This window comes from Gnatocerus cornutus, chromosome 8 (assembly GCF_029298725.1).
Source record: "Gnatocerus cornutus isolate USDA-ARS CGAHR chromosome 8, icGnaCorn1.1, whole genome shotgun sequence".
Taxonomy (NCBI): Eukaryota; Metazoa; Arthropoda; class Insecta; order Coleoptera; family Tenebrionidae; genus Gnatocerus; species Gnatocerus cornutus.
The window spans coordinates 644582-713926 of NC_142240.1; the positions used below are offsets into that span (position 1 = coordinate 644582).

A 69345-nucleotide genomic window follows, 5' to 3' on the forward strand; every position below is an offset into this window, starting at 1 on the left:
TCCGGACATGTTGTTGTTTGTTGTATTACGTTAAACAGCCAAAACACCACACCTACTGCGACTGACGACACGAAGCGCACGGACAAACGTACTGCTTCAAATAAATGCCGAAAGCGTCAAGTCAAAATACATTTTATTCAGTATAGTAATGGTATTTACATCGAGTACTTAAGATATTACAGTTTATTTGGCCGCTGGTGAGGCTTTTGGCCTTTTCGGCGGGCCTGGTATTTTATGAACAATTCTTGACTTATTCTATATAAAATTGGTTCTTAAATATGACTACAAAATGTATTTGAAAAATAACTAGGAATTAAAAATAAATGGAAATTTGAAAAAGGTAGAGAAGCAGAAGAAGAAAGTGAGCTCTTCGTGGGTTTCCTGGGATTTTTCATGGGGTTCCTGGAACTCTTCATGGGTGTCCTGGGAGTCTGTGGAAATCCTGGGACTCTTCGTGGGTATCCTTGAGCTTTTCATGGGAATCCTGGAACTCTTCGTGGGTAACCTGATGATCATCTGAGGACTTCGAGGCTGAAAGAGAAACCTGGAAGAGAAAGAGAAGGAGGGAAGTGGTCTCGTCCTGGGAAAGGACCTCTTCATCTCATCGAGATGGGTGTGTCTTCGACCAGCTCCTGGAGAGCTGCGGGTAGGTTAGGGAATGATGCTGAGAGAAGTGCTGTGGGAAGGTGTTTCTGCTTGACAGCAGGTTTTTTGGGAATAGCGTTGATCATGCGGTTTTTAGTAGGAAGCTTGTAAGATGTGTGCAAAGTTTGAATGGCAAGAGGGTTATTGTTACTAGCAAGCGTGCGTGTTATGTAGCGAGTGCGGAGTTTAGTGAATCGATCAGTAATGGGAGTAGTTTTAGTGTGTTCATGCAAGTCGTTAGATGGAAATTCGCGGTCAAGTCGGAAGATTTGTCTAAGTGTGTGGCGTTCGAAAGAAGAAACTTTAAAGAGCATGCGGTTAGAGAGCGAGGCGTAAAGCAGAGATCTGTATTCAAAGATAGGGCGTATGAAAAGTTTGTACGTGTGGTGTAGAGTTTCTGAGCTGCAACCCCGAATCCGGCCGCGAATGCGATACAAAAGGTTTGATCGATTGCGTGCTTTCTTCATCGTCCTTTTCAGGTCCTCGTTAAGGGTACAAGTAGAAGAGAAAGTGATACCTAAGTAAGTGAGAGAATTAGTTTGAGTAAGAGATTGATTGTTTATAGTTAGCCGTGTGTTGAGTTTAAAGTTGAGACGTTGTTTCTGGGCTTTGGGGTAGGTGAAGCAGATGGATTGGCATTTGGTAGGGTTGGTTTTCACTCTCCAGGTGTTTGTCCATTTTTCGACTCGATGAAGTTCTTTCTGGAGGATGTCTGAAGCCTTTTCGGCGCTCCGGTGGCTAGACCAGATTGCCGAATCGTCAGCAAACAACCTCGTTTTGGTCCGGAGGGAATCTGAAATTGGAAAATCACTGCAGTATATAATGTACAACAAAGGTGACAGGACGGAGCCTTGTGGGACTCCGGCCTTTAGTGTAAAGGTGTTAGAGAAGGCGTCGTTGAATTTGATCCTGCAGGATCGGTTGGTGAGAAAGGAGACGATGAGCTTTGTGAATTTAAGATTGATTCCGAGATTGATGAGTTTTTGCACCAGACCGTCGTGCCAGACCTTGTCAAATGCTCTTTCGATGTCTAAAAAGGCACCTACGGTGCACTCTCCAAGGTTGGCGTGTCTGATGATGTCGGTTTGCAAGTCTACTAAAGGATTTTGAGTGCTACGTTCTGATCTAAAGCCGAATTGTTGTTGCGGAAGCAAGTTATGAGTTTCGAGAATGATTTTAAGTCTGTTAGTTAAAACGCGTTCAAAGATTTTGCCTAGGATATTAAGTAGTGAAATAGGGCGATATGACTTAGGGTCTGAAATAGGTTTTCCCGGTTTTAAAATCATGATCGTATTCGCTAATTTCCACGCGGTTGGAAAATAAAGGTTAGTTAAACAATTGTTAAAAATAGCGGTTAATGCATGAAAGCCAGAGTCTGGTAAATTTTTCAAAATGATAGGTTTAATCTGATCGGGGCCCGGAGCTTTGGTTGTTTTTAAATTGAAAATGATTGATTTTACTTCGCGAACTGTTACTGGGTCGGTTAAGTGCTCATCGTTGTGGGGATATGGAAGGGGTTCGATTAGTGGAATATCGCGCATGGTTTGAATGTTGGCAGAGACTTTTTCGAAAAAGGGTTGATTGAAATGGGGGTCGTCGGGGACTTGATGGATTTGTTCGAGAAGATTGGCAAAGCACTCGGCTTTGTCCTGGGAAGAGTGGTAAACGTTGGGGCCTTCGATTAGATTTTGATTAGGTTTAGAAAGTTGACCAGAAATTGCTTTGAATTTTGACCAAAATGCTTTACCGTCACGGTAATCTAAAGATTCGCAGGTTTTGACCCAAGTTTCCTCTTTGAATTGATTGATGTCGCGGCGGATTTTGGCACTGAGTTTATTGATAAGGGTTTTAAGAAAGGGGTCGCGGGTTCTGACAAAGTCGCGGTAGATTTTACGTTTTTCTTTAATTAGTCTTAGAATACGCGCAGGTAGAGGGGTTTTGTCCTTCGGAATGGATTTAATCTTAATGGCTTTAAGTTTGGCTGAAGTGATGGCTGAAGTTAATGACTCTACTTGATGGTCGATTTCTACCTGAGAATTTACTGCGGTAATGAGTGGAAGGGTAGTATTAAGTTCTTCTCGGAAAAGTTCCCAATTCGCGTTTTTGTAATTGAAGATTTTGGTAATTTCCGGCGCCGGCTGAGGGCCATTAGTAAAGAAATTAGCAATTAGTGGAAAATGGTCTGAGGTTACGGTGGTGCCTATTGAGGTTTCGCTGTCGAATAAGTGAATTAGGTTTTCAGAAATAAGAATGTGGTCAATAATAGAGCAACCTTGATGAGAAATAAAAGTGGGGTCTTGGTTTTTAAGACGGTAAAAAGGGAATTCGCTAATTAATTGGGAAAGAAGTCTGCCGTTAAGATTGGTTGCGTGGTCTCCGAAGTCTGAGTGTCTGGCGTTAAAGTCGCCCATTATAATTGAAAATGGAAGATGAGAAGCATAGTTAAAAAGTTTAGAAGAGACGCGGTTGTTAGGCTGATTATAATACGAAAAAATAGTGATAATGTGATTATTTAACTTGACGTCGGCGGCAACGAGTTCTAAAGAAGATAGGTTGTCAGGAAGTTGATGTTTTACTGATTGAAAGACCGTAGAAACAAGAAGCGCGGAGCCGTGAAAACGGTTTGTTGGCGGTTTATGGTAACAAGAAAAATTTTTGACTTTAATCGCGTAATCGGAATGAGTTTCGGTGATGGACAAGATTTTGATTGAGTCTGATTCAATAAAGTGTTTGACGGCGTTGAGTTTTCTGTTGATTCCGGAGACGTTAACCGTGGCGATATTCACGCTGTTAGGAAGGGGGCCCCCGCCGGGAAAGACGGGGGAGGTCGCAATGGGAGGCATCGCAACGGGTGTTGGGACGAGACGTGGGGGCGAATCTACTCAAAGGAGAAGTAGATCCGCTGACCCACATGGTTTATGCGGGTTTTGGTGCGGAGGACGGTTTTTGACGCAGACTCGACGAGTTCTGCGACTTTGGATCGTTGATGCGGGAACAGGTCGTAGAGCATTTTGGTGACAAAAGTGATGGTTTGACGCACAGAGATGGGTTGGGGTTCGGGGTCTGCGAACTCAGGTGGGGGCAGCAAGATGATGGTTGGGGCGACGGGCGTGTCGCTGGTGACGACTGCGTCTTTGATCTTAGGGCATTTTTGTGACCAGGCGGGATGGTCTCCTTTGCAGAGGAGACAGGTAATTGTGTCAGAAGGACACTTGTTGGCGGGATGGCTTTCGGGGCATTTAGGACAGGCCAACTTGTTGTGGCAGGAGGAGGCGGCGTGCCCAAGCTGGAAGCACTTGGTACACTGAAGGGGAGCGGGTTTTTGGGGGGCTTTGGAAGGCTCGCACATGTAGCGCTTACCGAAAAGGATGATTCCTTCCTTGAGGAGGAAGTCAACTGTGGCGGTGGAGGTTGTTAGGACACGGAGAAGATTACAGAAGTTGCCCGTCTGTCTGGAACGGATGCGCCAGACATTAGAGCATTGGAGATGGAGGTCACGGATGGCGTCTAGGACTTCATCGTTGTCGATGTCGTCCTGGATGTCTTTAATGACGATTGACATTTGCGGAGTTTTGGGGGCATTTGGGGGGCTGGTTGTGCTGAGGGCTTACGGTGCACTTGCACGATTGAAATGGTCGGGCAGGCGGTGGCAGTGCAGAGATGAGATTGGAAGTTTGCCGGAAGGGCTTTGGTGGTAACTAGGAGCGCAGTGCGGTTCCAGTTAACCACAAGATTGGAAATGTCCTTGACAAGCAGGGACGTTGTTAGGAGTCCGTAGAAGGTTTTTTGTGTGGAGAAGGCCTGAGGGATGTTTCTGATTGTGTACCGAAAAGGGTACACATTTTGGGAGGATGTCATTTTGATGGAGTTATTAGAAGAGAAAGAGAATGCTCTCTCCCGAGGAGGAGAGCTGGGTGGAGTAGGGGTTCTGTTTCCGGTAAAATCAGACTTACCGGATGACGCTGTTTGCTGGTTTGATGAACTTGCACCACTGGCACTTGCACCGCTGGCACTTGCACCACTGGCACTTGAACTCGAGGTTGCACTTTTCACGGCGCGAGGACGAAGGTTGTGAGTACTCATCGACGGAGCGCGATGATGCGTACTCAGAGAACACTTCAAGAATGCCGAAAGCATCATCATTTGGTCGGTGGCTGCTTTTACGTGGTCTCACGAGTTTTCGTGTTCTTCCACAGTCGTGGTTCATTTTCTTCGGTGGTGTTCTTCATTCTTCTTGTTTTCTTCGGTGGCCTTTTGTTTCGGTGGTTTTTCTTCTTTCTTCTTCGGTGGTCTTGTGTTTCCAGTGTGGGACCTTTTCTTCTTCTTCTTCTTTCTTCTATTCTTCTTCCATTGCGAGTCTTGGTCTCTTGAATCTTCTCGTGGTGGTTTCTTCTGTTTGCTTCCGAATTGTTGGGTTTTCATGTTCTGCTGCCTTCTCGAAGTGCCTCCTGGCGATCTTCTGGATGACATCTTCAATGGGTGGAATCTTCAGGTCGTTGTGAATTTGTTCGTTGGTCATGAACCATGGGGCGTCGATGGCGTTCCTCAGGGTCCTGTTCTGCACGATTTGGAGTTTCTTCTTTCTTCTTTCGTCTGCTTGGTTCCAGGTTGGTGCTCCGTACGTCATGGTGGGCCTAATAACAGAAGTGTAAATACGTATTTTGTTTTCAATACTTACCTTACTCCTCCGGTTGAGGAGTGGGTAGAGTTCCTGGTTGATCTTCTTCGCCTTGGTTTCCGCTTCGTTGATGTGCTTCTGGAAGTCAAGTTTTTGGTCCATGGTGATTCCAAGGTACTTGACTTCCGTCTTCCATGGGATGTCTTCTTCTCTGAACTTGATGTTTCTTATTGGCTTGTGCTTCTTTGGTCTCTTCGTGAAGATGATTCCGTTGCTCTTCTTCCCGTTGACTTTGATCTTCCATTTTTCTGTCCATTTTTCGATTTCCTCCAGGTGGGTGTTGATCTTCTTGGCGAGTCCTGCGGTGTGTCTTCCTTGGGCCAGGATGGCCGTGTCGTCCGCGAACGTTGCGATGACGGTGTCCTCCGTCGTTGGAACGTCCGCGGTGTAGAGCAAATACAGGAGCGGCCCTAGGACAGAACCCTGAGGGACTCCTGCTTTGCTCCACTTCTTGGTGGATTCTTCTTCGTTGACTTTGACCTGAAAACAGCGATTAGTAAGGTACGAGTGGATTAACTTACCGTAGGCCAACGGGATCCGGAAATCGATAAGTTTCCGGACGAGTCCTTGGTGCCAGACTCTGTCGAAGGCCTTTTCGATGTCCAAAAAGACTCCTGTTGTCACTTTTGAGACGTTGAATCCTTGGATGATGAAGTCTGTGATCCTTGTTGTTTGGTGGATGGTTCCGTGTCTTCTTCTGAATCCGTGTTGTTCTTCCGGGATGATTTTTCTTTCTTCAATTACTTCGAGAATTCTTCTTTGGATGACCCGTTCGGCTACCTTGCTCAGACTGGAGAGCAGACTGATGGGTCGGTAGCTGGCGGGGTCCTTCTTCTTCTTTCCTGGTTTGTGGATCATGATGATTCTTGCTTCCTTCCATGCTTCCGGAAACTTCCGGAGACCTAAAATTGCATTTGTTATTTTCAGTAGTGCTTGTTTACCTACCTGTGGCAATTTTTGGATTGCCGTGTTGGTGATTCCGTCCTTTCCCGGAGCTTTCTTCGGGTTGAGGTCCTTGATGATTTTTTCGATTTCTTCTTCGGTTGCTTCATCCATCCTGTACCCTTCTGGTACCTGGAGGTGATGTTGGACGTTCTGGTCGGTTTCCATCTCGAAGTTCCTGTCCTGCGAGGGGTTGTTGGTGAATTGTTCTTCCATCTTCTCCGCGAAAACTTCTGCCTTCTCCCTGTCTTCGTACGCCGTTCCGGTTTCCGTTTCGAGGGGGGGGATTTCTTCTCTTTTCTTCCTCAGTGCTCTTGCCATTCTCCATGGTGGATGATCTTCTTCGTTGAGTTCTTCCATTTTTCTTTCCCACTTCCGGTTTTCTTCTTCCCTGAGAATCCGGCTGAGTTCGTGGTTCCATCTGTTGAGTTCGCTCTTGTCCTGTGGTGCGAGGGTTCTCTGAAACACTTTTTTAGCTTTTCTTTTTTTCTTGACGATCTCTTTGATCTCGTCGCGAACTTTCTCTGGTATTTCATATTGAATCTTACTCGTTTTGGATTTTTCCATCGCTGATTGAATGGCTCCTTCAAGTTTCTTCGTTGCTTCTTCTAGTTCTTCTCCGTTGTTGATGTCGATTTCTTCGATGGTGAAGTTTTCTTCGTACTTGTTCCAGTTGACCTTCTCGATGATCCTTGGTTCTCGCTTTCGGCTTCCGTCCAGCGTCAGCACGATCGGGTTGTGATCGGAACTGAGCTCGTCTTCCACTTCCAGCTTGAACCTTTTGTTGATGTCCTTGATGATTCCGATGTCCAGGATGTCCGGCTGTCCACAGTTTCCAGGCGGGTATCTTGTCGGCTCATCTGTGGAAATAACGGTGAGTGTTCGATTTTCTACGTACCTTAAAAGTTTTCTTCCTTGCGTGTTGGTGATTTTGCTGTTCCAGACGATGTGTTTGGCGTTGAAGTCGCCCATTGCGATCGTCGGTTCCCTCCTTTTGAAGATTTCGTCGAGTTCCTCTTCGTCGATTGGTGCTCCTGGCGGCGAGTAAACCGCGAACAACGCGAGTTTACCGCTCTTCGTGGAGACCACGATTCCGGTTTGTTCCACGTTTTCATTGGCGGCTGTGTTGTTGAGTGGGTGGTGCTGGATGTTCTTCCTGATGAGAATGGCCACACCCCCTCCTTGTCTGTTTTCTCTGTCTTTTCTAAAACAATAAAAATGTTGAAATTTTAAACTGTCCTTACCTGATAGATGGGTCTCATTTAAGAGGGCCACATCTATTTCCTTCTCCTTGAGGAAGAGCTCCAGCTCTTGCTTCTTATTCTTGATCCCATCTGCGTTCCAGGCGGCGATTTTCAAACCGTCCGCCAGTTGTTTCTTCATTTTTTCTTACTCCCACTCAAAGTGTTCTTCTTAATTCGCGGTCATCCTGACGATGCGACCGATGGTTTTGTGGAATTGGAGGATTTCCTCATCCGTTGGATTTTTAGCCTGAAATTGAATCAATAGCGATGACAGTTCTACCGCTAACTTACCTGTGTCCGTTTTTGGGGCGGACTTTGTTTCCGGTTTTTTGGAGGAGTGTGGTTTTTCCTCTTCTTTTTTCTTCCTTTCTTCCTGCTGAATTTCCTTGAGTGTTTGTTGCGGCTTCTTCGGGATTTCGGCCCACTTCTTCGGTTCCCTTGGCTTCTCCATTCCTGGCCGCTCGGGACACCTTCTCCAGGCGGAGATGTGCTCTCCCCCGCAGTTGGCGCACTTCGCGGCCGTTGTCCTTTGCTTCGTGCACTCGTGTGTGCTGTGATTGCCGGCGCACTTCATGCAGCGGTATTCTGCAAAGCAGTTCCGCTGCACGTGCCCGAACAATTGGCACCGGTGGCACTGCAGTGCCTCCGTGCGCGCCCTCAGCGCCTCGACGGTAACGCACAGACCTAAAATGTTCCTTTTATTATAGATCGATTTGTAATCCTTACCAATCTCCACGATGACACACTGTCGTGGTTTCCCTTCTCGATTTTTCATCCGACGGACCATTTCCGCCGGATATCCTTCTTGATGCAATTCTTCTTTGATTTCTTCCTCTGTGACTTCTTGCGGGACTCCTTTGATCACCACCTTCAGTCGCCTTTCTTCCCTGAGTTGGTGAGTGTGGAATTCCTGACCTTCTTCCTTCAGGAACCGGTACATTGCCCGGTAATCCTGTACCGTTTCCGGCTGGATTTTGATTCCTTCCCTCGTTGACGTTGCCTTCGTCCAGTTTATGTGCTTCCTTTTGAGAGCGGCGCAAACTCTCGTCCACTTCGTTCGGTCTCTTAAAATGATCGGTGTAGTATTTTGTCCAGAATTATCACCTACCTTATTCCGGCGCGGTTCGTCCTCTTTTGTTTCCTTTTCTTCGGTCTTCTCGTTTTCCGGTTCGTCTTGCTGGTCGTCATTTTGGAGTTTTTCGAAGATGTTCTTCGTCTCCACGGGTTTGGGGGTTTTCGGGGTCGATCTTTTCGACGTTCTTTTGGGGTTTTCGTACCCTTCTTCTTGTTCTTCCTTCGATTGTCTCTTCTTTCCTTTCTTCTTGGTTTCACCCTCTTCGCGGACTTCCACGTCCATTTCCGGGTCGGAGTCGATGGGGGCCGAATTGGGTTGGGGCTCAGACGTTGACGGGGCACCCATTGCGACGAGAAATTCCCGACGCATGGCGATCACTTCCAACAAGCGATCCAGGGTGTCCACCGTCATGGTGTTGAGGTCCCAAGTACCAGATGCGGCCATTTCGAAAGACGGTTTGGAGATTTGTGGCTTCGAGCGAATTCACAAGTGATGTTCTCAGCACGACAGGTCGTCAGAGAATGCCGAAAGCGTGGAAGGCTAGAAATTTATATGGTCGGTACAGCGCCATCTCGTTAAGGCAATGGTCGAACGACGAACTAAGGTGGAGCGTCTGTTTGACGCTCGCTCGTTATAAATAGAGGGATTTTAGGTGTGCGGCGTTATTCTCTGACGACCTGTCGTGCTGAGAACATCACTTGTGAATTCGCTCGAAGCTATTGATTCAATTTCAGGCTAAAAATCCAACGGATGAGGAAATCCTCCAATTCCACAAAACCATCGGTCGCATCGTCAGGATGACCGCGAATTAAGAAGAACACTTTGAGTGGGAGTAAGAAAAAATGAAGAAACAACTGGCGGACGGTTTGAAAATCGCCGCCTGGAACGCAGATGGGATCAAGAATAAGAAGCAAGAGCTGGAGCTCTTCCTCAAGGAGAAGGAAATAGATGTGGCCCTCTTAAATGAGACCCATCTATCAGGTAAGGACAGTTTAAAATTTCAACATTTTTATTGTTTTAGAAAAGACAGAGAAAACAGACAAGGAGGGGGTGTGGCCATTCTCATCAGGAAGAACATCCAGCACCACCCACTCAACAACACAGCCGCCAATGAAAACGTGGAACAAACCGGAATCGTGGTCTCCACGAAGAGCGGTAAACTCGCGTTGTTCGCGGTTTACTCGCCGCCAGGAGCACCAATCGACGAAGAGGAACTCGACGAAATCTTCAAAAGGAGGGAACCGACGATCGCAATGGGCGACTTCAACGCCAAACACATCGTCTGGAACAGCAAAATCACCAACACGCAAGGAAGAAAACTTTTAAGGTACGTAGAAAATCGAACACTCACCGTTATTTCCACAGATGAGCCGACAAGATACCCGCCTGGAAACTGTGGACAGCCGGACATCCTGGACATCGGAATCATCAAGGACATCAACAAAAGGTTCAAGCTGGAAGTGGAAGACGAGCTCAGTTCCGATCACAACCCGATCGTGCTGACGCTGGACGGAAGCCGAAAGCGAGAACCAAGGATCATCGAGAAGGTCAACTGGAACAAGTACGAAGAAAACTTCACCATCGAAGAAATCGACATCAACAACGGAGAAGAACTAGAAGAAGCAACGAAGAAACTTGAAGGAGCCATTCAATCAGCGATGGAAAAATCCAAAACGAGTAAGATTCAATATGAAATACCAGAGAAAGTTCGCGACGAGATCAAAGAGATCGTCAAGAAAAAAAGAAAAGCTAAAAAAGTGTTTCAGAGAACCCTCGCACCACAGGACAAGAGCGAACTCAACAGATGGAACCACGAACTCAGCCGGATTCTCAGGGAAGAAGAAAACCGGAAGTGGGAAAGAAAAATGGAAGAACTCAACGAAGAAGATCATCCACCATGGAGAATGGCAAGAGCACTGAGGAAGAAAAGAGAAGAAATCCCCCCCCTCGAAACGGAAACCGGAACGGCGTACGAAGACAGGGAGAAGGCAGAAGTTTTCGCGGAGAAGATGGAAGAACAATTCACCAACAACCCCTCGCAGGACAGGAACTTCGAGATGGAAACCGACCAGAACGTCCAACATCACCTCCAGGTACCAGAAGGGTACAGGATGGATGAAGCAACCGAAGAAGAAATCGAAAAAATCATCAAGGACCTCAACCCGAAGAAAGCTCCGGGAAAGGACGGAATCACCAACACGGCAATCCAAAAATTGCCACAGGTAGGTAAACAAGCACTACTGAAAATAACAAATGCAATTTTAGGTCTCCGGAAGTTTCCGGAAGCATGGAAGGAAGCAAGAATCATCATGATCCACAAACCAGGAAAGAAGAAGAAGGACCCCGCCAGCTACCGACCCATCAGTCTGCTCTCCAGTCTGAGCAAGGTAGCCGAACGGGTCATCCAAAGAAGAATTCTCGAAGTAATTGAAGAAAGAAAAATCATCCCGGAAGAACAACACGGATTCAGAAGAAGACACGGAACCATCCACCAAACAACAAGGATCACAGACTTCATCATCCAAGGATTCAACGTCTCAAAAGTGACAACAGGAGTCTTTTTGGACATCGAAAAGGCCTTCGACAGAGTCTGGCACCAAGGACTCGTCCGGAAACTTATCGATTTCCGGATCCCGTTGGCCTACGGTAAGTTAATCCACTCGTACCTAACTAATCGCTGTTTTCAGGTCAAAGTCAACGAAGAAGAATCCACCAAGAAGTGGAGCAAAGCAGGAGTCCCTCAGGGTTCTGTCCTAGGGCCGCTCCTGTATTTGCTCTACACCGCGGACGTTCCAACGACGGAGGACACCGTCATCGCAACGTTCGCGGACGACACGGCCATCCTGGCCCAAGGAAGACACACCGCAGGACTCGCCAAGAAGACCAACACCCACCTGGAGGAAATCGAAAAATGGACAGAAAAATGGAAGATCCAAGTCAACGGGAAGAAGAGCAACGGAATCATCTTCACGAAGAGACCAAAGAAGCACAAGCCAATAAGAAACATCAAGTTCAGAGAAGAAGACATCCCATGGAAGACGGAAGTCAAGTACCTTGGAATCACCATGGACCAAAAACTTGACTTCCAGAAGCACATCAACGAAGCGGAAACCAAGGCGAAGAAGATCAACCAGGAACTCTACCCACTCCTCAACCGGAGGAGTAAGGTAAGTATTGAAAACAAAATACGTATTTACACTTCTGTTATTAGGCCCACCATGACGTACGGAGCACCAACCTGGAACCAAGCAGACGAAAGAAGAAAGAAGAAACTCCAAATCGTGCAGAACAGGACCCTGAGGAACGCCATCGACGCCCCATGGTTCATGACCAACGAACAAATTCACAACGACCTGAAGATTCCACCCATTGAAGATGTCATCCAGAAGATCGCCAGGAGGCACTTCGAGAAGGCAGCAGAACATGAAAACCCAACAATTCGGAAGCAAACAGAAGAAACCACCACGAGAAGATTCAAGAGACCAAGACTCGCAATGGAAGAAGAATAGAAGAAAGAAGAAGAAGAAGAAAAGGTCCCACACTGGAAACACAAGACCACCGAAGAAGAAAGAAGAAAAACCACCGAAACAAAAGGCCACCGAAGAAAACAAGAAGAATGAAGAACACCACCGAAGAAAATGAACCACGACTGTGGAAGAACACGAAAACTCGTGAGACCACGTAAAAGCAGCCACCGACCAAATGATGATGTGCGGCGTTTTAGATCGAGTATACTCGTCGTAACGTGCACGTCGTGTCTGTCTCGTTTTCTCTGTTTTTTTAAACGTTTTTATAACTCTACGACCAGAAAAATAAAAGTATAATGCCACCCAAGACCAGCGGTAAGGCGGCCAAGAAGGCCGGAAAAGCTCAAAAGAACATCTCGAAGAGCGACAAGAAAAAGAAGCGCAGGAGGAAGGAGAGTTACGCCATCTACATTTACAAGGTGTTGAAGCAGGTCCATCCCGATACCGGTATCTCCAGCAAGGCTATGTCTATCATGAACAGTTTCGTGAACGACATCTTCGAACGTATAGCCGCCGAAGCGAGTCGTCTCGCTCATTACAACAAACGTTCGACCATAACCAGCAGGGAGATCCAGACGGCGGTGCGTCTTCTTTTGCCCGGTGAATTGGCGAAGCACGCCGTTTCTGAAGGAACCAAGGCCGTCACCAAATACACCAGTTCAAAGTAAAAATCCTCCTCGAGCAGCTTGGAAGTTGGTTGGAAAAACAACAAAAAAAAAATATCGGTTCTTTTCAGAACCACAAATTCAACTCGAACGAATTAAAAATTTTCGTCTTAATAAACTATAAGTTCCTCAGAGAGAATATAAACGACGATGGAAAAAAAAAAATATATATATATATTTAAAAAAAGTTTGACATCAGAAATGTTAATTAAAAAAGAAAAGAGGAGAGACAACGGCACGCGGTGTTCCCAAGCGGTCACCCATCCAAGTACTGACCGCGCCCGACGTTGCTTAACTTCGCTGATCAGACGAGAAGCGGTGCATTCAACGTGGTATGGCCGTTGCCTGGTAAAATTTTCCAATATGGTAGGTCGTCGTTGACGATTTTTTGTGATTGTTCTATCGTTTGAATGTGACAGTCTTCGATGGTACGCATTTCAGAAAATATACAAGATTTAAAAGAAGAAATTAAATTTTTTCTTTTTTGCGAGTGGCTTTTCTAGTATTTTTTTTTGCGACGAAATGACGAGAAAGAACTCGTCGTATCAGCCGTCAAATTGTTGTTCGTTTGACGATCTGTACGAATCACTTGCGATTAACGTAATTTATAATTTGATTTAAAATTGATTTTACTTACTTGCTTAGATGAAAACGGCACCCACTTGATGTAAACGCCGATACAGACCGTAGATAAATGAACCCCGAACGGGGTTAATTCATGAACTGACCGTAATAGTACGGTTGAAGGTTCGCCGCCGCCGCCGCTACCTGCTTTCTTTCTGCGAACTGATAACAGGGTCGGTTTCTTTGTCCGTTCATTCATCGAAATTCCCACCACTCTGGTCGGGCGAGGCGAGGTGTTGTTGTTTCATGATTTGTTTTCGATTCATTCTTTTTCTGACGTTCGATTCATAGTGATGTGTTGTCGAAAGTGTCGTCGTCGTCACGTTTAAACAAGAACGTTTAAGTGAGTACATATTTCATTTAAAAACGTTCGTCGTACGTCGTTTCTACTCGAAATGTCGACGATTGAGAGGGAATGTTTTGTGAATTTGTATGTTTTTCGTTTTTGTCAAGAACGAATGAAAATTTCGTTCGATTTCTGTCGACCGACGACCGACCGAAAATCCGCCGACATCGACGTAGTTTTGTTTGGAGTGTCGGTAAAATGCAAACAATGCAAGATTTTCGTATTTTTTTTGGTTTGTGGTGTTTGGGTATTTTTTCTTGGATAATAAAATGGTTTCTTCGAGAGAAATTGCTTCTTTCGAAATGAATTGCCGAGAAAAATTAAAAATCTCGTCCGTTCCCGTCGCTCGATGTTCGACGGTCGTCTGTCTGATTTTCTCTTTATTTTCGTTAAATTGACGAGAATTTCGCCGTCAAAACTGTTTTCGGTCAAGCTTCGATGATCGGATTTTGTCGTGTGAGGTCATTTTTGAGAAAAAAATGCCGATTTAGCGGAAAAAGTCGTTGAAAAAGTCCGTTCGTCGTATAAATTCGTTTCTCATGGTCGAGTCCGAAATTGACGTCGTTTTTTTTCCGACTTGTTCGTCAAGATCGTTTTCAAAAATCAACTCACACGAAAGGGGACGGTTTTATCTTCGTTCTTGAAAAAATTCGACCTCTTCGGACGTCATCTTCGACCTTTTGGGAATTTTTTTCCTACACTCTGCATGTTCGTCGGTCGTCGCTCCGATCCGTGCTGCGTCTCTTTGCGAGGCGATTTTCGATAACATCGCACGTACTTTTCGACCGTTTCGTTCGTGAAACTTGTAGAGGATGGTTCCAAGTTTGTCTGGTCGAAAGCGTAACTTTCCTGTTATTCGTGGAAAACGCGTAACGTCTACGTCGAACTTGGATGTCATCTCCTTGTTTCGGAAGGTCTTTGTTCGAGTCGACGTTCGATCGGTCCCCGTTCGCTTTTGGAGGTCGGCTGGTCGTCCGGGAAAACTTGAGGTAATCCAGGAGGCCATCGCCGACCGAATCGCTCACGTTCCCGCACCCGGAGGCGGTGATCTTCGCGTAAAGAGAACGATGCCATCACGCGAAAGCTGGATTCGAGGCCCACTGAATTTTCTAACTTGACGAGAAGGCTCTCGTTTAGTCCGCGGTCCGCGCGTTTTCGAACGCGCCAACACTTTGACTTTGGCGCCCAATTCGTTCTGTAAAGTTCATTCGTTCTTTCACGAAGAATAAGTACATACCTGCCCATAATAAAAAGAAAAAAAAACACGAAAATATGGCCGACGTAGAAAATCAAGCAGCTTCGACGGTCGCCGGTGCCACTTCCGGCTCCTCACCGGTGAAGAAAGAGAAAAAGCCCAAAAATCCGAGAAGCAAACCTTCTCATCCGCCCACTTCGGAGATGGTCACCAACGCCATCAAGGGTTTGAAGGAACGCGGCGGTTCTTCGTTGCAGGCGATCAAGAAATACGTCGCGGCCAACTACAAAGTCGACGCGGAAAAATTCGCGCCTTTCATCAAGAAGTACCTTAAGGGGGCCGTCGCTTCAGGTTCGTTGGTCCAAACCAAAGGAAAAGGAGCTTCCGGTTCGTTCAAGTTGGCTTCTGCCGTCACCGGTGCAGCTAAGGCTCCGTCCGCCACGAAAAAGAGGTCAACCGCTGCGACCGCGTCGTCATCGGCAAAATCCAAAAAGACGGGCGTTGCGAAACGTTCCGTCGCGTCAGCGCCGACGTCCGCCGAAAAAGGATCCGCCTCTAAGGCCGGTAAGAAGACCGCCCCCGCCGCTTCGGCGAAATCTAAGAAAACTGCCGCCGAAAAGAAGAGCGTCGCCGTATCGAAGGCGAGAAAGGCTGCGTCCGCTCCCGAAAAGAAAGCCAGCGCCGCCTCCAGATCGCCCGTCAAACAACCCAAGACCCCATCGAAAGCGAAGAAATCCAACAAGGCCGGTCCAACGAAGAAACCTAAAGCGCCAAAACCGAAAACGGCGAAAGCCGTCACCGCCAAAGCCAAAAAAACCGCTTCACCCAAGAGAAAGAAGTGAAAAGTCGACGACGACGATGATGATTTAATTTTTTCAACGGCGACGACGACGACGACGTCCTGGTGGTTTCGGGAACGTGCTCCGATCGTATATATCGACGTAGGGGCACCATCGATACAACAAATAAATGGCCCTTTTCAGGGCCACAATTATTTTCAAGAAACGAACGAAAGATTCGCTTAAAATAATGCATACATTCTTGAGATACTTATTTCATTCATAATTTTCCCGCCTCGTAACTCGATATTCCAAACAGTGTTTTACAAAGAATGATAAACTTAATATAATAATGTTGTTTCAAATAGTCTCAGTTAAAAGAAACTGGGTGATAATTTGGCAACATTTCTATTACATTTCATGAAATGAAAAAGAAAAAAAGAAAAACAAAAGTTTATCGTTTTATGTAAGTACGAGTTTTGTGAATAAATCACATAACCTAACTTTTTTTTTTTTTTTTTTTTAATATTTATCTCAAGAAGTTGCATGCGCGAACGATAAATTTTTAATTCGTTGGAAAATAATTGTGGTTCTGAAAAGAACCGATTTTTTTTTTTTTTTCTCCTTTTAACACCTTCGTAGATGAAGAATTTGTTAATTCCAGGTGGTCGAATCGTCATCGGATGAAATTTAAGCCCTCTCGCCACGAATGCGTCTCGCCAATTGGATGTCTTTCGGCATGATCGTGACACGTTTGGCGTGGATGGCGCACAAGTTGGTGTCTTCGAAGAGGCCGACGAGGTACGCCTCGCTGGCTTCTTGAAGTGCCATCACGGCCGAACTTTGGAAACGGAGATCGGTCTTGAAATCTTGGGCGATCTCTCGGACGAGACGTTGGAAAGGCAGCTTGCGGATCAAAAGTTCAGTGCTCTTTTGATAACGACGAATCTCACGAAGGGCGACCGTGCCGGGCCTGTAACGGTGAGGTTTCTTGACACCTCCTGTCGCGGGAGCGCTTTTTCTGGCCGCCTTCGTGGCCAACTGTTTCCTAGGTGCCTTGCCACCGGTGGATTTACGAGCCGTCTGTTTAGTTCTCGCCATCTTGGATGAATTGAAATTGAAACTTATCAATTAACGTAGTAGTAGTAGTAGCTTCGACAACTGACCTGACCGACCGACCGTACGTACGAACGTTCGAAAGTCAACTGAAAATTTGCGTCGCTTGAACGGCCGTTTTATAAACTCGATGAGTCATACGGCGACGCCATTGGTGGATTCGTTTTTAACGCGAGGTGGAGCTGCCGTAACTTATAAATAGTCTCCTAGAATGAAATTTTGACGGTAGTTCCATAACGAACTTGGTCGAAGCTACGTCGTTTTGTACGAAGAATTTCCTAATTTTATCAAGATGACCGGTCGTGGTAAAGGTGGCAAAGGATTGGGTAAAGGTGGCGCCAAACGTCATCGCAAAGTTCTCCGCGATAACATCCAAGGTATAACGAAACCGGCGATCAGAAGATTGGCTCGTCGTGGTGGTGTGAAACGTATTTCCGGTCTCATCTACGAAGAAACCAGAGGTGTGTTGAAGGTCTTCCTCGAGAACGTCATCCGTGACGCCGTAACTTACACCGAACACGCAAAACGTAAGACCGTCACCGCCATGGACGTCGTCTACGCCCTGAAACGTCAAGGTCGTACCCTTTACGGTTTCGGCGGTTAATTTTATCATTTTATGACGTGTATATCCGCACCCTCAGAGGAATAACAACAACCCCCCCCCCCCGCAGGCAAACAAAAAAAAAACGGTTCTTTTCAGAACCACAAAATAAATCAAGCGAATTAAATATGTTGCTCATATGTGTTTTGTCTTTAATTCGAAATAATAATAATAAAAAAAAAAAAAAAAACGTACGGAGTGATCATTTTAATTTGTGATCCAGGTGGCCTTGACAATTTTGACAGTTTTAGGTTAGAACCTGGAAAAAGCGAAAAACTTTGACAAGTAATAAATAAATCCTCTCATCAAATGACGATCGTTACATCCAGTCGGTCATTAAGACACTAAAATAGCTTGAGGTTTCAAAAAAGAATGTTTTTGCCATGATGAGTAAATTTGAGGTTATGTCAAATGTGGGGTAGAAGTTACTCTCAGACGTGACTTGAAACAAAATCTCATAGCCGCCTACGTCACAAAATAAAACGATTGATTGTATTAGGATGTTCGAGACGGAGAGCACGTATAGGCAACCATCGGTGTCTGTATGCATGCATGCGTTCTTAACAGTTTCATGTGGGAAATGTGCAAAAATTTACGACGAATCGGAATGTTTCTTGAATTAAATAATCAATAGATAGTTTTGTCGAGTTCGTGCTTTCGTCGGGCGTTGAAATTTTCTAAAAATTACGATAAAAAGTCGTAAAAATCATCTTTCTTGGTTGAACGCAATCGAAAATTTTCCGTTCAGTCTGCGCTCGTATAATGAATTAATTAATTAATCGATTTAACTTCTTAAAATGGATCATTTTCGATAAATCAGTATGAATAAATTATCAGGTTTTCTTTCGATCAAAAAAAAAAAAAAGTAACAGAAATTCCGATATTTATGCGTTTGTTTTATTAAATCTAACGACGTTTGGCTAAGTGAAATCGAAAAGACTTTTTTGGTCTCATGAATTGTAAACGTCAAATTAACATTCAATTGACAGCTTCGGAAACACTAGATTTACAAGCGCCCTGGACGTTTACACACGCCGTGCTGTAAAAAAATTGCCCAAATCGTCTGCTCTTCACATGCGTTTATAAATTAAAATCACTTTACCCATAATGAAGATTGATCACCAAAGTGGAATCTACCTAAATTATTATCTCAATTAAGACAATATTTCTATTTTTTAAGTAATATTAAAACGTTTTTTATACAGCGCCATCTTGTGTACTTTTTGTGCACCAACTACAAAATTGACAGAATTGACAGATGATGAAATTTACAAATGTCAGATGTGACAGTTCCCATAAATTTTGAAAAATCCAATTATTTAAATTAAAATTTTACGGCCAAAAAGTTTAATACAACTCTTGTGCGTTGACCATTTTACAGAGCTCAATGATTAAAGCACTCCGGGGCTACGCCGTCGTGCTTCAAACTGATTTCGCGCTGTAAAATGTAAGTTACCACACGCGACTGTAAATAACTATTAACATGATTCTCATAGGTAGGTTGTTGGTTTTTTTTTTTTTGGCGAAAAAATCAATTCGTTCGAGTTGAATTTTTGGCCCTGAGAAGGGCCGATGTGAAGATGGTCTTTTATACAAGTTTTTGTTTTTCGTTTGAGAAGACGACGACGAACGAATTAAATTTAAGGCTTCTTTTCGGTCTTCTTTGGCAACAAAACCGCCTGGATGTTAGGCAAGACACCGCCTTGGGCGATGGTCACGCCGGAAAGGAGCTTGTTTAACTCCTCGTCGTTCCTTATGGCCAATTGAAGATGTCTCGGAATGATACGTGTTTTCTTGTTATCTCTGGCGGCGTTTCCTGCCAATTCGAGTACTTCAGCGGCGAGATATTCCATAACGGCTGCCAAATAAACGGGAGCACCTGCACCCACTCTTTCGGCGTAGTTTCCTTTACGCAGAAGACGATGAATTCTGCCGACGGGGAACTGAAGTCCGGCACGACTGGAACGAGACTTCGCCTTTCCCTTCACTTTACCGCCTTTTCCTCTTCCGGACATGTTGTTGTTTGTTGTATTACGTTAAACAGCCAAAACACCACACCTACTGCGACTGACGACACGAAGCGCACGGATATATATATATATCGGGCGGAATGAGAATGTGCGGGTAGCTTTTGCTACCCTTATATTCTAGTCGGAAGGCCTGAGAGAGAACAGAGGGTTCTTTCTCAGTGATTCAAGACTTCACCTAGTGGAATTTGACTACTTCGCAGAAGAAGCCGATTCCCAGCAGGCGGGTTTTGTTTTTCGCGACGCGGACGCGGGGAAAAAACAAGGTCTGCGGGTTACCATGCAAAGCAGGGGAGAGACTTCTGTGGGAGGCGGTGCTCAGAGAAGCTGAGGACTGACTTTCACAGTGTCTTGGCGTGCGTTAGAAACTAACATGCAAGAAAATTTGCGCAAAGCGCAAGACGAAAAGGTACGCTCAAACCAAATTGGGGGGCTCGTCGGAAGGTGCGGTGGTGTGGATTTCTTCTCCCATCACCTTCTAAGCAGCGCCATCTTGGGCCGCTTGCATCTGGGGGGACCTTCTTCATCGTAATCGATGGCGAGTCGGACGAGTGGGTTGGGGTGATCTTCAGCTTTCCTGAAGGACCGGACCGCAATGTCGTAGAGAAACTCCCCCATGAGGGGGAGATCTGCTTCCCGGTGGAGTTGGGCGTTGCGGACGAACCATGGGGCGTTGAAGGCCTGTCGGAGGAATCGGTTTTGGAGGACCTCCAGCCGAAGCATGTTGGTGCGCGAGGGAGCGTGCGCCCAGGCGACCGATGCGTAGGTGATGGTCGGACGGATGATGGTTCGGAACAGCAGGAGTTTGTTGTTGGTTGACATCTTGCTGCGTCTGCAGATGAGCGAGTGGAGCATTCCTATGGCCATCTTCCCCTTGTCTACGGCGTAGTCAAGGTGATGGCGGAAGTCGAGCTTTTGGTCGATGATGACACCCAGGTACTTCACCCTGTCTCTCCAGGGGATGACTCTGTTGAACATCTCGATCTCACCCTCTGGCTGAACTCTACGTCGCGTCACTAAGAGCGCTGTGCTCTTTTCGGGGTTGACGTCGATCAGCCAGAGCTTGCACCAGTCTTCGAGGCGGCTGACGGCTTCCTGAAGGTATCGGGTTGCCAGCAGCGGTTGCTTCGAGCGGGCGAGAATCGCTGTGTCATCTGCGTAGACGGCCAACGATGTCCTCTGGGTCCTGGGGATGTCCGCGGTGTACACCGCGTACAGGAGAGGGGAGAGGGCGGAGCCTTGAGGGACCCCGGCCTCGATGTCGTGGAGTTCGGAGAGAGAATTGCCGATGCGTGACCGAAATTTTCTGTCCTGGAGGAAGGAGTGGACCAGCTGCACCATCGCCAGCGGAACGCCGTTGGTGTGGAGCTTGTAGACAAGTCCATCGTGCCAAACGGTGTCGAAGGCTTTGGAGACGTCGAGAAAGACTGCACCAGTCACTTGCTTGCGCTCGATCCCGGTGGCGGCGTATTCTACGACTCTTAGCAGCTGATCGGAGGTGGAGTGTTTTGGACGGAAGCCAAATTGCTCATCTGGCAGGATGTGGAAATCTTTGACGATTTTCGCCAGTCGGGAGTGGATGAGTTTTTCCGCGACCTTGCCAACTGCGGACAGCAGGCTGATGGGTCGGTGGTTTTGCGGAAATTTGTGGTCCTTGCCCGGTTTCGGAATGAAGATCACCGTTGCGCACTTCCAACGATCTGGAAAATAACGAAATTTGAATGCGGCATTACAAATGTTCGCTAACGATACAACCGTGTTATCTGGCAGGTGTTTCAGGATCCTGTTGGTGATGTTATCAGGACCTGGTGCTTTTCTGGGTCGAAGTCCCCGGATTAGGAGTCGGATTTCTTCAGGAGAAGTGGGTGGGATGGGAATTTCGGGATCTTCATCGATGATTTCCCGGACGTGGCTTTCCACGTGGTCGAGATGGTCGTCGTCGGCGTTTTCCAGGTTGGTTCTGCATTGCAGTTCCAAGCTGTCTGCAAACGCCGCCGCCTTTTCCTCGTCGGTGTAGACGATTCCATTTCTTCCGTGGATGGGAGGGAGCGGTTTCTTGCTGCTGCGAAGTGCCCTGGTCATCCTCCAGATCGAGTTGTCTTCCGTGGTGAGAGACTCGAGTTTCTCCTCCCATTGTTCATTTCTGAACTCCTGGAGGTCGATCGTGATCTCTCGCTGGAGACGGTTCGCAATCGTTCGGTCCACGGCGAGGCCGCTTCTCCTTGCGATTCTTCTGGCACGGTTTTTCTCCCTGATCATGTCCACGATTCTTTGGGGAATCGTGCGCCGTTTGGTTGGCGGCCGGGAGGAAGTCGTGGTGGATTGGGCGATGGCGGCTTGAATCCGTCTCTCGAATTCTTCGACTGCTGCCTCGATTTGACCTTGATGTTCGATCTCGGGGAATTCTCTGAACTCATTCTCCGCGTGGGCGATGAAATCCATCCAGTTCACTGTTGACGTGGTGACGACTTCTGGTTCGTTTGCCTCGTTACCGATTTGCATCAGAACGGGGCTGTGATCCGAAGAAAGTTCGTCGATTGTCGTCAGCTCAATCTGGTGGCGCACGTTCTTGACGATGGCGATGTCAAGAGTGTCGGGAAGCCCAGTTCGGTAGTTGTGGTACGTCGGTTGAACCGGCGCACGAACTCCGATGTCGGGGTGTCGTTGCAGAAGAACGTCGAGAGTGAGGCCATTTTGGTTGTTGGTTCGGCTGCCCCAGTTGTTGTGCTTGGCGTTGAAGTCGCCAGCAGCGATGACTGGAGTGTTGCCGTCCATGATGGCCAGAAGGTCAGCTTCGAGGAGCCGGGTGTTGTGCCCCGGTGGGTTGTAGCAAGCTACAAGCCGGAGGGGTCCCCTGGTGGTCGAGATCGTGACGGTCGTCGCTTCCAGATGCTGGAGATCTGGGACGTTCGCAGCGTTGTGCTTGATGGCGCTTCTCACGTAGATGGCGGTGCCACCTCCACGTCCATTCGGCCTATCGGATCGATGAAGTGTGAATCCAGGAATTTTTGGGTCCCGGGACGCCTCTTGAAGCCTCGTCTCGCACAGAAGTACGATGTCCACTTCAAGTCGGTCCATGAATTCCTCAAGCTCATTACGAGCTTGCCGGAGTCCGTTGGCGTTCCAGAACGCAATCTGTAGGGAAGAGGGAGTTAATGAGGAACTACCCATTTAGCACAGGAGCGATACAAACGCTGCCAGTTTCCTGGCGAGATCCTTTGTGTCTTTGGCTTGAGTGATGGCCTCCAGGAGTTGGTTCTTCTGGAGGGCGAAGTTCACTTCTTGCTTCTTCGCCGGAGTTCCTCCTTTGACCATCTCGGCCCATGAGATGGTTCCGGGGGCGGCGGGGGTTCTGGGGGCGGCGGTCCTGGGAGCGGCGGTGGCGGTCCTGGGAGCTGCGGCGGTGGTCCGGGGAGCGGCGGCTGCTTGCGTCCTCTTCGGTGTCGGGGGGTTCCTCGCTGGTTTAGGGAACTTTGTGCACCCCTTGTAGTTGGCAGTGTGAGTGCCACTACAGTTTGCGCACTTGGCGGGGGCGGTTCTGGGTTTCTGGCATTCCCCAGAACGATGTTCGCCTGCACACTTCACGCAGCGCGGCTTGGCAGTGCAGTGCGTCTGTGAGTGGTGGAAGCGTTGGCAGCGGTGGCACTGGCTCGTCGCTTCTTTCTTGTGGGGCTTCTCCACCTTGACGGAGATGGCCTCGAACATCCTGGTCACGCGGTGGATGTTCTCCGTCTGGTTGGCTGGGACCTCAACCAGAACCAGGGGGAGCTTCCTTCCCTGGCGATGCATCCTGCTGGCGCGCAGGGCTGGGATGCCGGTCTTCAACAGGTCCTGGAGGACCTCTTCGGAGGAGATCCCGACTGGGACTCCTCTGATGACGGCTCTTGCCGGTCGGGCTTCGGGGAGCGAGTAGGTGAAGTACTCCACCTTCTCTTGTTCCAGGAGTCGAGTGAGACCCCTGAATTCCTCCGACGAAGCCGTCTGGATCCTCATGCCGCCGTCAGCGGTGGCGGCAGCCTTGTGGATCGCGATGCCGGCGGTTCTCGCTTTCCTCTGGACGGAGAGGAATTTGGTCGAGTCCAACATTGTGATGGGCGGGACTCGAGTTTTCTTCGGTGGCGCTTCGGCGTCGTCACCGTCGGGATGAGTGGAGGAAGATCTTCTTTCTTCCGAAGCGCACGGACAAACGTACTGCTTCAAATAAATGCCGAAAGCGTGGAAGGCTAGAAATTTATATGGTCGGTACAGCGCCATCTCGTTAAGGCAATGGTCGAACGACGAACTAAGGTGGAGCGTCTGTTTGACGCTCGCTCGTTATAAATAGAGGGATTTTAGGTGTGCGGCGTTTTAGATCGAGTATACTCGTCGTAACGTGCACGTCGTGTCTGTCTCGTTTTCTCTGTTTTTTTAAACGTTTTTATAACTCTACGACCAGAAAAATAAAAGTATAATGCCACCCAAGACCAGCGGTAAGGCGGCCAAGAAGGCCGGAAAAGCTCAAAAGAACATCTCGAAGAGCGACAAGAAAAAGAAGCGCAGGAGGAAGGAGAGTTACGCCATCTACATTTACAAGGTGTTGAAGCAGGTCCATCCCGATACCGGTATCTCCAGCAAGGCTATGTCTATCATGAACAGTTTCGTGAACGACATCTTCCAACGTATAGCCGCCGAAGCGAGTCGTCTCGCTCATTACAACAAACGTTCGACCATAACCAGCAGGGAGATCCAGACGGCGGTGCGTCTTCTTTTGCCCGGTGAATTGGCGAAGCACGCCGTTTCTGAAGGAACCAAGGCCGTCACCAAATACACCAGTTCAAAGTAAAAATCCTCCTCGAGCAGCTTGGAAGTTGGTTGGAAAAACAACAAAAAAAAAAAATCGGTTCTTTTCAGAACCACAAATTCAACTCGAACGAATTAAAAATTTTTGTCTTAATAAACTATAAGTTCCTCAGAGAGAATATAAACGACGATGGAAAAAAAAAAAATATATATATATTTAAAAAAAGTTTGACATCAGAAATGTTAATTAAAAAAGAAAAGAGGAGAGACAACGGCACGCGGTGTTCCCAAGCGGTCACCCATCCAAGTACTGACCGCGCCCGACGTTGCTTAACTTCGCTGATCAGACGAGAAGCGGTGCATTCAACGTGGTATGGCCGTTGCCTGGTAAAATTTTCCAATATGGTAGGTCGTCGTTGACGATTTTTTGTGATTGTTCTATCGTTTGAATGTGACAGTCTTCGATGGTACGCATTTCAGAAAATATACAAGATTTAAAAGAAGAAATTAAATTTTTTCTTTTTTGCGAGTGGCTTTTCTAGTATTTTTTTTTGCGACGAAATGACGAGAAAGAACTCGTCGTATCAGGCGTCAAATTGTTCGTTTGACGATGATCTGTACGAATCACTTGCGATTAACGTAATTTAAAATTTGATTTAAAATTGATTTTACTTACTTGCTTAGATGAAAACGGCACCCACTTGATGTAAACGCCGACACAGACCGTAGATAAATGAACCCCGAACGGGGTTAATTCATGAACTGACCGTAATAGTACGGTTGAAGGTTCGCCGCCGCCGCCGCTACCTGCTTTCTTTCTGCGAACTGATAACAGGGTCGGTTTCTTTGTCCGTTCATTCATCGAAATTCCCACCACTCTGGTCGGGCGAGGCGAGGTGTTGTTGTTTCATGATTTGTTTTCGATTCATTCTTTTTCTGACGTTCGATTCATAGTGATGTGTTGTCGAAAGTGTCGTCGTCGTCACGTTTAAACAAGAACGTTTAAGTGAGTACATATTTCATTTAAAAACGTTCGTCGTACGTCGTTTCTACTCGAAATGTCGACGATTGAGAGGGAATGTTTTGTGAATTTGTATGTTTTTCGTTTTTGTCAAGAACGAATGAAAATTTCGTTCGATTTCTGTCGACCGACGACCGACCGAAAATCCGCCGACATCGACGTAGTTTTGTTTGGAGTGTCGGTAAAATGCAAACAATGCAAGATTTTCGTATTTTTTTTGGTTTGTGGTGTTTGGGTATTTTTTCTTGGATAATAAAATGGTTTCTTCGAGAGAAATTGCTTCTTTCGAAATGAATTGCCGAGAAAAATTAAAAATCTCGTCCGTTCCCGTCGCTCGATGTTCGACGGTCGTTTGTCTGATTTTCTCTTTATTTTCGTTATATTGACGAGAATTTCGCCGTCAAAACTGTTTTCGGTCAAGCTTCGATGATCGGATTTTGTCGTGTGAGGTCATTTTTGAGAAAAAAATGCCGATTTAGCGGAAAAAGTCGTTGAAAAAGTCCGTTCGTCGTATAAATTCGTTTCTCATGGTCGAGTCCGAAATTGACGTCGTTTTTTTTCCGACTTGTTCGTCAAGATCGTTTTCAAAAATCAACTCACACGAAAGGGGACGGTTTTATCTTCGTTCTTGAAAAAATTCGACCTCTTCGGACGTCATCTTCGACCTTTTGGGAATTTTTTTCCTACACTCTGCACGTTCGTCGGTCGTCGTTCCGATCCGTGCTGCGTCTCTTTGCGAGGCGATTTTCGATAACATCGCACGTACTTTTCGACCGTTTCGTTCGTGAAACTTGTAGAGGATGGTTCCAAGTTTGTCTGGTCGAAAGCGTAACTTTCCTGTTATTCGTGGAAAACGCGTAACGTCTACGTCGAACTTGGATGTCATCTCCTTGTTTCGGAAGGTCTTTGTTCGAGTCGACGTTCGATCGGTCCCCGTTCGCTTTTGGAGGTCGGCTGGTCGTCCGGGAAAACTTGAGGTAATCCAGGAGGCCATCGCCGACCGAATCGCTCACGTTCCCGCACCCGGAGGCGGTGATCTTCGCGTAAAGAGAACGATGCCATCACGCGAAAGCTGGATTCGAGGCCCACTGAATTTTCTAACTTGACGAGAAGGCTCTCGTTTAGTCCGCGGTCCGCGCGTTTTCGAACGCGCCAACACTTTGACTTTGGCGCCCAATTCGTTCTGTAAAGTTCATTCGTTCTTTCACGAAGAATAAGTACATACCTGCCCATAATAAAAAGAAAAAAAAACACGAAAATATGGCCGACGTAGAAAATCAAGCAGCTTCGACGGTCGCCGGTGCCACTTCCGGCTCCTCACCGGTGAAGAAAGAGAAAAAGCCCAAAAATCCGAGAAGCAAACCTTCTCATCCGCCCACTTCGGAGATGGTCACCAACGCCATCAAGGGTTTGAAGGAACGCGGCGGTTCTTCGTTGCAGGCGATCAAGAAATACGTCGCGGCCAACTACAAAGTCGACGCGGAAAAATTCGCGCCTTTCATCAAGAAGTACCTTAAGGGAGCCGTCGCTTCAGGTTCGTTGGTCCAAACCAAAGGAAAAGGAGCTTCCGGTTCGTTCAAGTTGGCTTCTGCCGTCACCGGTGCAGCTAAGGCTCCGTCCGCCACGAAAAAGAGGTCAGCCGCTGCGACCGCGTCGTCATCGGCAAAATCCAAAAAGACGGGCGTTGCGAAACGTTCCGTCGCGTCAGCGCCGACGTCCGCCGAAAAAGGATCCGCCTCTAAGGCCGGTAAGATGACCGCCCCCGCCGCTTCGGCGAAATCTAAGAAAACTGCCGCCGAAAAGAAGAGCGTCGCCGTATCGAAGGCGAGAAAGGCTGCGTCCGCTCCCGAAAAGAAAGCCAGCGCCGCCTCCAGATCGCCCGTCAAACAACCCAAGACCCCATCGAAAGCGAAGAAATCCAACAAGGCCGGTCCAACGAAGAAACCTAAAGCGCCAAAACCGAAAACGGCGAAAGCCGTCACCGCCAAAGCCAAAAAAACCGCTTCACCCAAGAGAAAGAAGTGAAAAGTCGACGACGATGATGATTTAATTTTTTCAACGGCGACGACGACGACGTCCTGGTGGTTTCGGGAACGTGCTCCGATCGTATATATCGACGTAGGGGCACCATCGATACAACAAATAAATGGCCCTTTTCAGGGCCACAATTATTTTCAAGAAACGAACGAAAGATTCGCTTAAAATAATGCATACATTCTTGAGATACTTATTTCATTCATAATTTTCCCGCCTCGTAACTCGATATTCCAAACAGTGTTTTACAAAGAATGATAAACTTAATATAATAATGTTGTTTCAAATAGTCTCAGTTAAAAGAAACTGGGTGATAATTTGGCAACATTTCTATTACATTTCATGAAATGAAAAAGAAAAAAAGAAAAACAAAAGTTTATCGTTTTATGTAAGTACGAGTTTTGTGAATAAATCACATAACCTAACTTTTTTTTTTTTTTTTTTTTTAATATTTATCTCAAGAAGTTGCATGCGCGAACGATAAATTTTTAATTCGTTGGAAAATAATTGTGGTTCTGAAAAGAACCGATTTTTTTTTTTTTTTTCTCCTTTTAACACCTTCGTAGATGAAGAATTTGTTAATTCCAGGTGGTCGAATCGTCATCGGATGAAATTTAAGCCCTCTCGCCACGAATGCGTCTCGCCAATTGGATGTCTTTCGGCATGATCGTGACACGTTTGGCGTGGATGGCGCACAAGTTGGTGTCTTCGAAGAGGCCGACGAGGTACGCCTCGCTGGCTTCTTGAAGTGCCATCACGGCCGAACTTTGGAAACGGAGATCGGTCTTGAAATCTTGGGCGATCTCTCGGACGAGACGTTGGAAAGGCAGCTTGCGGATCAAAAGTTCAGTGCTCTTTTGATAACGACGAATCTCACGAAGGGCGACCGTGCCGGGCCTGTAACGGTGAGGTTTCTTGACACCTCCTGTCGCGGGAGCGCTTTTTCTGGCCGCCTTCGTGGCCAACTGTTTCCTAGGTGCCTTGCCACCGGTGGATTTACGAGCCGTCTGTTTAGTTCTCGCCATCTTGGATGAATTGAAACTTATCAATTAACGTAGTAGCTTCGACTGACCTGACCGACCGACCGTACGTACGAACGTTCGAAAGTCAACTGAAAATTTGCGTCGCTCGAACGGCCGTTTTATAAACTCGATGAGTCATACGGCGACGCCATTGGTGGATTCGTTTTTAACGCGAGATGGAGCTGCCGTAACTTATAAATAGTCTCCTAGAATGAAATTTTGACGGTAGTTCCATAACGAACTTGGTCGAAGCTACGTCGTTTTGTACGAAGAATTTCCTAATTTTATCAAGATGACCGGTCGTGGTAAAGGTGGCAAAGGATTGGGTAAAGGTGGCGCCAAACGTCATCGCAAAGTTCTCCGCGATAACATCCAAGGTATAACGAAACCGGCGATCAGAAGATTGGCTCGTCGTGGTGGTGTGAAACGTATTTCCGGTCTCATCTACGAAGAAACCAGAGGTGTGTTGAAGGTCTTCCTCGAGAACGTCATCCGTGACGCCGTAACTTACACCGAACACGCAAAACGTAAGACCGTCACCGCCATGGACGTCGTCTACGCCCTGAAACGTCAAGGTCGTACCCTTTACGGTTTCGGCGGTTAATTTTATCATTTTATGACGTGTATATCCGCACCCTCAGAGGAATAACAACAACCCCCCCCCCGCAGGCAAACAAAAAAAAAACGGTTCTTTTCAGAACCACAAAATAAATCAAGCGAATTAAATATGTTGCTCATATGTGTTTTGTCTTTAATTCGAAATAATAATAATAAAAAAAAAAAAAAACGTACGGAGTGATCATTTTAATTTGTGATCCAGGTGGCCTTGACAATTTTAACAGTTTTAGGTTAGAACCTGGAAAAAGCGAAAAACTTTGACAAGTAATAAATAAATCCTCTCATCAAATGACGATCGTTACATCCGGTCGGTCATTAAGACACTAAAATAGCTTGAGGTTTCAAAAAAGAATGTTTTTGCCATGATGAGTAAATTTGAGGTTATGTCAAATGTGGGGTAGAAGTTACTCTCAGACGTGACTTGAAACAAAATCTCATAGCCGCCTACGTCACAAAATAAAACGATTGATTGTATTAGGATGTTCGAGACGGAGAGCACGTATAGGCTACCATCGGTGTCTGTATGCATGCATGCGTTCTTAACAGTTTCATGTGGGAAATGTGCAAAAATTTACGACGAATCGGAATGTTTCTTGAATTAAATAATCAATAGATAGTTTTGTCGAGTTCGTGCTTTCGTCGGGCGTTGAAATTTTCTAAAAATTACGATAAAAAGTCGTAAAAATCATCTTTCTTGGTTGAACGCAATCGAAAATTTTCCGTTCAGTCTGCGCTCGTATAATGAATTAATTAATTAATCGATTTAACTTCTTAAAATGGATCTTTTTCGATAAATCAGTATGAATAAATTATTAGGTTTTCTTTCGATCAAAAAAAAAAAAAAAAAAAAGTAACAGAAATTCCGATATTTATGCGTTTGTTTTATTAAATCTAACGACGTTTGGCTAAGTGAAATCGAAAAGACTTTTTTGGTCTCATGAATTGTAAACGTCAAATTAACATTCAATTGACAGCTTCGGAAACACTAGATTTACAAGCGCCCTGGACGTTTACACACGCCGTGCTGTAAAAAAATTGCCCAAATCGTCTGCTCTTCACATGCGTTTATAAATTAAAATCACTTTACCCATAATGAAGATTGATCACCAAAGTGGAATCTACCTAAATTATTATCTCAATTAAGACAATATTTCTATTTTTTAAGTAATATTAAAACGTTTTTTATACAGCGCCATCTTGTGTACTTTTTGTGCACCAACTACAAAATTGACAGAATTGACAGATGATGAAATTTACAAATGTCAGATGTGACAGTTCCCATAAATTTTGAAAAATCCAATTATTTAAATTAAAATTTTACGGCCAAAAAGTTTAATACAACTCTTGTGCGTTAACCATTTTACAGAGCTCAATGATTAAAGCACTCCGGGGCTACGCCGTCGTGCTTCAAACTGATTTCGCGCTGTAAAATGTAAGTTACCACACGCGACTGTAAATAACTATTAACATGATTCTCATAGGTAGGTTGTTGTTTTTTTTTTTTTTGGCGAAAAAATCAATTCGTTCGAGTTGAATTTTTGGCCCTGAGAAGGGCCGATGTGAAGATGGTCTTTTATACAAGTTTTTGTTTTTCGTTTGAGAAGACGACGACGAACGAATTAAATTTAAGGCTTCTTTTCGGTCTTCTTTGGCAACAAAACCGCCTGGATGTTAGGCAAGACACCGCCTTGGGCGATGGTCACGCCGGAAAGGAGCTTGTTTAACTCCTCGTCGTTCCTTATGGCCAATTGAAGATGTCTCGGAATGATACGTGTTTTCTTGTTATCTCTGGCGGCGTTTCCTGCCAATTCGAGTACTTCAGCGGCGAGATATTCCATAACGGCTGCCAAATAAACGGGAGCACCTGCACCCACTCTTTCGGCGTAGTTTCCTTTACGCAGAAGACGATGAATTCTGCCGACGGGGAACTGAAGTCCGGCACGACTGGAACGAGACTTCGCCTTTCCCTTCACTTTACCGCCTTTTCCTCTTCCGGACATGTTGTTGTTTGTTGTATTACGTTAAACAGCCAAAACACCACACCTACTGCGACTGACGACACGAAGCGCACGGACAAACGTACTGCTTCAAATAAATGCCGAAAGCGTGGAAGGCTAGAAATTTATATGGTCGGTACAGCGCCATCTCGTTAAGGCAATGGTCGAACGACGAACTAAGGTGGAGCGTCTGTTTGACGCTCGCTCGTTATAAATAGAGGGATTTTAGGTGTGCGGCGTTTTAGATCGAGTATACTCGTCGTAACGTGCACGTCGTGTCTGTCTCGTTTTCTCTGTTTTTTTAAACGTTTTTATAACTCTACGACCAGAAAAAAAGTATATAATGCCACCCAAGACCAGCGGTAAGGCGGCCAAGAAGGCCGGAAAAGCTCAAAAGAACATCTCGAAGAGCGACAAGAAAAAGAAGCGCAGGAGGAAGGAGAGTTACGCCATCTACATTTACAAGGTGTTGAAGCAGGTCCATCCCGATACCGGTATCTCCAGCAAGGCTATGTCTATCATGAACAGTTTCGTGAACGACATCTTCGAACGTATAGCCGCCGAAGCGAGTCGTCTCGCTCATTACAACAAACGTTCGACCATAACCAGCAGGGAGATCCAGACGGCGGTGCGTCTTCTTTTGCCCGGTGAATTGGCGAAGCACGCCGTTTCTGAAGGAACCAAGGCCGTCACCAAATACACCAGTTCAAAGTAAAAATCCTCCTCGAGCAGCTTGGAAGTTGGTTGGAAAAACAACAACAAAAAAAAAAAAAAAATCGGTTCTTTTCAGAACCACAAATTCAACTCGAACGAATTAAAAATTTTTGTCTTAATAAACTATAAGTTCCTCAGAGAGAATATAAACGACGATGGAAAAAAAAAAAATATATATATATTTAAAAAAAGTTTGACATCAGAAATGTTAATTAAAAAAGAAAAGAGGAGAGACAACGGCACGCGGTGTTCCCAAGCGGTCACCCATCCAAGTACTGACCGCGCCCGACGTTGCTTAACTTCGCTGATCAGACGAGAAGCGGTGCATTCAACGTGGTATGGCCGTTGCCTGGTAAAATTTTCCAATATGGTAGGTCGTCGTTGACGATTTTTTGTGATTGTTCTATCGTTTGAATGTGACAGTCTTCGATGGTACGCATTTCAGAAAATATACAAGATTTAAAAGAAGAAATTAAATTTTTTCTTTTTTGCGAGTGGCTTTTCTAGTATTTTTTTTTGCGACGAAATGACGAGAAAGAACTCGTCGTATCAGGCGTCAAATTGTTGTTCGTTTGACGATCTGTACGAATCACTTGCGATTAACGTAATTTAAAATTTGATTTAAAATTGATTTTACTTACTTGCTTAGATGAAAACGGCACCCACTTGATGTAAACGCCGACACAGACCGTAGATAAATGAACCCCGAACGGGGTTAATTCATGAACTGACCGTAATACTACGGTTGAAGGTTCGCCGCCGCCGCCGCTACCTGCTTTCTTTCTGCGAACTGATAACAGGGTCGGTTTCTTTGTCCGTTCATTCATCGAAATTCCCACCACTCTGGTCGGGCGAGGCGAGGTGTTGTTGTTTCATGATTTGTTTTCGATTCATTCTTTTTCTGACGTTCGATTCATAGTGATGTGTTGTCGAAAGTGTCGTCGTCGTCACGTTTAAACAAGAACGTTTAAGTGAGTACATATTTCATTTAAAAACGTTCGTCGTACGTCGTTTCTACTCGAAATGTCGACGATTAAGAGGGAATGTTTTGTGAATTTGTATGTTTTTCGTTTTTGTCAAGAACGAATGAAAATTTCGTTCGATTTCTGTCGACCGACGACCGACCGAAAATCCGCCGACATCGACGTAGTTTTGTTTGGAGTGTCGGTAAAATGCAAACAATGCAAGATTTTCGTATTTTTTTTGGTTTGTGGTGTTTGGGTATTTTTTCTTGGATAATAAAATGGTTTCTTCGAGAGAAATTGCTTCTTTCGAAATGAATTGCCGAGAAAAATTAAAAATCTCGTCCGTTCCCGTCGCTCGATGTTCGACGGTCGTCTGTCTGATTTTCTCTTTATTTTCGTTAAATTGACGAGAATTTCGCCGTCAAAACTGTTTTCGGTCAAGCTTCGATGATCGGATTTTGTCGTGTGAGGTCATTTTTGAGAAAAAAATGCCGATTTAGCGGAAAAAGTCGTTGAAAAAGTCCGTTCGTCGTATAAATTCGTTTCTCATGGTCGAGTCCGAAATTGACGTCGTTTTTTTTCCGACTTGTTCGTCAAGATCGTTTTCAAAAATCAACTCACACGAAAGGGGACGGTTTTATCTTCGTTCTTGAAAAAATTCGACCTCTTCGGACGTCATCTTCGACCTTTTGGGAATTTTTTTCCTACACTCTGCACGTTCGTCGGTCGTCGTTCCGATCCGTGCTGCGTCTCTTTGCGAGGCGATTTTCGATAACATCGCACGTACTTTTCGACCGTTTCGTTCGTGAAACTTGTAGAGGATGGTTCCAAGTTTGTCTGGTCGAAAGCGTAACTTTCCTGTTATTCGTGGAAAACGCGTAACGTCTACGTCGAACTTGGATGTCATCTCCTTGTTTCGGAAGGTCTTTGTTCGAGTCGACGTTCGATCGGTCCCCGTTCGCTTTTGGAGGTCGGCTGGTCGTCCGGGAAAACTTGAGGTAATCCAGGAGGCCATCGCCGACCGAATCGCTCACGTTCCCGCACCCGGAGGCGGTGATCTTCGCGTAAAGAGAACGATGCCATCACGCGAAAGCTGGATTCGAGGCCCACTGAATTTTCTAACTTGACGAGAAGGCTCTCGTTTAGTCCGCGGTCCGCGCGTTTTCGAACGCGCCAACACTTTGACTTTGGCGCCCAATTCGTTCTGTAAAGTTCATTCGTTCTTTCACGAAGAATAAGTACATACCTGCCCATAATAAAAAGAAAAAAAAACACGAAAATATGGCCGACGTAGAAAATCAAGCAGCTTCGACGGTCGCCGGTGCCACTTCCGGCTCCTCACCGGTGAAGAAAGAGAAAAAGCCCAAAAATCCGAGAAGCAAACCTTCTCATCCGCCCACTTCGGAGATGGTCACCAACGCCATCAAGGGTTTGAAGGAACGCGGCGGTTCTTCGTTGCAGGCGATCAAGAAATACGTCGCGGCCAACTACAAAGTCGACGCGGAAAAATTCGCGCCTTTCATCAAGAAGTACCTTAAGGGGGCCGTCGCTTCAGGTTCGTTGGTCCAAACCAAAGGAAAAGGAGCTTCCGGTTCGTTCAAGTTGGCTTCTGCCGTCACCGGTGCAGCTAAGGCTCCGTCCGCCACGAAAAAGAGGTCAGCCGCTGCGACCGCGTCGTCATCGGCAAAATCCAAAAAGACGGGCGTTGCGAAACGTTCCGTCGCGTCAGCGCCGACGTCCGCCGAAAAAGGATCCGCCTCTAAGGCCGGTAAGAAGACCGCCCCCGCCGCTTCGGCGAAATCTAAGAAAACTGCCGCCGAAAAGAAGAGCGTCGCCGTATCGAAGGCGAGAAAGGCTGCGTCCGCTCCCGAAAAGAAAGCCAGCGCCGCCTCCAGATCGCCCGTCAAACAACCCAAGACCCCATCGAAAGCGAAGAAATCCAACAAGGCCGGTCCAACGAAGAAACCTAAAGCGCCAAAACCGAAAACGGCGAAAGCCGTCACCGCCAAAGCCAAAAAAACCGCTTCACCCAAGAGAAAGAAGTGAAAAGTCGACGACGATGATGATTTAATTTTTTCAACGGCGACGACGACGACGTCCTGGTGGTTTCGGGAACGTGCTCCGATCGTATATATCGACGTAGGGGCACCATCGATACAACAAATAAATGGCCCTTTTCAGGGCCACAATTATTTTCAAGAAACGAACGAAAGATTCGCTTAAAATAATGCATACATTCTTGAGATACTTATTTCATTCATAATTTTCCCGCCTCGTAACTCGATATTCCAAACAGTGTTTTACAAAGAATGATAAACTTAATATAATAATGTTGTTTCAAATAGTCTCAGTTAAAAGAAACTGGGTGATAATTTGGCAACATTTCTATTACATTTCATGAAATGAAAAAGAAAAAAAGAAAAACAAAAGTTTATCGTTTTATGTAAGTACGAGTTTTGTGAATAAATCACATAACCTAACTTTTTTTTTTTTTTTTTTTTAATATTTATCTCAAGAAGTTGCATGCGCGAACGATAAATTTTTAATTCGTTGGAAAATAATTGTGGTTCTGAAAAGAACCGATTTTTTTTTTTTTTTTCTCCTTTTAACACCTTCGTAGATGAAGAATTTGTTAATTCCAGGTGGTCGAATCGTCATCGGATGAAATTTAAGCCCTCTCGCCACGAATGCGTCTCGCCAATTGGATGTCTTTCGGCATGATCGTGACACGTTTGGCGTGGATGACGCACAAGTTGGTGTCTTCGAAGAGGCCGACGAGGTACGCCTCGCTGGCTTCTTGAAGTGCCATCACGGCCGAACTTTGGAAACGGAGATCGGTCTTGAAATCTTGGGCGATCTCTCGGACGAGACGTTGGAAAGGCAGCTTGCGGATCAAAAGTTCAGTGCTCTTTTGATAACGACGAATCTCACGAAGGGCGACCGTGCCGGGCCTGTAACGGTGAGGTTTCTTGACACCTCCTGTCGCGGGAGCGCTTTTTCTGGCCGCCTTCGTGGCCAACTGTTTCCTAGGTGCCTTGCCACCGGTGGATTTACGAGCCGTCTGTTTAGTTCTCGCCATCTTGGATGAATTGAAACTTATCAATTAACGTAGTAGTAGTATTAGTAGCTTCGACAACTGACCTGACCGACCGACCGTACGTACGAACGTTCGAAAGTCAACTGAAAATTTGCGTCGCTCGAACGGCCGTTTTATAAACTCGATGAGTCATACGGCGACGCCATTGGTGGATTCGTTTTTAACGCGAGGTGGAGCTGCCGTAACTTATAAATGGTCTCCTAGAACGAAATTTTGACGGTAGTTCCATAACGAACTTGGTCGAAGCTACGTCGTTTTGTACGAAGAATTTCCTAATTTTATCAAGATGACCGGTCGTGGTAAAGGTGGCAAAGGATTGGGTAAAGGTGGCGCCAAACGTCATCGCAAAGTTCTCCGCGATAACATCCAAGGTATAACGAAACCGGCGATCAGAAGATTGGCTCGTCGTGGTGGTGTGAAACGTATTTCCGGTCTCATCTACGAAGAAACCAGAGGTGTGTTGAAGGTCTTCCTCGAGAACGTCATCCGTGACGCCGTAACTTACACCGAACACGCAAAACGTAAGACCGTCACCGCCATGGACGTCGTCTACGCCCTGAAACGTCAAGGTCGTACCCTTTACGGTTTCGGCGGTTAATTTTATCATTTTATGACGTGTATATCCGCACCCTCAGAGGAATAACAACAACCCCCCCCCCGCAGGCAAACAAAAAAAAAACGGTTCTTTTCAGAACCACAAAATAAATCAAGCGAATTAAATATGTTGCTCATATGTGTTTTGTCTTTAATTCGAAATAATAATAATAATAAAAAAAAAAAAAAACGTACGGAGTGATCATTTTAATTTGTGATCCAGGTGGCCTTGACAATTTTGACAGTTTTAGGTTAGAACCTGGAAAAAGCGAAAAACTTTGACAAGTAATAAATAAATCCTCTCATCAAATGACGATCGTTACATCCGGTCGGTCATTAAGACACTAAAATAGCTTGAGGTTTCAAAAAAGAATGTTTTTGCCATGATGAATAAATTTGAGGTTATGTCAAATGTGGGGTAGAAGTTACTCTCAGACGTGACTTGAAACAAAATCTCATAGCCGCCTACGTCACAAAATAAAACGATTGATTGTATTAGGATGTTCGAGACGGAGAGCACGTATAGGCTACCATCGGTGTCTGTATGCATGCATGCGTTCTTAACAGTTTCATGTGGGAAATGTGCAAAAATTTACGACGAATCGGAATGTTTCTTGAATTAAATAATCAATAGATAGTTTTGTCGAGTTCGTGCTTTCGTCGGGCGTTGAAATTTTCTAAAAATTACGATAAAAAGTCGTAAAAATCATCTTTCTTGGTTGAACGCAATCGAAAATTTTCCGTTCAGTATGCGCTCGTATAATGAATTAATTAATTAATCGATTTAACTTCTTAAAATGGATCTTTTTCGATAAATCAGTATGAATAAATTATTAGGTTTTCTTTCGATCAAAAAAAAAAAAAAAGTAACAGAAATTCCGATATTTATGCGTTTGTTTTATTAAATCTAACGACGTTTGGCTAAGTGAAATCGAAAAGACTTTTTTGGTCTCATGAATTGTAAACGTCAAATTAACATTCAATTGACAGCTTCGGAAACACTAGATTTACAAGCGCCCTGGACGTTTACACACGCCGTGACTCTGAGTCCAGCATCGGAACGAGAAGGGTCACGCCTCCTTGTTTCTCTCAGCGATCCAGAACTCCCATTCGTGGCTTTCGCAGCGAACCAAATCGTGCTTTTCAGCGCATAACCAGTGCTTTTCAGCGCAAACAAATCGTGCTTTTCAGCACTACAAAGACGTGCTTTTCAGCACATCGCAAATCATTAATGAGATAAAGCTCAATTAATAATAAATAATCCTGACTTCCCAAAGTCCCGACACATGAAAATAAAATTCATGTTGGGTGACTCCGCCCACCCGTCACAAATTAATTTTCGCACAATCTGAGACACGAATTAAAATTCGCATCGCACCCGGACAGAAGAAAATTCCACGAGGTCCGCCCAATCCCGAAGATGGCTGGGACGCTGTCCCTCGAAGAAACGGTGGCGAAAGCCGTCGCGGACTTGGGGGAAAAACTGCGAGCAGAACTGCTTGAGTCGCTGGTGAACGGTGTCTTTTCAGACATCCGTCGCGACCTCATCGACGTGGTTCTCCAGGCACGACCGCAATCCCCCGCTGTCCTTCCTCCACCAACGGACGAAGAAAAAGCGGAGAAGAAGAAGAAGAAATCGAAGAAATCGAAGAAACCGAAGAAGAAGGCACCCGAACCGATGGAAACGGCTGGCCAATCAGCAACGGCTGAGACAGCTGTTCCATCGACGTCCGCCGACGTCTCGACGCCGCTATTCCCCGAAAAGACCTCTGAGGAGGTGTTAGTAGGCGGCGGCGTCCCAGAGGCCGACGCGTCAATGGAACTGGTTTTCTCCTTTTCGGAGGAATCGGAACCTGAAGAGGAACTATTCACTACCGTTCTTAGCCGAAAGGCCTAAAAACGAAGAGTGGTTGTTTCTGAGAGCGAGGAGGACGACGAACGCGAGGCGAAATTGTCGACGAAGGCCCTTTCGAGGAACTTCAAGTCGGCTAAAAAGCCCCAAAAGGTCGTCCCCGAATCTCGCGACCAAAACGCGACTTCGGATCGTCTGGAGAAAATCCCACCGGTGATTCTCCACAGGGACGAAATAACGAAGTCGTGGAATGAGGTCTCCACACTTCTTCGGAGTCGTACCATCAGCTACACCAAGGCAAAAGCGGTCGTGGGTGGAATAAGAATCCAGCCAAGTACTGTCGACGATTTCCGTCGCATGACGAAATTGTTTGACGTGGAAAAGCTGCCTTTCCACTCCTTTTCGCTGAAAAGCGAAAAACCGTTGAAAGTCGTCCTACGTGGAGTCTCGTCAATGGCTGACATAAAGTCGGTCGAACAAGAACTCCTGGGGCGCGGATTCGCCGTGGGCAAATGCTCACGCATGATGGCGAATAAAAAACCGCTGGACATGGTCGTAGTCGAGGTTCCACGTGAACATCGGCACATTTACGACCTAACCACGGTTCAAGGCCTCCAGGTGACGACAGAGCCGCTGAAGAAGCGCCGGTCTAACGGCCAGTGCTTCCGTTGCCAGCAGTGGGGTCACTCACAGCGCGGCTGTCACGCTACCACCAGGTGCGTGAAATGCGCTGGACCCCATGTCTCTCGGGAATGCGATGGCAAAAACCCAAAGAAATGTGCGAATTGCGGAGGTTCGCACCCGGCTAATTTTAGGGGCTGTCCCAAGCATCCCAATGCGGGATCGGACAAACCCCAAGTCGCCACTCCCACCGTGGCGGCGCCAAAGAAGCCGGTACCAGCAAGGGGCATGCCCGAAGCGTCGAAACCAAAAGTGGAGACCGGGAAACCCGCTAAATCTGCTGCAAAGCAGGTTAAAAGCGGAACTCCAGGTCCACCCAAGGTGACGCCGCCCCCGAAGGCTCACAAGGGACAGTCCTCTGCCACAGACTCCAACTCCATGGAGATAGTGGCGCGGACAATTGGCGAGATGTGGAGCGACTTCGCAGCCACTAAACCAAGTCCCGACAGGTTAAAGCGCTTCAAAAAGCAGACAGACCAGCTGATGGAAATTTTAAGCCAGGCATTGCATGGTTAGAAAAACTAAGCCGGAGTCACTGCAGGTGGTCGTTTGGAATGCCAACGGCCTCCGACACAAGCGCAACGACCTAGAGCGTTTCGCAACGGATGTCCAGGCGGATATTCTCTTAATTACGGAAACACATCTGCGACCAGCAGATAATCCAAAATTGAGAAATTTCGTCCTGTACAGAAATGACAGACAAAACGGCGGAGGTGGAGGAACCGCTGTTTACGTCAAAAATTCGATCGATCACAATGAGATTGCGACTCCGCAACTGGAACGATTGGAGGTGACTGGCATCGCCGTACACACAGCAAACGCTGGTACGCTGAAATTGTACGCCGCCTATGCACCACCCTCTCGACTCCTGGAGTCTGACCTGGAGGAGATCTTCGACAATGACGGCGGCGCTACCGTATTGGCTGGGGACCTGAATGCCAAGCATCCCACTTGGAACAGTCGGGTCACAAATGTCAAAGGACGGTTGCTGCACAGATTTGTCGATCAGCGGGACATGGTAGTTCTTGGACCGGAGGAGCCGACCCATTTCGGGCATGTCGGCCGACCTGACGTCCTAGACATCGCAGTCCTGAAAGATGTCGTCCACCAGACGAGAATCCAAGTGATCGGCGGCGAGTTGGACTCGGATCATGACCCGGTGATTCTTCACCTGGGACGTGAAGACGAGATGGACCCGCCGGCAGAATTCGACAAAGTTAACTGGCAACTTTTCAAGGAGTCATTAGCTACCAGAGTCGGTCCAGTGCCGCGGATTTGGGTGAAAGAGGATATCGATCTAGCTATCGAAATCCTCGAGAGCCGCGTCCGAGAGGCGAAAACTGACGCTACGACCACGGTGTCTCTAAGAACACGTCGTGACGGCCTACCGACAGACATTCGAGACCTAGTGCGAGATCGAAACCGAGCTAGAAGGCGGTACCGCCGGACCCTAGCTCCAGTAGATCGAGCCGATGCGAATCGTTTGTGTGCGGAAGTCAGACGGAGACTTCAGGAGTACCGTAACAGTAAATGGTGCCAAAAACTCGAAGAGTTGACCACGGAGGACTGTTCATTGTGGAGAATGACCAAAGCCCTTCGAAATCAGCGCAAGCCGCTTCCTCCAATTCACGGTGAAGACGGAGTCGTCTACACAGAGGAGGAGAAAGCTGAGGCTTTTGCGCTAAACCTTGAACGACAATGCAGCCCCAATTGGGAGCATGCAGACCCTGACTTTGTCGATCTGATCGAAAGATGCGTCGAAAGACGCCTCAACCAAGTGCGCGCTCCTGAGATTCGACCAGTTTCTCCAGCAGAAGTACGGTCGATGATCAAAAAACTGAAAGTCAGAAAGGCCCCAGGTCCTGATGGCATCAGCAACAAGATGGTACGACATTTTCCTGATCTCGCGGTCATGCATCTTGTCGCCATCTACAACGGAATGCTGCGATTAGTACATTTCCCCGAGAAATGGAAAATCGCCGACGTGATCTTTCTCCCGAAGGGGAGCGGAGCTCAACAGTTTCCACAAAATTATCGCCCAATCAGTCTACTTCCCTGCATGGGGAAAATGGCGGAGAAGGTGATATTGTGGAGACTAAAGGACTTCGAACGAGAACACGTCATCATCCCACCGGAGCAATTCGGATTCGTGGATGGACATTCTACCACCGACCAAGTGCTGCGAGTAGTGGAACATGTCACAGACAGTTTCAATCGAAAACGGCACACTGGCGCGGTGTTCTTGGATGTAGCAAAAGCATTCGATAAAGTGTGGCACGAGGGGCTTCTCCACAAGCTACTCGACGCCGGCTTTCCGATCGGTTTGGTGCAAATCATCCGATCATACCTGGAAAACAGGAAATTCCGAGCGAAGATTGGAACTACGAGATCGACAATGAAAGACATCACCTCTGGGGTACCTCAGGGGTCCATACTTTCGCCGTTCTTGTTTGCCATCTTCATGTCAGACGTCCCGAAGCCAGTAGACGCCGATTCCACAACGGCACTCTACGCTGACGACACAGCAGTCTTGGTTCGAAGCGGTTCCGCTGAGACCGTGACTCGCAAACTCCAAGAAAACCTTGACAGGTTGGAGGAGTGGTTCACTCGCTGGCGAATTGAAGTTAACGCTGCCAAAAGCAGCGCGGTACTCTTCACCAAAAAGCGAACCAGGGACAACAGAGTAATAGACCCGGATGGTGAAGTCTTCATGTTCGATACCCCAATCCCATGGAGATCCGAAGCCAAATATCTGGGTGTTACTCTGGATCGAGGAATGACCTGCAAAACTCACACCACCAGTGTGAGGAACAAGGCTTATGGCATCATCTCGCAGCTTTATTCCATGATTGGGCGACGCAGTCGTCTCTCGATCGGCAATAAACTCTTGATGTATAAGACCATCGTCCGACCGGTAATGATGTACGCGTCCCCAGCTTGGGGTCACGCTGCAGCGACGCACATCAAATGCCTCCAGAGGGTTCAGAACAAGTTCCTTCGCACTGCACTCAACGCACCATGGTTCGTTCGCAACACCCAGCTCCATGAAGAAGCAAAAATGCCGTCTCTTAAAGACTTTATGCTGGCAACAGCAGAAAAGTACTTCCGAAGAGCGGCTCAACATCGAAACCCACTCGTTCGCGTAGCCGTGGACTACGACGAACAAATTCATCACAAGCACAAGCGCCCGAAAATGGCGCTTGTGGGGTAAGGTACTCTGTATCTCAGGCCGAACATGTTCGGCACGAATCAGTTTTGGTTCCATATTAATTCATTTGTAAGTTTTCAGACAATCAAGCAGACGGAAGAGTCCATGGCACGTTCCAACACTCTACAAGCAACAAGTTGCTCCAAGACACACGCCGTGCTGTAAAAAAATTGCCCAAATCGTCTGCTCTTCACATGCGTTTATAAATTAAAATCACTTTACCCATAATGAAGATTGATCACCAAAGTGGAATCTACCTAAATTATTATCTCAATTAAGACAATATTTCTATTTTTTAAGTAATATTAAAACGTTTTTTATACAGCGCCATCTTGTGTACTTTTTGTGCACCAACTACAAAATTGACAGAATTGACAGATGATGAAATTTACAAATGTCAGATGTGACAGTTCCCATAAATTTTGAAAAATCCAATTATTTAAATTAAAATTTTACGGCCAAAAAGTTTAATACAACTCTTGTGCGTTGACCATTTTACAGAGCTCAATGATTAAAGCACTCCGGGGCTACGCCGTCGTGCTTCAAACTGATTTCGCGCTGTAAAATGTAAGTTACCACACGCGACTGTAAATAACTATTAACATGATTCTCATAGGTAGGTTGTTGGTTTTTTTTTTTTTGGCGAAAAAATCAATTCGTTCGAGTTGAATTTTTGGCCCTGAGAAGGGCCGATGTGAAGATGGTCTTTTATACAAGTTTTTGTTTTTCGTTTGAGAAGACGACGACGAACGAATTAAATTTAAGGCTTCTTTTCGGTCTTCTTTGGCAACAAAACCGCCTGGATGTTAGGCAAGACACCGCCTTGGGCGATGGTCACGCCGGAAAGGAGCTTGTTTAACTCCTCGTCGTTCCTTATGGCCAATTGAAGATGTCTCGGAATGATACGTGTTTTCTTGTTATCTCTGGCGGCGTTTCCTGCCAATTCGAGTACTTCAGCGGCGAGATATTCCATAACGGCTGCCAAATAAACGGGAGCACCTGCACCCACTCTTTCGGCGTAGTTTCCTTTACGCAGAAGACGATGAATTCTGCCGACGGGGAACTGAAGTCCGGCACGACTGGAACGAGACTTCGCCTTTCCCTTCACTTTACCGCCTTTTCCTCTTCCGGACATGTTGTTGTTTGTTGTATTACGTTAAACAGCCAAAACACCACACCTACTGCGACTGACGACACGAAGCGCACGGACAAACGTACTGCTTCAAATAAATGCCGAAAGCGTGGAAGGCTAGAAATTTATATGGTCGGTACAGCGCCATCTCGTTAAGGCAATGGTCGAACGACGAACTAAGGTGGAGCGTCTGTTTGACGCTCGCTCGTTATAAATAGAGGGATTTTAGGTGTGCGGCGTTGCACGAAGCAAAGGACAACGGCCGCGAAGTGCGCCAACTGCGGGGGAGAGCACATCTCCGCCTGGAGAAGGTGTCCCGAGCGGCCAGGAATGGAGAAGCCAAGGGAACCGAAGAAGTGGGCCGAAATCCCGAAGAAGCCGCAACCAACACTCAAGCAAATTCAGCAGGAGGAAAGGAAGAAAAAAGAAGAGGAGAAACCACACTCCTCCAAAAAATCGGAAACAAAGTCCGCCCCAAAAACGGACACAGGTAAGTTAGCTGAAGAACTGTCATCTCTATTGATTCAATTTCAGGCTAAAAATCCAACGGATGAGGAAATCCTCCAATTCCACAAAACCATCGGTCGCATCGTCAGGATGACCGCGAATTAAGAAGAACACTTTGAGTGGGAGTAAGAAAAAATGAAGAAACAACTGGCGGACGGTTTGAAAATCGCCGCCTGGAACGCAGATGGAATCAAGAATAAGAAGCAAGAGCTGGAGCTCTTCCTCAAGGAGAAGGAAATAGATGTGGCCCTCTTAAATGAGACCCATCTATCAGGTAAGGACAGTTTAAAATTTCAACATTTTTATTGTTTTAGAAAAGACAGAGAAAACAGACAAGGAGGGGGTGTGGCCATTCTCATCAGGAAGAACATCCAGCACCACCCACTCAACAACACAGCCGCCAATGAAAACGTGGAACAAACCGGAATCGTGGTCTCCACGAAGAGCGGTAAACTCGCGTTGTTCGCGGTTTACTCGCCGCCAGGAGCACCAATCGACGAAGAGGAACTCGACGAAATCTTCAAAAGGAGGGAACCGACGATCGCAATGGGCGACTTCAACGCCAAACACATCGTCTGGAACAGCAAAATCACCAACACGCAAGGAAGAAAACTTTTAAGGTACGTAGAAAATCGAACACTCACCGTTATTTCCACAGATGAGCCGACAAGATACCCGCCTGGAAACTGTGGACAGCCGGACATCCTGGACATCGGAATCATCAAGGACATCAACAAAAGGTTCAAGCTGGAAGTGGAAGACGAGCTCAGTTCCGATCACAACCCGATCGTGCTGACGCTGGACGGAAGCCGAAAGCGAGAACCAAGGATCATCGAGAAGGTCAACTGGAACAAGTACGAAGAAAACTTCACCATCGAAGAAATCGACATCAACAACGGAGAAGAACTAGAAGAAGCAACGAAGAAACTTGAAGGAGCCATTCAATCAGCGATGGAAAAATCCAAAACGAGTAAGATTCAATATGAAATACCAGAGAAAGTTCGCGACGAGATCAAAGAGATCGTCAAGAAAAAAAGAAAAGCTAAAAAAGTGTTTCAGAGAACCCTCGCACCACAGGACAAGAGCGAACTCAACAGATGGAACCACGAACTCAGCCGGATTCTCAGGGAAGAAGAAAACCGGAAGTGGGAAAGAAAAATGGAAGAACTCAACGAAGAAGATCATCCACCATGGAGAATGGCAAGAGCACTGAGGAAGAAAAGAGAAGAAATCCCCCCCCTCGAAACGGAAACCGGAACGGCGTACGAAGACAGGGAGAAGGCAGAAGTTTTCGCGGAGAAGATGGAAGAACAATTCACCAACAACCCCTCGCAGGACAGGAACTTCGAGATGGAAACCGACCAGAACGTCCAACATCACCTCCAGGTACCAGAAGGGTACAGGATGGATGAAGCAACCGAAGAAGAAATCGAAAGGATCATCAAGGACCTCAACCCGAAGAAAGCTCCGGGAAAGGACGGAATCACCAACACGGCAATCCAAAAATTGCCACAGGTAGGTAAACAAGCACTACTGAAAATAACCAATGCAATTTTAGGTCTCCGGAAGTTTCCGGAAGCATGGAAGGAAGCAAGAATCATCATGATCCACAAACCAGGAAAGAAGAAGAAGGACCCCGCCAGCTACCGACCCATCAGTCTGCTCTCCAGTCTGAGCAAAGTAGCCGAACGGGTCATCCAAAGAAGAATTCTCGAAGTAATTGAAGAAAGAAAAATCATCCCGGAAGAACAACACGGATTCAGAAGAAGACACGGAACCATCCACCAAACGACAAGGATCACAGACTTCATCATCCAAGGATTCAACGTCTCAAAAGTGACAACAGGAGTCTTTTTGGACATCGAAAAGGCCTTCGACAGAGTCTGGCACCAAGGACTCGTCCGGAAACTTATCGATTTCCGGATCCCGTTGGCCTACGGTAAGTTAATCCACTCGTACCTTACTAATCGCTGTTTTCAGGTCAAAGTCAACGAAGAAGAATCCACCAAGAAGTGGAGCAAAGCAGGAGTCCCTCAGGGTTCTGTCCTAGGGCCGCTCCTGTATTTGCTCTACACCGCGGACGTTCCAACGACGGAGGACACCGTCATCGCAACGTTCGCGGACGACACGGCCATCCTGGCCCAAGGAAGACACACCGCAGGACTCGCCAAGAAGATCAACAACCACCTGGAGGAAATCGAAAAATGGACAGAAAAATGGAAGATCAAAGTCAACGGGAAGAAGAGCAACGGAATCATCTTCACGAAGAGACCAAAGAAGCACAAGCCAATAAGAAACATCAAGTTCAGAGAAGAAGACATCCCATGGAAGACGGAAGTCAAGTACCTTGGAATCACCATGGACCAAAAACTTGACTTCCAGAAGCACATCAACGAAGCGGAAACCAAGGCGAAGAAGATCAACCAGGAACTCTACCCACTCCTCAACCGGAGGAGTAAGGTAAGTATTGAAAACAAAATACGTATTTACACTTCTGTTATTAGGCCCACCATGACGTACGGAGCACCAACCTGGAACCAAGCAGACGAAAGAAGAAAGAAGAAACTCCAAATCGTGCAGAACAGGACCCTGAGGAACGCCATCGACGCCCCATGGTTCATGACCAACGAACAAATTCACAACGACCTGAAGATTCCACCCATTGAAGATGTCATCCAGAAGATCGCCAGGAGGCACTTCGAGAAGGCAGCAGAACATGAAAACCCAACAATTCGGAAGCAAACAGAAGAAACCACCACGAGAAGATTCAAGAGACCAAGACTCGCAATGGAAGAAGAATAGAAGAAAGAAGAAGAAGAAGAAAAGGTCCCACACTGGAAACACAAGACCACCGAAGAAGAAAGAAGAAAAACCACCGAAACAAAAGGCCACCGAAGAAAACAAGAAGAATGAAGAACACCACCGAAGAAAATGAACCACGACTGTGGAAGAACACGAAAACTCGTGAGACCACGTAAAAGCAGCCACCGACCAAATGATGATGTGCGGCGTTTTAGATCGAGTATACTCGTCGTAACGTGCACGTCGTGTCTGTCTCGTTTTCTGTTTTTTAAACGTTTTTTAACTCGACGACTAGAAGAGAATGCCACCCAAGACCAGCGGTAAGGCGGCCAAGAAGGCCGGAAAAGCTCAAAAGAACATCTCGAAGAGCGACAAGAAAAAGAAGCGCAGGAGGAAGGAGAGTTACGCCATCTACATTTACAAGGTGTTGAAGCAGGTCCATCCCGATACCGGTATCTCCAGCAAGGCTATGTCTATCATGAACAGTTTCGTGAACGACATCTTCGAACGTATAGCCGCCGAAGCCAGTCGTCTCGCTCATTACAACAAACGTTCGACCATAACCAGCAGAGAGATCCAGACGGCGGTGCGTCTTCTTTTGCCCGGTGAATTGGCGAAGCACGCCGTTTCTGAAGGAACCAAAGCCGTCACCAAATACACCAGTTCAAAATAAATCCTCCTCGAGCAGCTTGGAAGTTGGTTGGAAAAAAAAAAAAAAAAAAAAAATCGGTTCTTTTCAGAACCACAAATTCAACTCGAACGAATTAAAAATTTTCGTCTTCATACTATATAAGTTCCTGAGAGAAAATATAAATAGTGAAAAATATATTTAAAAAAAGTTTGACATCCGAGATGTTAATAAAAAAAGAAAAGAGGAGAGACAACGGCACGCGGTGTTCCCAAGCGGTCACCCATCCAAGTACTGACCGCGCCCGACGTTGCTTAACTTCGCTGATCAGACGAGAAGCGGTGCATTCAACGTGGTATGGCCGTTGCCTGGTAAAATTTTCCAATATGGTACGTCGTCGTTGACGATTTTTTGTGATCGTTCTATCGTTTGAATGTGACAGTCTTCGATGGTACGGATGTCAGAAAATGTACAAGATTTAAAAGAAGAAAATAATTTTTTTGCGAGTTTCTTTTTTGTTTTTTTTTGTTTTCCCGACGAAATGACGAAAAAGAACTCGTCGTATCAGGCGTTAAATTGTTCGTTTGACGATCTGAACGAGTCACTTGCGATTAATTAACGTAATTTAAAATTTGACAACAAACTTACTAACTTACTCACTTGCTTTGATGGAAATGGCACCCACTTGAAGTAAACGCCGACACAGACCGGAGATGAATAAACCCCGAACGGACGGGGTTAATTCATGAACTGACCGTAGTACGGTCGAAGGTTCGCCGCCGCCGCCGCCGCTACCTGCTTTCTTTCTTAGAACTGATAACAGAGTTGGTTTCTTTGTCCGTTCATTCATCGAAATTCCCACCACCCTGGCCGGGCGGGGTGGGTGTGTGTGTGTGTTGTTTCATGATTTGTTCTCGATTTATTCTTTTTCCGACATCGTTCGATTCATCGAGATGTTTTCGTCGAAAGTGTCGTCGCGTTTACAAAACATTAAAATTTTATTTGTTCCAGTGCAACGGTGAAACAAGAAAAAAGTTTCAAGTAAGTACGCACGCACGCACGCCTACATATTTCATTTTTTAAATCTTTCGACGTTCGTCGTTTCTGCTCGAAATGTCGACTAATAGTAGGGAATGTTTTGTGGGTTCGTTCGTTTTTCGTTTTTGAGAAGAACAAATGAAAATTTCGTTGGATTTCTGTCGACCGACGATCGACTGAAAATCCGCCGACATCGACGTAGTTTTATTTAGAGTGTGTAAAAAATGCAAACGATGCAAGATTTTCGTATTTTTGTCAGTTTGTGGTGTTTGGGAATTTTTTGGATGATTATAAAATGGTTTCGTCGAGAAAAATTGCTTCTTTCGCAATGAATTGGCGAGAAAAATTAAAAAACTCGTTCGTTCCCGTCGCTTGATGTTCGACGGTCGTCTGTCCGATTTTCCCTTTATTTTCGATAAATTGACGAGAATTTCGCCGTCAAAACTGTTTTCGGTGATGTTTCGATGATGGGATTTCGTCGTGTGAGGTAATTTTTGAGAAAAAAACGTCGATTTTGCGAAAAAAGTCGTTCGAAAAGTCCGTTCGTCGTACAAATTCGTTTCTCATGGTCGAGTCCGAAATTGACATCGTTTTTTTTCCGACCTGTTCGTCAAGATCGTTTTAAAAAATCAACTCCTACGAAAGGGGAAGGTTTTATCTTCGTTCTTGAAAAAATTCGACCTTCTCGGACGTCATCTTCGACCGTTTGTGAATTTTTTTCCTACACTCTGCAGGTTCGTCGGTCGTCGCTCCGATCCGTGCTGCGTCTCTTTGCGAGGCGATTTTCGAGAAGATCGCACGTACTTTTCGACCGATTTGTTCGTGAAACTTGTAGAGGATGCTTCCAAGTTTGTCTGGTCGAAAGCGGAACTTTCCTGTTATTCGTGGAAAACGCGTAACGTCGACGTCGAACTTGGATGTCATCTCCTTGTTTCGGAAGGTCTTTGTTCGAGTCGACGTTCGATCGGTCCCCGTTCGCTTTTGGAGGTCGGCTGGTCGTCCGGGAAAACTTGAGGTTATCCAGGAGGCCATCGCCGACCGAATCGCTCATGTTCCCGCACCCGGAGGCGGTGATCTTCGCGTAAAGAGAACGATGCCATCACGCGAAAGCTGTATTCGAGTAGTAGTAGTAGTAACAGTATTTTATTCAACAGAATTACAGTCAATGTTTACAATTTGTGACTTAAGATGTTTTAAATTCTGTTGAAATCGCCGCTCTAGGCTTATGCCTCTTCAGCGATGGTGTCGTGCAGGTGGGAGGAGTACAAAAAAAGAAAAAAGTTAAAATGAATTACAAAAAATTTTCTCAAAAAAATTAAAATTAATTCGGGAATAAAAAGGAACAGTGGAGTAAAAAGTATGAAAGGTGCATCCAGAGTGCGGTCACGGCCGACTTACGACGTGACTCCCGCATTTGCGCTAGGACTTGGGGAAACCGTGAAAAACCCAAGTCGGAATCGTCTCGCGGATGCTGCGAAAGTGGAAACTGTGTTGAAGAAATGTCAGCTGTTTGACGAGTTTTGAGATGCCGATGGTCGCGCTGTCCATTCTCCGCCGCTTCCTGTTGCCAACCTTGGACGTCGAGACGACCTTGGGCGGCTTCGGGGACGGCGGCCTTTGTCCTGCGCGGCGCGGCGGTCTCGTCTGAAACAGAAAAACAGCCGGCAGAAATCGGAAACAAAAATGTACGGAGGTGTAAGCGAAAGAATTAGAAGCTGGAAGAAAGACGAGAACAGTTGTGTTTTATTGGACAGGATTAGTGGGAGGAGCTTCAGGGTAATTCGATCGCCATGTTTGTTATTGTTGCGGCCGGACTGGAAAGAGAAAGTTGACTTGCGTCGTGGAGCAGAGAGAGAAAGAGAGTTAACGAGTTTTTTATCGTGTGTTCGGAGTTGTTTACACACGATTGGAATGTGGTTGAAAAGTGGGTCAGCTGAGAACAGCTGGGAGAGTTCGTTGCTCGAAGTCGACAGGGCCGGCTCCGATTGAATTTTTCGATGTTAATTGTCCCGGGGTGGTTGGAAATTCACCCCGGAAATTGGAGGAGGGCGCAGCAAAATTGGAGTTTCTTCCAGGATGTTCGTTAAACCGGGAGAATTTTCGAAGAAAAGCGAGTGGGCCTGGATTAGGGCGCTAGGAAGGTGGATTTTTTTCTGCCTCGGTTTCACTGGAAATCTTCTCTTGTTGCGACCTGTTGGAGCAAACGGAGTGAGCCAATGCTCGAAGATGGTGTTTTTCGCCAATGCGCTCCCGCTCTGAAGCGAACGGTGCACATATGACGCCTGAAGTTTGACGAGTCGTTCCAGGATCGGTTGTGTCTGGGTGACCTCGAACAACTGTGACGAGGGGAACCTAGGGCTTAAGCGGAAAATTTTACGAAAGATTTTTCTCTCGCACGACGCGATGGATTCCAGGCTGGATCTGTCAAGAGAGGCTAAAAGGGCGGATTTGAACTCGAAAAGAGGCCTGATGTACGTCTTGTACGTGTGGAGAAGGGTTGGGGATGAACACCCCCTGAGTCCACCCCTTAACCTGGAAATTAAGCCTACTCTTTTCCGAACCTTGGAAATTGTGGTTTTGAGGTCGGAAGAAAGGGATCCGTACCTGTGGAATTCCACACCCAAGTACCGAACACTGTCCTTTAGCGGAATTTCTTTGTTCCAGAGAGTGAGCTGGACGTTTCTTGGAAAGAATTTTTTCGCTCTTGTCTGCTTTCCATTTCTGAAAAGGACGGCTGTTGACTTCTCTGGATTTGGTGAAATTCGCCATTTCGAGGCCCATTCCTGGATGGTGTCGAGGACGCTCTGGGCATCGTTTGCCGCTCTCAAAGAGGTGGTGTTTCCGGCCCAAAGTGCTGTGTCATCCGCGAATTGAAACGTTCTTATTGTTTCGTTGTTTACTGCCGGGAAATCGTGGCAGTAAATTAAGTAAAGGAGTGGCGAGATGACTGAACCTTGGGGAACTCCCGCTTCGATTTCGATCGGTTCCGAGAGTTCTTTTCCGACTTTGATTTTGACGGTCCTGTTCGTCAGAAATGAGTCGATGAGGCCTGTGAATCTGTCCGAGAACTTGAGACTCTTGAGTTTCTGAATCATTCCGGCGTGCCAAACTCGGTCAAATGCCTTCTCAATGTCTAAAAAGACACCAACAACGCACTGTCCCGAGTTCAGGTACCTGGTGACGTCAGTCTGCAAAGCTACGAGAGGATCGGTGATTGATCGACTTGCCCGAAAACCAAATTGTGGGTCAGGCAGTATTCGATTCCGTTCACATCTGTCGCTGAGTCTTACGGTAACTATTCTTTCGAATATCTTTCCTATCGAGCTCAGGAGCGTGATGGGACGGTAGGAGTTGGGATCCTCCGTAGGCTTGCCGGGTTTCGAAATTGCTATAGCCACCCCGCTTTTCCAGTCCTTAGGAAAGTAGGAGGCGTCCAGACAATTGTTGAAAATTTGGCATATTGCAGTAATGACCTCGTTGGGAATGTTCTTCAGAGTCAGATTGTTGACTTGATCCGGACCTGGTGCTTTTCGGGTTTTGATGGATTGAATCGTTGCCTTGATTTCTCTCGGAGTCACCGGATCGAGCAGCTCGTCGTCTTCCTCGGCTTCTTCGCGGTCTTGTTGGGTGAAAAAAATGGTGTTGCTGCGCAAACGCTTCCTGAATTTTTCCCTGAACGCCTCTGTTCGTTTGATGTGATTTGCATCGTGCCGTGGATCTTCTGGAATTCGGAATGAATTCCTGAAGTGGGTGGCGAACGCTTCAGATTTGTCCTTGTCGGAAATGATGACGTCATTTCCGATTTTCAGGTGGCTGCGAGTTCTTGTTTTTTGTCCGGTTAAGACCTTGAATTTGTGCCAGAAACTGGCGCCGTTGCGGAAGTCGAGCTCTGAGCATGCTTGAATCCATTGGTTCTCACGATGCTTGTTGATTTTGATTCTGATTTTTGCGTTCAATCGATTCCATTCTGTTTTGATGTCCGGATCTCTCGTTGCTACAAATTCTCTGTAGACTCGGCGCTTTTGTCGGATCAGTGAAACGATATCAGGTGGGAGGGGCTTACGAGTGGGATTTATTATTTTCTCGGGAGTAGCGTCAAGGACGCTAGACTGGATGAGTTGGGTGAGGTCAGCGACTTGTTTGTCGATGACGTCAGATGATCGAGTTGCGAGAATTCTCGGCAGCCGCTCGATGCAGGTGGCTGAAAACTGGTTCCAATTTGTGTGCTTGAAATCTCGGATTTTAACCAACGATGGAATTGCGGTCGAAGTTGTACCTAAATTAATTTCGGCGATTAGGGGGACGTGATCAGAAGTGACCGTGGTGCCGATGGTCGCTTCCTCGCTGCATCTGTGAGAAATGGAGTCATGCACAAGAATGTGATCAATGATGGAAGCCCCATTGTTGCTGAGAAAAGTCGGTTGACTGTTCCGGATGCGACAGATGGGGAGACTCTGGGTTGCGTTGAGCAGGATGCGACCGTTCGAGTTGGTGTATGAGTCACCGAAATCTTCGTGACGCGCATTGAAGTCGCCTAAAATGACTGCGTTTGGGAAAGAAGCGACAAAAGTTAAAAAGTTGAGACTCAAGCGGGAACCTGGAGGAACATAAATGGAAAAAACGGAAACAACGAAATCGTCGATGTTGACCTGGGCAGCTACGCATTCGAGGTTCTGAAAATTAAGCGGCAAGGCGATTTGTTTGAGTCCGTAGATGTTCTTGATGAGGAGAGCCACGCCACGATGGTTGGGACCTGCAGGTGAATCTGAAGGTCTGTGGAGGGCGTTGAAGCCACGGAAGTTTGGAAAATTGGGGCATTTTGTCTCTGTGAGAGACAAAATGGAAATTTTGTCGGTGGCGATGAAATTCTCGACGGCTGCCTTTTTGCGGCGGATGCCGCAACAGTTAACTGTGGCGATCGTTAGTGACTTAGCCAACTCTGTTGACCGTCACGTGAAGGTTCACCCCCGAGAAGTTGAAGCGGACTTCCCGGTTGAAGAAAATTTTTGCGAATCGCATGATGTTGGTTGCGATTTCGCGGCGGTGAGTTGGGATGGAGTTCACCAAGGTGTGACTCAACATCCGGATGAGGTTGTCGATGTGCGGGACATCCTCAACGTGTTTTGGGGGGGGCAGGGGGGCATCCAGCGGATTGACCCTCTGGGCCGCTGTGCCAGCCGACACAGGACCCTGTCGAGCTGGACACCGGAGAGAGAAGGAGAGATGATCTCCTTGGCAGTTTGCACAGCGAGTTTCCTCACTGGTGCAAGCCGCCAGATGGTGTGGGCCTCCACACTTGGGGCATTTGACCGCATTTTGGGGGCAGTCGTTCTGGGTGTGTCCAACGCCCTGACAGCGTGGACACATTGCCGGGATCGGCTTTGGAATGTGGGAAGGTTCGCATTTGCGAACCTTGAAGAAAAGGACGAGCCCTTTTTTTAGGAGGGTGTCCAAGGTCGGTTGGTGACGAGTCACCAACCTGAAGAGGCGAGTGGGGCGGTCATTTGCCCGGGCGCGGATCCTCCAGGCTTTCTCCACCTGGAGCCCTGCTTCGGCGCAGGTCTCGAGGACCTCCGCGTCGGTGATGTCCCAGTCGACATCACGCATGACGCAGGAGAGCGTTGGCGAGGTCTTTTGTGACCTGGACTTGCCCGTTTTTTGGGGTTTTCCAGTCGGGGTCACTTGACACTCTGGAGCGCCGATTTGGTCCCGCAACATTTGAAGATGTTGGGGGAGCGGGGGGACTGTGGTGGAGAAGGTGGCCTTTCCGCCTCGGAAGACGTTGAGGGAGGCCACCCTGATGGCGGAAGCTCGGAGGACGATTGCGAGGGTCTTTGTTGTTTGGAAGGCCTCGGGCAAGTTCACAATTGTGAACCGGTTGGGATTGAGTGGAGTTGTTTGTCTCGCTGTCTGAGACGGTTGCGGGCGATGAACCGGATGTGATGATGTCATCGGTTCGGGTGAGGTTTGGCGGGCCGGCGCACCTGACGAATTGGCGGCCGGTTTCGCGCCTTTTTTTGGTGAAGTGCTTCCTGTGAGGGAAGCAATGATTGGGGGATGAATGAGGGTTTCTTCTGGGGGAGTCAAGGGGTTTAGAATTTCTTCGATGAAGAGCACAAAGTTGGTCCAAAGTGAGACCAGTGGCGGCAAATGGACTTACCGGGTGAATTGTTGAGCTGCTGGAGGCGACTGACCGTCCGGAGGAGGCGGCGGCCGCGTAGCTCTTCGTGGAAGGCGGGTTCGAAGGCGCCTTGGAGGTGGAGGGTTTGGAGCTGTTGATGAGCTCCTGGAGGAATGTGGGATTAACCTCTTCGTCGAAGAGGGACGGTTCCGATGACTTACGCTTCTTCCTCCGTTTGTGGAGTTTTCTGGTCGTCTCGCCTGAGCTCGACGACCCTGGTGCTGGAGCTTTTTGTGGCTCCGGATTCTTCCTTCTGGAGGAAGTCTTGGGACGCGGGTTCGGTTCCTCTTCGTAGGGCGACTCACTCGCGTGGGAAACCGCTCTATGTCAGAAACCAACAACTTGGGCTTAGAACAAGAGTTTTGAAACGTTAGACATCGTTGTTAGTCCTCAAAAAGAAATCTCCAAATCTTTAAAAAGTGAGGTTAGTTTGGACTCACGGTGATTTGCTATCACAATGACAAAGATCAAATTTCAATTGTACCGACATTTCAGCGGGAAGTTTGAAATTAACCGTGTTTAATTTGTTTTTTTTTAATAATGCCGTAAAAGCATTAAAATGACAGTCTGATTGAGAATCATTCAAAGAATAATCCACCATTGACCGAATTTCATTTGGGGGTTCGAGAGAGCAGGAAAAAAATAAAATTCATTTTCCCATGTTATTTCCCTATATTCAGCAATCGTTGGAACACCCGGTATATATTTCCAATAAAATAAGTTGTTACACATTCCTTCAGATTCAATATCTCAATTATATACTTAAATTAAACAGATTTAAATTTTGAAAAAAATTAGTAATATATTTTTTTAAATTATTGCTTTACTCTTAACAATAATTATTCATACATCAATCCACAAAATACCAGTGAATGTTTTTTATCCCCTCCCTTCACATTTGTTTTTATTAATTTACAAGACCAGCATACCTACACCTTCATATAAACACAGAGGTGTAATAAAATTGGAGCAAATAAACTGTTAATTCATTCTTTTCATAGGTACTTTTAAGTACTTATACATACAGGGTGTCCGGAAAGTGGCGCACCACCTTGAAAGGGGGTAATTGGGTGGTCCTCCAGAGTACCAAAAAAATGTTAAAAAAAATTCCAGGCGCTCTGTTTTCGCAGGAAGACCAAAAGAAAATTAGGAAAATGGCAACATTGCCGAACTTTTCCTCCAATAATTTAAATTTCTAGTATTCAAAGCCATAGTAACGTTGCTGTTGTATTGTTGGCGTTAGTCAGGTCGGCTCATGAACGAGTAATGTAACTATGGTTTCAAGTGAACGATGCCACACTGATGGAGATTGTTGATTCAAAAACTTTGTTAACAGTTTTCAGGCATTTCTTGCAAGATTTTTCCGATTTTCTTTGCACCATGTCTTTGCGCAAAATGTCCTTTAGGTAACAAATTCATTTAAACGTAAAATTTTTGCACAAAAATTGTTAATTTTCTTATCAAACTTTGCCTCTTTAATCCATCATATCTCGAAAAATTGAAGACATGGATTTTTTTTTAACATTTTTCCGGTGATCTATGGCATTGTCCGATGATACAGTTTCACGGTGGTGCGCGACTTTCCGGACACACCTGTATATTGTTCTTTATAAAAGATTTTAATTAGTTTCTGCACATATAGAAGAGAAACTACAAGGTGTTTATAAATTATTCTAGCATCAAGGGTGTCTCTGGAATTCCTGTAGAGTACTACTTTGCCGCTTTGCTTTCATAGTAAATATAACTGTCTTGAAAATTATTTATAATGTTACTTACGTCAACAACTTTTCTTTTCAAAACGTACTTTGCTCTATGTTTAAGGTTAACTACAAATGTCAGTTGAAAAATCTAAACCCACATTTATAATGAGCGGAAATTTCTTTGATATTTCATAGCCACCCTTGATGCTAGAAACATTTATAAACACCTTGTATTTCAATTCTATATGTTAGGGGTGTTTGCAACCAATGATCGATTTGGAATGAAGTATAAATGATTACGAGAACCAGAGCATGGTATCAAGAGTGTGGTGACTTGACACCCAAGAAAAATTAATTAGTTAAACCTATAAAAATAGATGTAATACAAGTACTAACGAAGGCCAGTTCGAGTAATTAAGTCAGAAAAATGGTTTTAGAGCAAAACAGAAAATGCAGTAAAAAGAAAAAAAGCCTAGTAAAGTCAATTCGGAATTATTAAATGCAAATGGGTCTGGTATGATCACGTACTTAATACGTATAAATCAAATTAATAAAAAAATAATAAACAAAGTGTAATGAATAACTAAACAAAATAATTGTTATTGATAGACAAGCATAAAAAATTTAGAATTAAATTTCTAAAATAAATTAAAAATAGCTAATACTAAATAAGGTAAAATTGTTGCAAAATATTACACACCATTAAAAATAAGACAACCATCTGAACTCCAACAATTCAAAAATTGTTACAAATCTTTTACTCAAGATAAAAAATTATATATCAATATTAACTATCAATAAAGTAACTCAAATGAGAAAACTTAATTTTGCCATTGAATATCTCAATTCGACCGTAAATAAAAAACTAACAAAGACAAATTTTTGCAAATCTAAAAGTATTTCCAGAAAGATTGCATGTAAAACAAGAACAAAAGAAAACAAATCGGAACATTTAGGAACAAAAGAGAGTAGAGGTAAAATAAAAATAAGAAAATATTTGATAATGTAGAACATAAAGCAGATAGTCGTAAAAATAAAAGTTTTGATAAAGAAGCAGATGAATTAATTAGTAAATTTTTAGAAATTTCTCAGTCATAAATGGACAAACTAGTTTCATACATTCCCAACGATGAGAAAGAAAAAGAGAAAAAAGATTTAAAACCTATTATTACTGAAATAGACAGATTAGAAGATGGAGCAAAAATAGTTGGTTTCAAACCAGAAGTAGTAGATAAATACATATATTGCAAAAAAAACAGCTAATTTATTCCTTGAACAATTAATTAATTATTGATTAATTAATTAATTATGACAGACTGTGAACTAGAATCCGCTAATAATATAAAATCGATGAATTGGAATATAAATTAGGCAACTACAATAATTATGATTCTAACAAATTAGCAGAATTAAGAAACAAAACAGTAGTAATACCATCAAACATCGATGATGTAAAGAAAAGAAAATATTTGAAAAACATACTAAAAATATGAGAGCAATAAATAAAAAAACTCAAAAATTGTAAATTAAATGGAAAGTACTGTATTCAAAAATTTAAATAAATTCAATGAAGAATATCCAAAATTCCGAAAAAAGTTTTCAAGTCTTATTCAACAAGTTAATAAATTAAAAATTATTGTTTTCTACGACCGTTTAATAATATTTCCATTATTTCAAGTTTTTCGATTAATAATGTTATCTATATTTTAGGCATGTGAATAATGAATTCATAGTTCACGGCCTTCAACCAATCATAAGTGGGGATTTTTATAATTCACTGCTGCACTGAACCAATAAAAAACCCTTGGGTGGTTGCTATGACAATTTGCATTATTTCAAATCGTCCGCGCTTATGCTAACCTATCACAGAAAAGAAGCAGCGTTACCATGGTGATAGTTGTTGATTCTCGTGATCTGATGCAGTTTAGAATTTCACGTTCTAAATCTAATAATTGCAGTGATCTACAAAGGGTTTTATATTAAAAAATTAAGAGTGATGATAGTGATTTGGAAAATTCTACTTCTCCCGAGATAACTAAAGCAGCAAAAGCAACAAGGGCCGCTTTACTGCCACCTAAATCGGTGAAACTTTATGAGACTACATGCAAATCTTTCATGGACGCGTAAGGACAAAAAAGAAAATTCATTCTCGGAGTCTGTAGTTTTGGCTTATTTTGGAGAATTGGCTGATAAGTATAAATCTTCAACACTTTGGACTCAATATTCCATGTTAAGAAGAACTCTTGAATACAATTCATAATAAAATATTTCCCATGCAAATCATATTTTTTAGCCGCCAACTTTGATTCGAAATTAGAGTTTTTTTGAACTTGCCACTTGTCTGAAGCACTTTGCAAAAATTTTTGAAGTAAAATATGTCAATTATCACAGGTAAACACGCTTATAATTCCCACTTTTACCAGGAATACCTCACTAACCCATCACCGGTCGACCAAAAAAGAAATACCCATGGATACACCCAAGTTTATCTATTCTACGAACTAACCACTGATTGTAAAACCCATTTCCAGGGTTTATCTAAGGTATAGGGCTATTCTCAATTTATACCTGCTTTGTAAAAGCGACCCTAAGTTTTAGATTTAGTTCTTAAGAAGTACTGATTCGGACTCCAATCCGGAATGTAATATTAGCAACCAATAAAACCAAAATTTAAGAAATCTTGCTTTTTCACTAATTAATCCTCGTAAGCACAACAGATAAACACAACGGTACACAACAGTACGTTCTTTTTGTGAGTCAAATAATAAACGATTTTATAAACTAAATATATTAAGATTTGCTCCTTCAATACATCATTCTATTAATTGCTACTATAGGCGTAAAAGCAGCGTTTGTCTTTTACGACATTGGAAAACAAAAACACTACCACGTGGCTGTTCAGATATTTTATTTACTTTAATTTTCGACGCAACCGTTGAAAATGAACGGAAAGCAGACCGAATTATATGTTACTGTAATGGTACGACTTTGCGATCCCGAACGGAATTTTTTCGGACATGATTTTGTTAAAACTGTACATTTTGTCACCGCGACAAGTGTTGCAGTCAACACGTGTTTCCCATCTGGAGACGCTGTCCAAACCTTTTTGTTTTGGCCTGCATTCATCTTGTCCCTTCCGGGAGCAGGTAGAACTGGAAGACGCTCTTTGCGTCCAGCCAGATGTGGTAACTTTCCATTCAATCGCGCTTCGATGACGCGATAATTGAAATGAGTAAATTAAATGATTTAAGTTTTCAAAGACATGTAAAGCAATTGGAGTCGTAAAAGAACTACTTGCATTTAGAGCATAGCATGACCTCTTCTTTCGGATTAGCGATTAATTAATGAAATTAATTATTTAATCGTTTATTCTAGTAGTTCTAATAGTGCTTGCATTGAAACCAGTAGGAAAACAGCATGGAAACAAAAGAGTACTAAGCGTGACATAAATTGCATCAGCGTAGTGTGATTACTAATTAATTAATTAGTAATTAATTCGCGTCGAATGCTTCGAAAGCTCCATTGCTGCAGGATGTATCTTTCTTACAGGTTCGCGACAAATTGTTTCGTTTGGTACAACTGTACCACCATTATTGTAACCAAATTAATTGTAATTAATTTAATTAGATAAGCAGGGAGATCTGAGTTGAAATGTTAATTTAAAAACCACAGATTGATCGTGTTGCCATTGTGGTACTCTGAGAAGATCTAATTAAGTTTAAACCTTTTTTTTTTTTGTAATTTTTGAGCATTGGTCGATCATCGTCAATCAATCAAAAATCAATCGAACAATTTGAAAGAGACACCAACAACACATAAGTAAATTCGGGAGAACTTGAACAGCCAATAGGGAACAGCGTCCCCTTTGGAAGGGTAGTGCTGATTGGTCGAAAGATAGCGTCGGGTACGACCGAGCTTTTAAAAAGGGCTGAAACTGAAGATTTCGGGGCATTCAATTCTGATTCAGATTCGAAATTGAGACTTCTTCTTCATAATTCGAGAGAGGAGACTCATCTCCAAAATTCGAGATGGACTTTGGTCCAGATTCCGTTTTTGTACGTCAGAGAGACGTTTTGTTATTTGTGAAGTGTTTGTGCAATTTGCCACGTAAGTCTGATCACACTTCCTTTTCATTTTGTTTGTTTATAAATTTATCGCGCGGATGAGATTTTGCCTGATTTGGGGTCTCCCATTTAAAGCGATAACGAAATGAAACCATCAGTTAGGGTGAAGCCAACGCGAATATAATTCGTTAGATAGGGTGAAGCCTTCGAAACAATAAGCCAATAGATTTGCTAAAACCTCGAAGTGATCATAAACCTTTAGTTAGGGTGAAGCCTTCGGGAAAGTTAAATAAATTAGCTAGGGTGAAGCCTACGCGAAAGATTAAGTCAATTAGGGTGAAGCCTTCGGGAAATTTATTAGCTAGGAGAACCATGCAATATCTTACGAGTACCGCCAGCTCGAGATAATGACGCCACGAATATTCGGCGCCATTTTGTACTTGCAGTGTGATGTTCTAATTCTCGTTAATTAATTCATAAATTAATTAACACAATAATTCTAATTTCACAATTTTCGTACAGTCGTCAGAACTATGAGTTCTGTTTTTTTTTTTGGATTCAACAATCAAAATTCATTCTGAGACTAATTTTTCTTGTCTCATTTCCATTGATTCCCTCCATTTCATGCTCCTTCTGAGTGCGAGGCGATTAATAATAAATAATCAGATTCTATTCTAGCGTTCACAAGAATTTCGATTGTAGTTTTTTTTCTACCAATGCATCTGACGCTATGAATATTTTGATTTGTCAAACAATCGTACGCTAAGGCGTTTGACTTGAGCTTGCTCGTCAGTTTTACTCGATTTTATTGACTTCTGACCAACTACAATAGAGAGAATTAATCGATTACCATGTAATTTCAATCAAAGACAATTTTTTCCTAGAACGTGTCACCAAGGTGCAATTCTAGATGCATTAATTGAGACCGGATTAATCAGCGCTGCTTAGCAAGTCCGATAGTCTCCATGTTAAAACGCATTCATAGTCAAAATATTTGACTGCAACTTTATTTTGTGCATTTTGATCCTGAATCAAACAACACCTAAACCTAATGGCACTAAAAGGTTCTGCACAGTTGTGAGCGAACAGGTCCGAGCTTCTGATTGCCGCCTTACGTATCTTCTGGCCAACCGTTTACTCTTTAGCCGCCTCTGATTGCCGCCACTGGCCGCCGCTTATTGCCGCCGCCACACCGTGTCGCTTTGCCAGGCGAAAAACTCAACATCCAAACAATCAGTACCTCAATGTTACGCGAAAGCTGTAACTCCCTTGCACATCCACAAAATGCGAAACTTTCCAAAACTCTATTGTAGTACAATTTCAAATTTATTCAAATTTGACTCTAATTAATGATCAATTTCAAGTGTCTTTCTGACACGTCTATTTTCCACGACTGTACACGTGATCAATTTAATTTAATCTAATTTTGACTTTCGAAGTCCGATTCTGTTTGAGTCTCATGCAAATCCATTTGCAGATTTAATTCCATTCGAGACCAAACCAAATTCTTTTTTTTCTCAAAGTTTTAATTCAACTTCATGTACTTTGAGGATTGAACATTGCAAGTCACACGATGCTCTGATATTCCAAAGAAGGCGATTGCGAGTGAAAACGCACGCGCAGAACGAGAAAAAAATGTTAAATGAACAATAACATAAAACTCATAAATTCCAAACAGTTTTAATTTCAAAGAATTGCGACAGAGTGGTGTCTCCGACAATGCGTTTGATTTGATTTCGTTCAAATAATTGACGGCCAAAACTCAAATCATTTTGATTTGATTTTGTTAATAAACAATAATTGAACGAATTTCTTTGTGTTTCATTTGTCTTGTAAACTGCGGCCTCACTGAATTTGGGGTTACACAACATAAATAATTTAGAATAGGCCCGTTTAGCATATTTCAAATTAATAGAAAAAACTGTATGTTTCGATAGCAAAAGGTGATCTAAAGACCTCCTGAAATTTTGAAAACCATTCATCAATTAGATCCGGAGTTATACGGCTGGGAATTTTGAAAGTTCTGAATATGTCGTGTGACGTCACACCACGGTTAATTCAGCGCGGGCAGTGGGCAATTCGCATGGTTCTGGGTGAACGAAAATCATAGCACCTAAACGGCTTAAGATAATTGGTTGAAATTTTGAGAGTTAATGTTTTTTAACTTGCTTTATTTAATTATGCAAAAAAAAATATCTTGAAGTATAAGAACAAAAATAAATAAAAATACAAATACAATTTTTGAAGTTTCTTATTAATTTGTTATTAAAAATTTTCAAAAAAACATTAAAAAATAGTTAATCTGTATACGGAATGGTTCAACGTGATTTTCTCAAAAACAACAAGCGATCGGAATTTGAAATTTTAGGTACAAAAATAAGCCTACAAAACTAATCGAGTGAGAGTATGTATTCATATTTTAGGGATATACGCACAGTAAGGCGGCGGCGGAGCGGAAAAATCTCTTTTTCCGAAAGTGACATTTTTGATAGGATGTTCTATGTATTTAACACTTTATGTGTTATAAAATTGCGGTATAATAAATAATGATTTTTGCATTTTCTATGTCTAAAATTGAGAAACTGTAAATCTGTCTCTCAATTTTATCACTCAGACATTTGTTTTTAAAATTATTTACCAACATCTATTTTTGATATATGTCATTTAGTATCCAATACATGTATACTTTGATTTATAAAATATTTTTACTTATTTCACCATAAATCCTCATTCTTTCATGATCGTCGTACTTTTTTTGACCTACAAAGAAGCTCCGGTTTCCTTCGTTTTTGGACTAATCAATTCCTGTTCTAAATAATACTGTGTACAAATTGTCGAATTTAGGATGAACATTGTGGGAAAAACAGTATCAAAGGAGCAAAGTTTGGAGCCTGCAAGTCCATTTCCTCAACTTTCATAAATTCGGCAGCGTGCTGATAATGACATTATCACTTTTTATACAAGCTCGTCTGATCAAATACCGTTAGGAAGTCATCCGAAACGGTGCTAAAAATATTGGATGCCCGATATTTCCGAGCTACAAGAAAATTATATTGCCGAAAAAAAAGTGCTATTTTTGTAATGCACTATCACAGATATTTGGGCAAGTTTGAAACAAAAATGATAGGAGTATTATGTATTGTATGTACTTATTTACGACTTCACCTGTGCCGTTAAGAATGACTAAAGTTTTTTCAATAGTGTTGTATATCTGCATTTTTGACAGTCAAATATTATGTGGTAAAACGTCGGGTTTCATTATGATTTTACCACTTTTCGTTTTTAAGAACATATAATTTTCAATATCTTCTTCTGACTGTATTAAAAAAATGTGACAATAGTCTACTGCCTTTATTTGAAACAAAATCACTTTGCCGCATAACTCGTTAACAAGTTTTTCTTGTTTTTTTCATTTTGAAGAAGACTGATAAATTGTGCATCAGGTGCTATTACCGATGTGTTTCTAGTTACATTGGGAAACTACATATCTTTTGTATGGCATTTTTTAAATTCACATTATAATGCAAAATACGCTAGGCTGTCGGATATTTAAAACAAGAGTAATTTGGAATCAGTAATGCTGAAATGTCTCAAATCTGACATCAGTATGGAGTGCGCCGAGTACCGTGGTGTGACGTCACGGCTAGCCACGCCCCGTTTCTCAAATCTACACTTTTGGGATTTTTTTTAAGGGTGAAAGAATTGCTGAAAAAAATTTATTTTTTGGGAATCGGTTATCTACGCAAAGTACTTTCAAATTATGAAATAAAAAAAAAACGCTGAACAGGCCCATTTGATTCTAAATATTTCTTTTCTTTCTTTCTGAGCAAAAAACACAACGTACCATTTGGGTCCATTTCATCAACATCATTTCCACCAATTTCAACCATTTTTTATCAACCACATCATCATCATCGTCCAAGGAGGAAATTTTCGAGTTATTACATTTGGTGCCGTGACCAGGATTTAAAAGGGTCACAAGTTGAGGCATCATTCCACCATTTTGATGACGTCAAAAAACTTCAGGGAGGAAATTTAAGACTCTTACATTACTTATAACATTTAATAAAGACATTTACTTACCAGCTAAAACAAACCCAAACACTGGTTAATTAAACCACTAATTAAACAACGCTTGCCAACGCGTGTGTCAACGCAGGGATGTTAACTGTCAATGGAAGAGTAAAAATCGAAACTAAATTATCGACCGAAACAGCGTCGCGCGCGATCCTGGTTAGATGGCGCTAACCATATTATCGTTTTACAATTACCACTAAAAGTGACTGATGTGTCAAATGTAAAACTTTAAAAATGGCAAAAATTCTAAGAAAAATTAAGCAACAATTGAAATTAACACTAAAAGTGACATCTCAATGTGTCAAATGTTAACCTTTAAAAATGGCAAAAATTCTAAGAAAAATTAAGCAACAATTGAAATTAACACTAAAAGTGACATTTCAATGTGTCAATTGTTAAACTTTAAAAATGGCAAAAATTCTAAGAAAAATTAAGCAACAATTGAAATTAACACTAAAAGTGACATTTCAATGTGTCAATTGTTAAACTTTGAAAAGGCAAAAATTCTAAGAAAAATTAAACAACAATTGAAATTAACACTAAAAGTGACATTTCAATGTGTCAATAGTTAAACTTTGAAAAGGCAAAAATTCTAAGAAAAATTAAGCAACAATTGAAATTAACATTAAAAGTGACATTTCAATGTGTCAATTGTTAAACTTTAAAAATGGCAAAAATTCTAAGAAAAATTAAACAACAATTGAAATTAACACTAAAAGTGACATTTCAATGTGTCAATTGTTAAACTTTGAAAAAGCAAAAATTCTAAGAAAAATTAAGCAACAATTGAAATTAACACTAAAAGTGACATTTCAATGTGTCAATTGTTAAACTTTGAAAAGGCAAAAATTCTAAGAAAAATTAAGCAACAATTGAAATTAACACTAAAAGTGACATTTCAATGTGTCAATTGTTAAACTTTGAAAAGGCAAAAATTCTAAGAAAAATTAAACAACAATTGAAATTAACACTAAAAGTGACATTTCAATGTGTCAATAGTTAAACTTTGAAAAGGCAAAAATTCTAAGAAAAATTAAGCAACAATTGAAATTAACAATAAAAGTGACATTTCAATGTGTCAATTGTTAAACTTTAAAAATGGCAAAAATTCTAAGAAAAATTAAACAACAATTGAAATTAACACTAAAAGTGACATTTCAATGTGTCAATTGTTAAACTTTGAAAAAGCAAAAATTCTAAGAAAAATTAAGCAACAATTGAAATTAACACTAAAAGTGACATTTCAATGTGTCAATTGTTAAACTTTGAAAAGGCAAAAATTCTAAGAAAAATTAAGCAACAATTGAAATTAACACTAAAAGTGACATTTCAATGTGTCAATTGTTAAACTTTGAAAAAGCAAAAATTCTAAGAAAAATTAAGCAACAATTGAAATTAACACTAAAAGTGACATTTCAATGTGTCAATTGTTAAACTTTGAAAAAGCAAAAATTCTAAGAAAAATTAAGCAACAATTGAAATTAACACTAAAAGTGACATTTCAATGTGTCAATTGTTAAACTTTGAAAAGGCAAAAATTCTAAGAAAAATTAAACAACAATTGAAATTAACACTAAAAGTGACATTTCAATGTGTCAATAGTTAAACTTTGAAAAGGCAAAAATTCTAAGAAAAATTAAACAACAATTGAAATTAACACTAAAAGTGACATTTCAATGTGTCAATTGTTAAACTTTGAAAAGGCAAAAATTCTAAGAAAAATTAAGCAACAATTGAAATTAACACTAAAAGTGACATTTCAATGTGTCAATTGTTAAACTTTGAAAATGGCAAAAATTCTAAGAAAAATTAAGCAACAATTGAAATTAACAATAAAAGTGACATTTCAATGTGTCAATTGTTAAACTTTAAAAATGGCAAAAATTCTAAGAAAAATTAAACAACAATTGAAATTAACACTAAAAGTGACATTTCAATGTGTCAATTGTTAAACTTTGAAAAGGCAAAAATTCTAAGAAAAATTAAGCAACAATTGAAATTAACAATAAAAGTGACATTTCAATGTGTCAATTGTTAAACTTTGAAAAGGCAAAAATTCTAAGAAAAATTAAACAACAATTGAAATTAACACTAAAAGTGACATTTCAATGTGTCAATTGTTAAACTTTGAAAAAGCAAAAATTCTAAGAAAAATTAAGCAACAATTGAAATTAACACTAAAAGTGACATTTCAATGTGTCAATTGTTAAACTTTGAAAAAGCAAAAATTCTAAGAAAAATTAAGCAACAATTGAAATTAACAATAAAAGTGACATTTCAATGTGTCAATTGTTAAACTTTAAAAATGGCAAAAATTCTAAGAAAAATTAAACAACAATTGAAATTAACACTAAAAGTGACATTTCAATGTGTCAATTGTTAAACTTTGAAAAGGCAAAAATTCTAAGAAAAATTAAGCAACAATTGAAATTAACAATAAAAGTGACATTTCAATGTGTCAATTGTTAAACTTTGAAAAGGCAAAAATTCTAAGAAAAATTAAGCAACAATTGAAATTAACAATAAAAGTGACATTTCAATGTGTCAATTGTTAAACTTTGAAAAAGCAAAAATTCTAAGAAAAATTAAGCAACAATTGAAATTAACACTAAAAGTGACATTTCAATGTGTCAATTGTTAAACTTTGAAAAAGCAAAAATTCTAAGAAAAATTAAGCAACAATTGAAATTAACACTAAAAGTGACATTTCAATGTGTCAATTGTTAAACTTTGAAAAGGCAAAAATTCTAAGAAAAATTAAACAACAATTGAAATTAACACTAAAAGTGACATTTCAATGTGTCAATAGTTAAACTTTGAAAAGGCAAAAATTCTAAGAAAAATTAAACAACAATTGAAATTAACACTAAAAGTGACATTTCAATGTGTCAATTGTTAAACTTTGAAAAGGCAAAAATTCTAAGAAAAATTAAGCAACAATTGAAATTAACACTAAAAGTGACATTTCAATGTGTCAATTGTTAAACTTTGAAAATGGCAAAAATTCTAAGAAAAATTAAGCAACAATTGAAATTAACAATAAAAGTGACATTTCAATGTGTCAATTGTTAAACTTTAAAAATGGCAAAAATTCTAAGAAAAATTAAACAACAATTGAAATTAACACTAAAAGTGACATTTCAATGTGTCAATTGTTAAACTTTGAAAAGGCAAAAATTCTAAGAAAAATTAAGCAACAATTGAAATTAACACTAAAAGTGACATTTCAATGTGTCAATTGTTAAACTTTAAAAATGGCAAAAATTCTAAGAAAAATTAAACAACAATTGAAATTAACACTAAAAGTGACATTTCAATGTGTCAATTGTTAAACTTTGAAAAGGCAAAAATTCTAAGAAAAATTAAGCAACAATTGAAATTAACAATAAAAGTGACATTTCAATGTGTCAATTGTTAAACTTTGAAAAGGCAAAAATTCTAAGAAAAATTAAGCAACAATTGAAATTAACAATAAAAGTGACATTTCAATGTGTCAATTGTTAAACTTTAAAAATGGCAAAAATTCTAAGAAAAATTAAACAACAATTGAAATTAACACTAAAAGTGACATTTCAATGTGTCAATTGTTAAACTTTGAAAAGGCAAAAATTCTAAGAAAAATTAAGCAACAATTGAAATTAACAATAAAAGTGACATTTCAATGTGTCAATTGTTAAACTTTGAAAAGGCAAAAATTCTAAGAAAAATTAAACAACAATTGAAATTAACACTAAAAGTGACATTTCAATGTGTCAATTGTTAAACTTTGAAAAGGCAAAAATTCTAAGAAAAATTAAGCAACAATTGAAATTAACACTAAAAGTGACATTTCAATGTGTCAATTGTTAAACTTTGAAAAGGCAAAAATTCTAAGAAAAATTAAACAACAATTGAAATTAACACTAAAAGTGACATTTCAATGTGTCAATTGTTAAACTTTGAAAAGGCAAAAATTCTAAGAAAAATTAAGCAACAATTGAAATTAACAATAAAAGTGACATTTCAATGTGTCAATTGTTAAACTTTGAAAAGGCAAAAATTCTAAGAAAAATTAAGCAACAATTGAAATTAACACTAAAAGTGACATTTCAATGTGTCAATTGTTAAACTTTGAAAAGGCAAAAATTCTAAGAAAAATTAAACAACAATTGAAATTAACACTAAAAGTGACATTTCAATGTGTCAATTGTTAAACTTTGAAAAGGCAAAAATTCTAAGAAAAATTAAGCAACAATTGAAATTAACAATAAAAGTGACATTTCAATGTGTCAATTGTTAAACTTTGAAAAGGCAAAAATTCTAAGAAAAATTAAGCAACAATTGAAATTAACACTAAAAGTGACATTTCAATGTGTCAATTGTTAAACTTTGAAAAGGCAAAAATTCTAAGAAAAATTAAACAACAATTGAAATTAACACTAAAAGTGACATTTCAATGTGTCAATTGTTAAACTTTGAAAAGGCAAAAATTCTAAGAAAAATTAAGCAACAATTGAAATTAACAATAAAAGTGACATTTCAATGTGTCAATTGTTAAACTTTGAAAAGGCAAAAATTCTAAGAAAAATTAAGCAACAATTGAAATTAACACTAAAAGTGACATTTCAATGTGTCAATTGTTAAACTTTGAAAAGGCAAAAATTCTAAGAAAAATTAAGCAACAATTGAAATTAACACTAAAAGTGACATTTCAATGTGTCAATTGTTAAACTTTGAAAAGGCAAAAATTCTAAGAAAAATTAAACAACAATTGAAATTAACACTAAAAGTGACATTTCAATGTGTCAATTGTTAAACTTTGAAAAGGCAAAAATTCTAAGAAAAATTAAGCAACAATTGAAATTAACAATAAAAGTGACATTTCAATGTGTCAATTGTTAAACTTTAAAAATGGCAAAAATTCTAAGAAAAATTAAACAACAATTGAAATTAACACTAAAAGTGACATTTCAATGTGTCAATTGTTAAACTTTGAAAAGGCAAAAATTCTAAGAAAAATTAAGCAACAATTGAAATTAACACTAAAAGTGACATTTCAATGTGTCAATTGTTAAACTTTGAAAAGGCAAAAATTCTAAGAAAAATTAAGCAACAATTGAAATTAACAATAAAAGTGACATTTCAATGTGTCAATTGTTAAACTTTGAAAAGGCAAAAATTCTAAGAAAAA

The 69345-nt window shown here is 43.2% G+C and overlaps 7 protein-coding genes and 4 non-coding genes across 11 annotated transcripts in view; 3 read left to right on the plus strand and 8 right to left on the minus strand.

Annotated features, from left to right (window-relative positions):
• LOC148169307 (histone H2A) overlaps positions 1–9 on the minus strand; it is a 375-nt gene extending 366 nt beyond the window's left edge. The window contains exon 1 of the mRNA XM_088043598.1: positions 1–9. This exon is cut by the window's left edge and continues 366 nt beyond it. Within this exon, the coding sequence (XP_087899724.1) occupies positions 1–9 (9 nt within the window).
• Positions 10–13003: 12994 nt separating this feature from the next.
• LOC148169308 (5S ribosomal RNA) lies at positions 13004–13122 on the minus strand. Its single transcript, XR_015770674.1, has one exon. It is a non-coding gene; the product is annotated as a 5S ribosomal RNA (ribosomal RNA).
• Positions 13123–13795: 673 nt separating this feature from the next.
• On the plus strand, positions 13796–15783 carry LOC148169309 (uncharacterized). Its single transcript, XM_088043601.1, has 5 exons — positions 13796–13830; positions 14030–14108; positions 14238–14268; positions 14336–14382; positions 14950–15783. The coding sequence occupies exons 1-5, from the start codon at positions 13796–13798 to the stop codon at positions 15781–15783; spliced, it is 1026 nt and encodes a 341-aa protein (XP_087899727.1).
• A 3294-nt stretch (positions 15784–19077) lies between these two features.
• LOC148169310 (histone H2A-like) lies at positions 19078–19936 on the minus strand. The gene is made up of 5 exons (XM_088043604.1): positions 19886–19936; positions 19810–19832; positions 19661–19766; positions 19500–19597; positions 19078–19441 (listed from the first exon to the last, which is right to left on the minus strand). Exons 1-5 carry the CDS (start codon positions 19934–19936, stop codon positions 19078–19080), a joined length of 642 nt encoding a protein of 213 aa, XP_087899730.1.
• Positions 19937–24509: 4573 nt separating this feature from the next.
• Positions 24510–24628, minus strand: LOC148169311 (5S ribosomal RNA). The gene has a single exon (XR_015770675.1). It is a non-coding gene; the product is annotated as a 5S ribosomal RNA (ribosomal RNA).
• A 673-nt stretch (positions 24629–25301) lies between these two features.
• On the plus strand, positions 25302–27289 carry LOC148169312 (uncharacterized). Its single transcript, XM_088043611.1, has 5 exons — positions 25302–25336; positions 25536–25614; positions 25744–25774; positions 25842–25888; positions 26456–27289. The coding sequence occupies exons 1-5, from the start codon at positions 25302–25304 to the stop codon at positions 27287–27289; spliced, it is 1026 nt and encodes a 341-aa protein (XP_087899737.1).
• A 3274-nt stretch (positions 27290–30563) lies between these two features.
• LOC148169313 (histone H2A-like) lies at positions 30564–31518 on the minus strand. The gene is made up of 4 exons (XM_088043612.1): positions 31474–31518; positions 31113–31125; positions 30986–31052; positions 30564–30927 (listed from the first exon to the last, which is right to left on the minus strand). The coding sequence occupies exons 1-4, from the start codon at positions 31516–31518 to the stop codon at positions 30564–30566; spliced, it is 489 nt and encodes a 162-aa protein (XP_087899738.1).
• A 362-nt stretch (positions 31519–31880) lies between these two features.
• LOC148169314 (5S ribosomal RNA) lies at positions 31881–31999 on the minus strand. Its single transcript, XR_015770676.1, has one exon. It is a non-coding gene; the product is annotated as a 5S ribosomal RNA (ribosomal RNA).
• A 673-nt stretch (positions 32000–32672) lies between these two features.
• On the plus strand, positions 32673–34660 carry LOC148169315 (uncharacterized). Its single transcript, XM_088043613.1, has 5 exons — positions 32673–32707; positions 32907–32985; positions 33115–33145; positions 33213–33259; positions 33827–34660. Exons 1-5 carry the CDS (start codon positions 32673–32675, stop codon positions 34658–34660), a joined length of 1026 nt encoding a protein of 341 aa, XP_087899739.1.
• Positions 34661–42806: 8146 nt separating this feature from the next.
• Positions 42807–43181, minus strand: LOC148169316 (histone H2A). Its single transcript, XM_088043614.1, has one exon. It carries the CDS (start codon positions 43179–43181, stop codon positions 42807–42809), a length of 375 nt encoding a protein of 124 aa, XP_087899740.1.
• A 4184-nt stretch (positions 43182–47365) lies between these two features.
• Positions 47366–47484, minus strand: LOC148169317 (5S ribosomal RNA). The gene has a single exon (XR_015770677.1). It is a non-coding gene; the product is annotated as a 5S ribosomal RNA (ribosomal RNA).
• Between the last annotated feature and the right edge of the window lie 21861 nt (positions 47485–69345).

Excerpts from the sequence above, each read along its gene's own strand:
- LOC148169312 (XM_088043611.1), top strand. The coding sequence starts at position 25,302 with ATGTCGACGATTGAGAGGGAATGTTTTGTGAATTT. Across the intron at positions 25,337-25,535 it reads AGGGAATGTTTTGTGAATTT|AGAAATTGCTTCTTTCGAAA; the intron begins GTATGTTTTTCG and ends GGTTTCTTCGAG. Across the intron at positions 25,615-25,743 it reads TCGCTCGATGTTCGACGGTC|CGGAAAAAGTCGTTGAAAAA; the intron begins GTTTGTCTGATT and ends ATGCCGATTTAG.
- LOC148169313 (XM_088043612.1), bottom strand. The coding sequence starts at position 31,518 with ATGAGCGAGACGACTCGCTTCGGCGGCTATACGTTCGAAGATGTC. Across the intron at positions 30,928-30,985 it reads GCTTCGTGTCGTCAGTCGCA|AGGAAAAGGCGGTAAAGTGA; the intron begins GTAGGTGTGGTG and ends CATGTCCGGAAG.
- LOC148169310 (XM_088043604.1), bottom strand. The coding sequence starts at position 19,936 with ATGGGAGAAGAAATCCACACCACCGCACCTTCCGACGAGCCCCCCAAT. Across the intron at positions 19,767-19,809 it reads CTAACGCACGCCAAGACACT|AAGTCTCTCCCCTGCTTTGC; the intron begins GTGAAAGTCAGT and ends CGCCTCCCACAG. Across the intron at positions 19,598-19,660 it reads GAATCGGCTTCTTCTGCGAA|GCCTTCCGACTAGAATATAA; the intron begins GTAGTCAAATTC and ends GTTCTCTCTCAG.
- LOC148169309 (XM_088043601.1), top strand. The coding sequence starts at position 13,796 with ATGTCGACGATTGAGAGGGAATGTTTTGTGAATTT. Across the intron at positions 13,831-14,029 it reads AGGGAATGTTTTGTGAATTT|AGAAATTGCTTCTTTCGAAA; the intron begins GTATGTTTTTCG and ends GGTTTCTTCGAG. Across the intron at positions 14,383-14,949 it reads AAGGGGACGGTTTTATCTTC|TTCATTCGTTCTTTCACGAA; the intron begins GTTCTTGAAAAA and ends CGTTCTGTAAAG.
- LOC148169316 (XM_088043614.1), bottom strand. The coding sequence starts at position 43,181 with ATGTCCGGAAGAGGAAAAGGCGGTAAAGTGAAGGGAAAGGCGAAGTCT.
- LOC148169315 (XM_088043613.1), top strand. The coding sequence starts at position 32,673 with ATGTCGACGATTAAGAGGGAATGTTTTGTGAATTT. Across the intron at positions 32,986-33,114 it reads TCGCTCGATGTTCGACGGTC|CGGAAAAAGTCGTTGAAAAA; the intron begins GTCTGTCTGATT and ends ATGCCGATTTAG. Across the intron at positions 33,146-33,212 it reads GTTGAAAAAGTCCGTTCGTC|ATCGTTTTCAAAAATCAACT; the intron begins GTATAAATTCGT and ends TTGTTCGTCAAG.